The sequence below is a fragment of the Lolium rigidum genome, chromosome 1, assembly GCF_022539505.1.
Source record: "Lolium rigidum isolate FL_2022 chromosome 1, APGP_CSIRO_Lrig_0.1, whole genome shotgun sequence".
NCBI lineage: Eukaryota > Viridiplantae > Streptophyta > Magnoliopsida > Poales > Poaceae > Lolium > Lolium rigidum.
Window position 1 is genome coordinate 81,165,593 of NC_061508.1, and position 72,089 is coordinate 81,237,681.

General features: G+C 42.4%; 2 protein-coding genes, 5 long non-coding RNA genes and 1 pseudogene across 7 annotated transcripts; 7 read left to right on the forward strand and 1 right to left on the reverse strand.

Annotated features, from left to right (window-relative positions):
• Nucleotides 1-6,960: 6,960 nt before the first annotated feature.
• Nucleotides 6,961-7,482, forward strand: LOC124676459. Its single transcript, XR_006993642.1, has 3 exons — nt 6,961-7,057; nt 7,198-7,326; nt 7,400-7,482. It is a non-coding gene; the product is annotated as an uncharacterized LOC124676459 (long non-coding RNA).
• A 782-nt stretch (nt 7,483-8,264) lies between these two features.
• LOC124676466 lies at nt 8,265-9,205 on the forward strand. Its single transcript, XR_006993647.1, has 4 exons — nt 8,265-8,331; nt 8,563-8,734; nt 8,837-8,879; nt 9,138-9,205. It is a non-coding gene; the product is annotated as an uncharacterized LOC124676466 (long non-coding RNA).
• Nucleotides 9,206-9,782: 577 nt separating this feature from the next.
• On the forward strand, nt 9,783-10,586 carry LOC124676473. The gene is made up of 3 exons (XR_006993651.1): nt 9,783-9,875; nt 9,994-10,066; nt 10,491-10,586. It is a non-coding gene; the product is annotated as an uncharacterized LOC124676473 (long non-coding RNA).
• On the forward strand, nt 10,587-11,778 carry LOC124676481. Its single transcript, XR_006993652.1, has 3 exons — nt 10,587-10,640; nt 11,204-11,375; nt 11,712-11,778. It is a non-coding gene; the product is annotated as an uncharacterized LOC124676481 (long non-coding RNA).
• Nucleotides 11,779-12,519: 741 nt separating this feature from the next.
• Nucleotides 12,520-13,997, forward strand: LOC124648156. Its single transcript, XM_047187961.1, has 4 exons — nt 12,520-12,557; nt 13,545-13,635; nt 13,712-13,849; nt 13,937-13,997. The coding sequence occupies exons 1-4, from the start codon at nt 12,542-12,544 to the stop codon at nt 13,995-13,997; spliced, it is 306 nt and encodes a 101-aa protein (XP_047043917.1). The 5' UTR covers nt 12,520-12,541.
• Nucleotides 13,998-14,014: 17 nt separating this feature from the next.
• On the forward strand, nt 14,015-14,708 carry LOC124676488. The gene is made up of 3 exons (XR_006993654.1): nt 14,015-14,165; nt 14,246-14,396; nt 14,476-14,708. It is a non-coding gene; the product is annotated as an uncharacterized LOC124676488 (long non-coding RNA).
• Nucleotides 14,709-17,491: 2,783 nt separating this feature from the next.
• On the forward strand, nt 17,492-18,638 carry LOC124648167 (annotated as a pseudogene).
• Nucleotides 18,639-58,248: 39,610 nt separating this feature from the next.
• LOC124648178 (AT-hook motif nuclear-localized protein 25-like) lies at nt 58,249-59,193 on the reverse strand. Its single transcript, XM_047187983.1, has one exon. It carries the CDS (start codon nt 59,191-59,193, stop codon nt 58,249-58,251), a length of 945 nt encoding a protein of 314 aa, XP_047043939.1.
• Nucleotides 59,194-72,089: the final 12,896 nt, after the last annotated feature.

A 72,089-nucleotide genomic window follows, 5' to 3' on the forward strand; every position in this document is an offset into this window, starting at 1 on the left:
AGGTATGACATTGTGGTATCCTCCTCTGAATAATTCATTTGAATCGACTTGGCACATGCTCACGCATGCATATGACTGAACAAAAGTCAATTAAGCCTCGATGATTTACTTTGCCTCAGAGTTCTTGTATCACTTTTATGCCTCCGTTAATTTATTTTGCCGCAAGCATGATTATGACGGTTATTGCTCTCTTGATTGTCGCTCCCCAGTCTATTGCTAGCCTTCACTTGTACTAAGCGGGAGCGCTGCTCGTGCTTCCAAATCCCTGAAAACCAAGTTATTCCAAAGTGTCCACCATAAATACCTATGCATGGCATTTCAAACCATTCCAAGTAAATTCTCATGCGCTACCTTTAAACCTTCAAAATGCTTCTCAATTTGTGTCAATGTTTTATAGCTCACGAGGAAGTATGTGGTCTTTATCTTTCAACCTTGTCATTTAGTTTTGACAGACTTTCATAATAAGAGCTGGCAACGGGGTTCCCAGCCCCAATTAATCAAACTTAATTCTCTTCACATGTTTTGCCCTGATTCATCAGTAAGCAACTTAATTTTGCAAATAGACACTCCTCCATGGTATGAGATTGATGGAAGGCACCCGAGGATTCGGTTAGCCATGGCTTGTGTAAGCAAAGGTTGGGGGAGTGTCACCCATAATAAAACTAAAGTACATGTGTAAACAAAAGAGAAGAGGGATGATCTACCTTGCTGGTAGAAATAACGTCCTTCATGGGAGCCGCTCTTGAAAGTCTGGTTGACGAGGTAGTTGGAGTACCCATTACCATTCGTTGACAACAATAAACACCTCTCAAAATAATTTTACTTCTGTTTTAAAAATGAAAAGCTCTAGCGCATGTTAATTCCTGCTTCCCTCTACGAAGGGTCAATCTTTTACTTTTATGTTGAGTCACCATCCTTTCTTTAAGCACTTTCTTGAGAGCACAACTGTCATTCTTAGTATAATATGCTTGTCCCAAATGTGATTAACTGTGGTATAACTTTGATGCTTTTATCTTTGACAATCTCTACTTCTATTCTTTCCATGAACTTCAAAGGTGCCCGAGCATTTATGTTTTGCTGTACAAATACGGGCAAGCGAGATACCACTTTATCATATCCTTTTATGAACATTGCAATCCTGCTGATAGACATGATTCATGATGCTTATTATTAATGTGTTGGTACCTTTTCCATGATTGACATAGCTATTAGATGATTTTATTTGCTTGTATCTTATTATGAATTGCCTAAGTGCTTGTCCATATCATGAGAATATTTACATCATATGAACAAATGTGTTCGTGAAAGTTCTTTTATCGCACTCAGTTGTTAACTGAATTGCTTGAGGACAAGCAATAAGCTAAGCTTGGGGGAGTTGATACGTCCAAAACGTATCTACTTTCCCGAAAACTTTGCTATTGTTTTGCCTCTAATTTGTGTATTTTGGATACAACTAACACGGACTAACGCTGTTTTCAGCAGAATTGCCCTGGTGTCTCGTTTTTGTGCAGAAATTCAACTTTCAGGAAAATCCCCGGAATTTATGTCAAAGGGCTTATTTTTCCAGAAGATTCACGGAGCCAGAAGGGCAGGCCAGGGGGGGCCCACGGCCCCAACACCATGGGTCGGTGTGGCCTAGGGGGCGCGCTACCCTATGGTGAGGCCGCCTCGGCCAGCCTCTGACGCCCCCCTCTCGACTATTTAAGGGTTTCGATCTAAAAACGCGAGACGGGAAGTCGAAGTCGCCAGAAACCATCCAGTATGCCGCCACCATCGCGAAACTCCGTCTCGGGACCAGAAACTCCGTTCTGGCACTCCGCCGGGACGGGGAATTGGAGGAGATCATGGCCAACGTCACCACCGACGCCTCTCCATCGACCAGCCATGTTTCCCTCATCCATGTGTGAGTAATTCCCCCGCTGTAGGCTGAAGGGGATGGTAGGGATTGGATGAGATTGGTCATGTAATAGCATAAGATTGTTAGGGCATAGTGCCTAGTGTCCGTAATTGGTACTTTGGTGATATTGTTGCAACTTGTTATGCTTAATGCTTGTCACTAGGGCCCGAGTGCCATGATATCAGATCTGAACATGTTATTGTTTCATGATGATATTCATTGTTTTATGATCTTACCTGCAAGTTGTATACACATGTCGCTGTCCGGAACCCGAGGCCCCAAAGTGACAGAAATTGGGACAACCGGAGGGGAAGGCGGTGATGTGAGGATCACATGTGTTCACGGAGTGTTAATGCTTTTCTCCGGTGCTCTATTAAAAGGAGTACCTTAATTTCCAGTAGATTCCCTAGAGGCCCGGCTGCCACCGGCTGGTAGGACAAAAGATGTTGTGCAAGTTTCTCATTGCGAGCACGTACGACTAAATATGGAACACATGCCTATGGATTGTTTAGTACTTGGATACCGTTTTATTACTATCTGCAAATGCCCTGCTTTGATTGTTACATGAGTTTCTCTCATCCACGCAACGCCCGTTCATCCATCCCTATGCCTGCAGTATTTTAATCCTGCTGTTTACTATAATCACTACTGCTGTCTTTGTTACACTGCTGCTGATATTTCACTACTGCTACTGCTATAAAACTGTTGCTACTGACAAACTCTTGCGAGCAAGTATGTTTCCAGGTGCAGCTGAATTGACAAGTCCGCTGTTAAGGCTTTCAAGTATTCTTTGTCTCCCCTTGTGTCGAATCAATAAATTGGGTTTTACTTTCCTCGAAGACTGTTGCGATCCCCTATACTTGTGGGTCATCACGCAGCGACATTGCATTTTCCACAAACGCGCAATGTGACGTCTCATCGCACCTTGTCATGTGTGCCGGCGTCAATGCGCGCCACCATCCCTCGCCTGCCTCCGGTGTATAAAACGGGGTGCTCACTCATCGCCCCTCCCGCACAACCCTAGCACCACATATCCACAACCCTAGTCGCCACCCAAGTTTCTCCGCACGCGCTCCATGGCGGGTTCGCATGAGGAAGAGGTTTGCCCTTGTAACAAGTACTTCAAGTTTTTCGTCTTCATCACCGAGGCAAGAAGAAGCTCCCGGACGCGTTTTCGTCGAATTCCTTGCCGGCTGGGAGCCGCGGTAACCCCACGGGAAGCAGACTTCGACTTCTGCCGGTGTACCCTGGAGGTCTTGTTCGACGGGGAAGGCAAGATGTACCTCCACACCGGCTGGAATAAGTTCGCCCGCAACCATGACCGCTAGATCAACCTGCTTGGTGAACTTCTTCTACGAAGGCGACATCGAGATGAGCGTCAAGATGTATGACAAAGAGTGTTCCTGTATCCACTACCACAACGAATCGAGCAACGACAGCAATGACGACGACAACGAAGAAGACTAGGGCCAACCTGTAGTCTAGGTTTTTATGCCCTCTCTTGGTGTTTCCCAAAGTTTCTGTATGTTCTTATTGGCCGTTTAATGTTTTTCCATGTTAAAGCAACGAAGCATTTCCAAAATTATAAATAAAACGTTAATTTTAAATAGAAAATTGTTTTGCGGTCGGGTTTGGGAAACGTAGCTAGAGAGGGATGCCCCCAAGCACAACACCAAGTCGCGGGGTCGCCCACACGACCAATCCGGCACTTTAACCAGACGCTGTTTGGGGGAAGCGACTGAAGATGCTTTAAAACCTTTAAAACTAGCACACCACAATAACAACGATCGTCGATGAGAATTGTAGATAAGCAGAGCCAGAGCAGCAACCATATCAACAAACACAAACACCTCTTAAATCTTAGGGGATCTGTTGGGAAGACAACTTCATATGTTATGGCCGAGATGACCTTTTCTAATTAATTTTAAAATGTCAAAACATCCTAAACAGTATACTAAAATTATGTTTAAAAAAAGAAGGGAGAACTTTCTCGTAGCGTGGTTTGCCACACCTCCAAAGCCTCGATGGACGGAGCAATTTGGTAGCAGCGTCGCCCGGCGAGAGAGACGGCTATATTCACCAACGATAGAACTATTTTTCATGATATCTTTTCCGTTACAAATAAAACTGTTCTAGCGGATGAGTGAGAAAGAAGCAATTCAACCATGAAAACAAAATAATACCGCAACATATGAGGCTATAGAAAACCTCTTAATACCGCAACGCTGTAATCTTAACAGCACAACAACATTGGAGAGAGAGAAAAGGAGGATTGTTTTGACCGAGCAATGAGGTGCCGTTAGCATCAAAGCTGAACAAGTTCCAAAACAGTTTTGTGCCCACTCACCACCCCCAAAACCATGCAACCGCACCGAGCACGAACAAATTTCCCAGGATCGCTGAGAGAAGAGGGGCAGCGACAGCAGATAGCAGATAGCAAGAAGCCAAAGAACCTTTACCCCTCATGGCCTCGGGGCATCTCCAACCGCGCGACCCAAACCGCGCCCGCGCGTCCGTTTGAGTCGAGCCGGACAAAAACGCGGTCCAACGCGGGGACGCACCACAAAAGCGGACGGCCACGGAGTCCGGAACGACGCAAACCCGGCCCAAATCTGGGCCGGGTTTGCGTGGCCGCGGATGGCACGCGGCGTCCTCACGTGTCCGCCTCGTCCGCGTGGCTGGCCCACCTGTCGGTGCCCCAGTCCTATTAAATGTGGACTGGGGAAGGGGACTGTCCCTATCCAGTCCCCACTCTCTCCACTCCGGCCGCACGCACGAGCTCGAAGCTTCCGCGCCGCCATGGCCCCGAAGCGAGAGTTCCAGCCGTCCGCCAACGACCACGAGGCCGGCAGTAGCCGGCCAGTCGCGCCGCCGGCGTTCGCAATGGGGCCGCCGGCGACGCCCAGACGCGACCAGATCTACGTCACCGTAGCGGTGGCGCAGATGTTCTGGGACGCCGGCGTCCCAATGCCGTGGGGGGGGACGTGCACCTCCCCCACGGCTGGCACCTGAGCCCAGATCGGGTTCCGGTGCCGCCCATCCCGGCGTCCGGCCGCGCCCGCGTCGCGGAGATCCGGAGGCGCCGCGCGCAGCTGCCGGCGGACCTCCAGCAGGACCCCTCTTACGGCGACGCAAGTCCCAACTGGGACTTGTGGTTCGAGGTGGAGCACGATGCGCGCCGGCACACGTGCTTCACCTCCGCGACGGCGCGGCCTCGCGCGCAGCCACGCACACCTGCAAGGCGGGCTGGCCGCCGCCCCGGCGGCCTCTACATCGGCGAGCAGCCCCAGGCCCCGCACCAGCCCCAGGCGGAGGAGGACGACCCGGAGCTGCAGGCGGCGCTCGCGGCGTCCCGCGAGCAGAGCGATCTCGACGAGCTGGCCAAATGGCCGCACCTCGCCGAGACGCTGCGCGCCTCCGCGCTGGAGGAGGCGGCCAGGAAGGCCCAGGAGGACGCCCAGGCGGAGGCGTGGGCCTTCCTCGAGCTGGCGCGCCGTCAGGAGGAGGCAAGGCGTCAGGCGGCGCTCCGGGAGGAGGAGGAGCGCCGGGCCGCGCGCCTGGCGGAGGAGGAGCGCCTGGCCACGCTCCGGCTACAGGCGGAGCTGCAGGCCGCAGCAGAGGAGCAGCTCCGCGGTGAGTCCGCGTGGAGGGCACGGCTGCGCAGGCCGGCGAGCCCGCCGAACCCGGACTCCGCCTGGGAAAAGGCGCAGTGGTCGCCCTGGCCGGAGTCCCCGGTGCCCTCCGGCGTTTCGAGCCGAAACAGCGCGTCGCCGCCAGGGGGCGTCGTCGTCATCGATGCCGCCGACGACGAGTACTACTGGGGGTAGTACTGCCGGCGGCCACCGCGTGCTCGCAAACCCTAGCTAGGGTTTTTATTTAGTTTAAAGCCATATAGAGCTTTCTTTTGTGTAAAATTTGCCCAAAATAGGGCTAAATTTAATGACCAACTAGTTTAAATTTATGTTTTGTTGTTTTCCTTTTTATTTTATTTTATTACAAATGCGCTGCGTCCGCGCGTTGCGCAGCGCGCGACCCAAACGGACACGCGGACGCGGGCCGCTGTCCGGGTGTCCCCCGGTTGGAGATGCCCAATGCCTCATGCAGCGGCAGTAAACCATAGCGTGCACCTGCGCACCGCTCTTTCGGTCTGCACATCTACTAACCGTAGCCCCCGCCCCTGTATGCGTTGCTGGAGCAATTTCTTCTATAAATGTTCCTAGAGTACCCGCCTCCAGGAGGCCTCAAAAGGGGCAAATGAATCCTGATCGCTGGTTTCACCTTGCACAGTGATTTTCCCATCCCACTTTCTACCTCAGCCGTTAGATGTGGTAGTTTCTTTTTTCACCCGCTGCTTCTCTACGTGGGTCGATGACAGCTGGGACCGAACGTCGTGCGGGTCCAGCGAACAGGGACAACAATGTGGTTCGTTTTGTGTCACCTTGCTTGGGCTTGCGGGGGGAAACCTAGATCGCGCACCCGAGCCACTCCCCAATCCGCCTCCTCTCCTCCTCCCCAATCCCTGCCTCCTCTCCTCCTCCCCAATCAGCCGCCTGCTGGGCGACCTCTCTCCCCACTCCAGCGATACGAGGCAGTGCAGAGGAGGCGGGCTCGAATCCGTCCAGAAGGGGTGGAGGATCCTCCGGTTTTCGAGCTCAGCGGCGCGTAGGGTGAGCGGCGGGCGAGAGCAGCGTCCCGGAGGAGGCCGGCATCGCGGCCGCCGAGGGGATTGAGTCGGCGGCCCGCCGGCTCAGAGGTCGAGCTCGCGCCGTCTCGCCCTCCCGGCCGCGTATGCGGGTACAACGGCGGCGGCTGCCTCGGGAGAGGAGGATGCGGCGGCGGTCCTTGGTGTGGGAGGGGCTCGAGGAGCTCGACCACCACCAGCGCGTCCCCTGCTCCATGGCGACCGGCAGAAGTGGAGCTCGCCCGCAGGTATGCCCTCGTGGCCTCTCCCTCCCCGTATTTGCTCTCTTTCTCTCTCCTATTTCTCACCTCCTCTGCCTCCTCCCTCTACATCTTCCTCCAGCATGGCAATGGAAGAGGATTGGGGACGAGGTGAGGGCAGCGACGACCTCCTCATCCAGCCTGGTCCCGGCCTTGAGCACGGCAGCGACCACCCCGTCCTTTCCCGCCTCCTCCTCGATCTGCCTGCTCCACCTACAGGTCCCTCTCCCTCTCCCTCCATCTCTCTCTCTCTCTCTCTCTCTCTCTCTCTCTCTCGTGTTGGCATCCAACCAACCTGGCCAGATCTTGATTTTTGGCCATCTGTTTGATGAAATGACTGAAGCAAGGAACATTTGCAGGCCATTCTTATTAGATGTGATGGAACAAGTGATGGACCTGAAAAAGAGATGATCAACTAGCCAGCAGCTATGATTGAGAAGAAGTGGTGGCGTGTGAACAAAGATGGCTGTGACTGTGAGCACAGCTTGGTATGTAGTGGATTCCTTTTTTCAAGTACCCTCAGTATTTATAGATTCAGCAATGGTATGTCATATATTTCAGCTTCCATTGGACCAAGGTGGTGGTGAAGGAAAGGCTTTGTACATTGATGCACATCGGACATTCAGACCACAGAGGCTCCTCCAGATAGCTAACAGGTGACTCCTTGAGTGCATTGGGAACTTATTGCAAGGGGTTTGGTTCAGAAATGCTCCAGCTTTATTTAGCTGCATGGCACATATGTTTGTTCATTTTTCTTTTTGACATGATTTGAGCAGAAATAGTAGATGGGTCTTCCTTTTCTTGCAGAGAGTGGAACATGATACTATGAGTTCATAATTTGGCTTTGCAATAACACTTGAGTAGGGTAAAGACAATGTAGCTACCAGCGGTAGGGTCAGCAAACTCTGACCTTTTCTTTTGTTTTTGTTAGTTGCAAGGTTTTGACCTTACTCACAGCAGAATTAGGACTTCTTAAAATGATCTTGATGTATTGCAGTTAGTTTGAGGTTAGTCTTAGCTATTTTGCCTTCTCAAATTGTTAATTGTGATGTGTTATCTGCATAACCTACTATTTTACTATTTTTAGAAGCATGACTTGTTATTTTACAGGTACCTGCGCTGATCTATTTTAACCAGTACGACGATGCAATGATATAATGCATAAAGTGTGCACCTTGTGATCTCGGATCATTCTGAAGCTATTGTTAAAGATCATGCTAACAAGTGGAATGATTTTTTTTCTTTTGTTTTGTTTGTCCGTGCCATCATGCTTAAAGTGGTTATCTGATGGTATGGTCCCTTCCACTGAATTTCGGAGGGCTAATCTCATAAATAGGTGTTTTTATCTGTTTCTTAGGTGGCTCACTTTCTGGGATTTATCCATCTAATTAATAAACTTTTAAATCTTTTTTTAGTTCAGGTGGACATAAAAAGCCATGTGAGGTATCAAGTTATGTTGTTTGCTTCTCATACCTGTGGAGTTGCTTTAAAAGGTAAATCCTTTTTCCCAGCCATGCATGCCTCTAGAACTTAAAAGAATCATGACCGTTTCTTGATTCCTTGGTAGTAATAAATAACTTTGATGGGTGGTTTAGTATTTCAAGTTTCTCTATCGGTATAAGCGGGCTGCATATGCACGAGTCTTTGTGCAACTGAATTATTTTTCCTCGGTACCAACGATATCGATTGGATTTATTGTCAATAAGCATCAATGACAATATCAGCACCATGAAGAGCTGATGTTGGAGAGCTTGTTTGAGACTGAGAAGTGGGAAATTGACCGCGACACGTCCACTGCTCCGTCATCAACAACAAACTCACTCATAACTTTATAAGGCAGGCTCCCATATCTTCTCCTTCCTTTCCAGCATTGCCATCACCGTTCAGCCGATGCAGGTATTTCTCTTTCTTTATCCCCACTCACAAATCTTTCTCTCTCTCTATTCTACATGTATAGATTTCTTTAAGATTTGCCTCTTGTTGTTGGCTTTTGTTCAGATAGAAGGGCCAACTTGGGAGAATCGATTTGGTGAACATGAAGGTATGATCAGCTAGGCCTAAAACACTCCTACTTGCTAATTGTATGCATTTTTGTTCATCTCAATTAAGCCTTGCCCACCTCATTTGTAGAGGTATGTGTAGGTTGTATTTCTCGATTAATCCCTTTAGTTGATGTTGTTGACGATGCTGCTTCCCTTAGTTTCTCCACCTTTTTTCTTAATGTTTCTTGAGTATTTGGTTAATTTCTGATAGGATTGAACTATATGTTATTTCTTTGATGCTCATGAATTGCTTGCAGGTAGATTGTAGATACCAATAGAAAACAGTTTCTTCACACCAGGTTAACCATTGCTTTGCAAGCTGAGCTAATGCGTGTACAAGCAAGAGAGCATGCTTGCGCGACGGCTCCGGTGATTCTGCCTCGCTAAGCCGCTGGACCACAAGGTTGCTTTGGCCATCTTTGTGGGTAATAACTGTGAAAAATGATTCGTCGGTGAGGTTGGTATTCACTTTCTTATGCTTTTATCCTCAGCATTCATAACAGTTCCATAGAAGATCACGAGTCCAGTATTTGGTTAAATGCTGGAGGGATTAGTTGTTTCTTTCAATAGTGCTTGGTTAATTTCTGGAGGGATTAAATGATATACTTGCATTTTTTGTTTATGCTCAAGAAGTGCCTGATGATCTACTTGAGAGTAGATTTACAAATTCCAACAGAAAACATAAAATTGGGTTTTATTTTTGTGAAGCTATGTGCTGTAGATGAGCAAGTTTGTTTGAATTTGTGATTTTCAGCTCCTTTTGAATTTCAGTGATAACTACTAAAGGCTAATTTTATTTCAGGGAATGAAGCATCAGTGTAAACCCATTATCAGTGTAAACCCATTATCGAAGTGGCCATGGCTATGGAAGCCAGCCTGCACTTGATCTCCAGACTATGTTGGAGGTTGCTAGCAGGAAAGATTGTTATCGTTCGGTCGCGTTTTGGTGGTTTACAGATGATGCACACAGGGAAGGCGGCTTTCGCTGGTGTGTGGTATGATCCCCATCTCTGCCAGCTTATGTTTTGTTATCATGTATTTGTCATTGTATGTGCCAAATTTTAACTTATGTCTTTCCCCTGGCTTGTGCTGCACTTTTTTCTCCTCATCCAGATACACTGATTTCTCACCTCATGGCGTACATGGTAGCGGGAAAGATTTTTATCGTCCGATCGCGTTTTGAATGGTATAATTTTTGTGCTTTCTCTATTGTGCCGTCTAAGAATGATATAATCTGGTTTCATTTTCCCCACAAATGGATACCACATAGGTCACACCACGTGCTTTACGAAATCTTGGACTTTCCAAAGTTTTCCATAGAAATAGTTAGCTAGCTACTTCAGTGACTAGACGGATTTTCTTGCTCCCCTGTGTGCTTCATCGCCGTCTTCTGGTCCATCGCCCAAAGGTTTATCAAAATCAGATAATAGGGTGGATGTTATTGGTTTTTTCAAAATTAGAGAATAAGAAGAATGTGAGTCTCCTGATGTCCTATTTGATAATTCTTCATTTGTGTTGTTCGAGGGAGCTATCAGTAATATCGTTTGCTCTTCTTATCATAATCTTGCAGATTTCTTTCTTCCAATTAAGCTTCATTTTCATGCTTACAGGTCATAATATACTACTGGTGTTTCAGATCTTCACAGTTTGAGCACTCAGAAAGCAAAGTACCAACAGGGGATGTTGTATTCTTTGAAGGTATGGTATGTGAGGCAATCAGCGATAAATCAGCTGATCGAAAGAGAGGAAAGACAATCACGGTATAGCACTTAGACCTTGTATGGGTTTCCTCCTACAAAACAACAATTTGCAGCACATGCCTCTTTTTTCTCATATGATTTTCATAGCTGGGCCAATATCGCTGAACCTTGGTTAATCCAAATTCTCGTGTTAGTGCACTAAGCTTAATTCCTGAGTACCCTGTTATCAGAGTTTGCTAAATGTTCTTTCTTTAGAACTATCTATGCTCATCAGTGTAACTTTACAAAGCTATAGACTGTAGTTGTATATGCTCTACACTGTAAGCATATATGTTGCTGCCTATGTGCTGATCCATATTAATTTTCCTAAGCTTGTTTTTACGTATTGTCAGATTGCATTGTTCGTTGAGATATCAAATTATCGATGTTAAGCTGGTTAACCAGTACTTATTAGGCCTTTCGTAACTGGGTGTACCTTCAAAGGCACTTCACTGGTTAAGTTGATTGAATGTTGTCTTGCTAACCAATACGTTTCATTACAATAAGTTATATGCTCTATTTATTGGTGTTTCCTTTAGATTGTTCGCAGCGACATGTGTTATATCCATAGCGTATCTCGGCAGGTTACCATCGAGATTGATCTCCTCGGTACTCCTTGACAAGCCTTGCCGCAACCATTGAGATGGACGTCCTCGCCTCATCCAACTTGGTCTTAGCCGCCACCTCCTTGGTGGTAAGGCAGACTTAACAACTCTATGTACATGAGCATGCTCAGGTTGCAGCACCTTGATGCAGGTAAGTAATTTTCAATTTTTTGATGTAATTAAATTGATATGATTGGTTTACTGTCCGCTTATGCTCCTTAAGTTTGTTCTACTATTATATTGATGCAGAATGCTTTGTTTGGAAATTCATTCATTTTTAGTATTTCCATACTCATTCAATTTACCTTCAGTTTGATTGGCAAATCGTCTAATTCTACCAGCATACATCTCTGCGGGGTGAAATAAATTAGCGACTGATTAATCACACATATCTCTTGAAGTTCTGACGTTAGTTAATACATTAAAATCAGCGACTGTTATGTAGGGCTCAACCACTGAATTAAAGTGCCCGATTATGCAATTTCAGGTGTCTCAAGTTGGTGTATTTCAGCCTTGCCAATGGGAAGCAACACCGCTTCCGACTGAAGCAATAGAACAATGGCTGACCTGCTCATTCAGGGCCAAACAATGGTACAATTTGTTAAGCTTCTTTTGTAATGTGAAGCAACTGTATCAATTCGCTAATGGTTTTATTGCGAGGGTAGTTTTGAATAGAAAGAAAGATGGGCATCATATTATAGAGTAGTAACATTTAGCAATGGCTCATCTTTACCTTTTCTAAACTATGAAAGACGCCATCATCTTATAATTTGTCATCTACTACAGAGAATCAAAACAGAACAGGAATATTTAATCCTGGCTTATCTTTGCGTACCACCTTTCTGCTGGTGCTTATAATTTTTTTAGCTCAAATATTAGTTAGAGAATGAGAATACGAAATCATTGGCCAATAGAACCCTAATCTGACCGGTCACTACTTGGTCAACTTACTTAGCTGTAGGTCAGATAATATGCCTAATACTTTTTTCCATATTCTCAATGTTCATTGTACTATAGCAATCCACTGTGATTGGCTGATTACAGGCTTTTCTTCTGAACTTTTGTTCCGATTATCCAAATAAAACTTAAATCTTTTCAGCACTATTTTTTTACGATCGTGATGAACATTCAGTCTATTACATCCAGTCATGTGTAGGTGTTAAAAGTAGTAGATTTGTATGTAAGGAAATAATTGAAGATACAGTTAATAACATTGGTATACTCAGCTGTATTAGTTGTACATTTGAGAGGAAAGTGGTCATACATTTTATTTATTTCAATGTGATAAGAGATTTTTGTGGATGGAAGTCATACAAAATGCAGTTTAGAAAGTGTAAGGGTGTCATATGGTTATTATTTTACACTCCTTCTATCTTTACATGCTACTGAGTTGTGTACATAACTTTTGTCCTTTTACTATTGTGGGTGTAATTGACCTTTTCCTTGGACTAGAAATAGTGCTCTTTCCAAGTCTTTCGTTTGTTGCTGATTTCGAATGCTTCTTGTATTTTATTCTCCTAGCATTGTAATTTAGACGGAGCTTTTTTTCGCTAATATGAATTCAGACACGGTATTTGCCAACTCATATTTATTCAGGTTTCCACAATAAATTATAAATCATCCAGACTCGCTTAGATATGCCTGGTTAATTTTTTCCTACAGTTTGAACCTTTGATTTGGCAGGTATAAGTCTTTTGTTGGTAGACTTGGGTGCTTAATGAACTACGAGAAATCATAATTCCTAATTAAAAAAATCGACATGATTATGATGATTTATGATCGACATGCTATGTTATCGATCTGAGTACATGGCTTATGCCAAAATGCTATGTTATAGGAGACTGAAGCCTGACCAGTATTCTGTATCGTCAATAGTTATTTTAGTTCCTTCTCAGGGTTATCCTGATCCCATGTTCTTCCTCTGCACTCTCTGAGACAATTCAAGTACTATAATAAGAATACTGCAAAATCTAAATTTACTTGATTCTATTAAATTAAAATTCTACCATTTTGATTATTATGTCACACATGTTCTTCCTCTACATTGAAATAATTCATGTATGACAGGAAGAATCAAATCTTTATTGTTGCTGATGTACGAAGCTCAGAATTTACCCAACGCACAAAGGTTATTGAAACCATTCCATACTCTGAAAATTTTCCTCTGTTTGCATACAACGCCATGCCATTTGATGCTCTGCAATCACGCATAGTGGACAATACCAGTCTGTCAAGTTTTCTGTTAATGCACCCTGTCCATTTTGTATTGCTCTCTATATGTTTGCATCTGCTTAATCTTCTCTTTTGCTACTAATCTCAGATGTTATTGGACGTGCGGAAAGGTTGATAGACATCATTCCACCAAAGTCGAATCAAGAACCAAGGAGACATATCCACTTTAAAGTTGAAGGGTATGCTTCTGAGTATAGATAGCAATATTTCAGCAAAACGTATGAATGCATACTGATAGTGTGTATTTTTGTTCAGTGGTAGACACGAAATTGTTATTCTATGCGGAGAGCACGCAGAGAATTTTGATGCGGAAGGCCATCATCCAGCCACTTCTAAAGATAGCATAATTCAGCTATTATTCCTAGCTAGGCATAATGGTTTCCCATTTTTCAGGTATTTGAATTTCAAACCACTACTGACATGACAAATATTGATTGAGCCTGCTATTCACACATTGTCTTATCACTTATATTATCACAGGAGTGATAGCTTTCAAAAATACTTATATGTTGTGTTGACACGTCAACATACCAATTTCTAATCCTGCACTAGCCAATGAAGCATATGTGTGAGCTTATAGACCCACCAGAGGACATACAGAACCAACCGGAAGCGAAAAATTCAGAAGCAACACCTACCAAGGACATAACCGAGACAGCTGATTCTGACATACCAAGGACATAATCGAGCTGATTCTACCGTAGGAGAGGTAAATGTGAGCATATGTAAAATGGTCACAGAAAATGTCCTTTGATAACCTATTTAACATCATGTATTTCTTTTTACCAGGATGAAGCTCCACCATAGAAGGCAAGACGAGAAAGAACGCATTTACTCCTGCTCTATTTCATATCTCACAGTAAACTTCACTAGCTCACTAATTTTACAACCTGGCCACCACTTCACTGCAGTCACTAAGCACAAATCCTATCTTCACCAAGTAAGTATATAGTTGTCAATTGTAGAAATAATACAAGATAATAAGAGAACGGTAATCTTATGTCCTATCCTCATTGCAGGAAACATCAAGGCTTCACTCGGTGTGGCAAACAAAATTGACTACACATGATAAAATAACAACCAGTCGGAGACTCTTCATGAAGAAACCATTTCACCAACTTTTGCTACTGAGATCACAATGCATAATACAACTACCTTACGTACTGCCACTGGGATAAACACTACAGCAGTCATGTAATATTACGTACCAAGAAGATCATCTATAATTATCTAGAGTGGCCTTCTATCTGTATAGACCTATCTAAAAGCACCTTCCTACTATATGTATAATTGGCTGATGTGTTATCTGTATGCCAGATATAACCACTTGCTCTACTATGTTTATTGCAACATAGAAAAAAAAGATAACAGCACGGGCGCGGTGTGCCGTGCCGCCGCGCCAAAACTTCCTTGTGTATGTAAATATGCAGGCAGTTCAAAGCAGACACATAGCAGCATGTTTCACTAGCTATCAATATTCATTGGAAAATATAAATTACTTCAATTTGTATTTGACATATATACCGAAGAATCTATTTATTTTAATAGATAATGCATGATGATGTATAGTGATCTTGGTATATGCAAGTATGATAAGTACCACTTGGTGTGGCCTGTGCGCATTTGTTGTTTGATTCTTAGTGAGGATCTTGATGTATTCTTATTGAAGGAAATAATACTATTTCAGTTGTACTTATTGTATGTGTTGATGGCACAAAAAAAATATTTATACACATTTATTTCTCTTTGCTATGAACAAATGGTTGGATGCAGCAAATGTTGCTCCTGTATTGTACATGTGTTGCTTGGAAGTTTTATTTCCTTTTAAAAGGATTGTTTATACAAGCTTAAGGGCTCTCAAAGACATACTGAATTCTTGGAAAACTATACAGACATCAGCTGAGTAAAACTTATGTTTTATTTTCTTTGAAAAAGATCGCCTATACAGCAGCTCTCAAAGACCTACTGGATTCTTGGACAATTAAACAAACATCAGCAGCATAAACATATGGTTACAGTACTGTCTTGCATTTGCCTGTGCGCCGGGGCGCACCGGGTCATCTAGTTTCTCCTATAAATGTCCCTAGACTACCCTCTCAACCAGGGGGTCTGAGAGGGGCAAATGAATCTGGTTCGCACGTTTGGCAATGCACAGTAAAATCTTTCCCCCACTTTTCATCTCAGCCATCCGTTGCACTAACTTTTCTTTTACCTGCAGCGATTCGTAAATGGTCTATGACGCTTGGGCCCATTTTTGTGTGGGACCGGCAGCAAGAGACAGCGGCTGGCGCTCATCCGCGTCGCTCGTTTCAGTCGTTGTTCCGTGAAACGGTGAAAACCCTAGATCGGGATGGCCACTCTGCCCAATCCACGACGTGCTCCCCTCCCCAATCCTCGGCCCCTCCTCAGCTGCTCTTCTCGTTTTCCCTCGATGGGACGCGCCGCCACCATCTCCCCGCCGGTGGAGATCGAGATCTTCGGTCTCCACCATCTCCGCGCATGCGGTGGGGTGGCTGCCGGACCAGGAGCTTGAGGCGTGGCTGCAGGGAGGCGCGGCGTCCGTCGCTCCGCTGCGCTGGCGTGGGGAAGGATTGCTGTTTCGGCGGCCGGAATCGAACGGGGCGGCGGCGAGCAGGGCAGGAACCGGACGGCGGCGGCGGCGAGCAGGCCAGGAACGGGGCGGCGGCGCCTCGTCTCTTTTATCCATCGAGATCTTGCACGGGATTGGCCCAATCCCCATCTCCCGCGCCCTCTGCTGCCTCCCCGGCTCGTCTCCTTCCTGCCGTCTCCACTCAACGCCTCTAACTGGGTGGAGGAGGAGGAGTGGAGCAGCCTCAATATCTGTTTAGAAGATGCAGAAGGGGCAACATATTTTGCTGGTAAAGCTTCATTTTCGTTTCACGTCTCTCTCTAATTCTGAGCACTTAAACTTCAGTTATTTACCCCGCTAGATCTGGTTTTTCTGTTGTTTTTCAGATCTGGTTTCATGCTTACAGACACAATCTTGTTGGACCATGGGATGGCGTATGGTTGTTGTGCTTGAGATTCAGCATTTAGGGTACCAGACTAAGGATTCTCCTTTCATATGCAGTTGTTCAATTAATAGACTCCCTAGAAAAGCTGATTCCTTGTAGACTATGCTGATTATATGAATATCGTCCTAATTGAACCACCCTTTGTTTCTTCCAAATGCTTTGTCTACTTATTTATTTGATTTGCACAATTGTACCGGATTTGTAGAGCATCATACCTGGTATTGTTCAAGGAGACAAGTCTGACTCGCTTCTGTATGGTTCCGCGATAATGGCAAGAAGATATCTTGGAATGAGGATTTCGATGGAAAGGTGAGTCGTCATTTTTCTTGTGATCTACATGATTATTCCATAGGATTGGACAGTTTTATCAGTTTGTCTTGACCTCCATACATCTATCTCGTCTACTCTGAAATTTGATTGTGGAGTCTGTTGGTCAATTGAGGTTTAGTTGCGAAATATAACTACTATGATAGGAGGCTGACTGGTTTATTGTATTACTATTTGAGACTGGCATCAGCGATGCTATAATTGCAATGATGTACTTAATACCACTAGGTGAAACACTATTTCCAGTTCCACTGCTCTATGTGTCATTTCTATCGATTCACCTGTCGTGCTATTCAAAGTACCTGGAGGTGCACAATTGATTATGTTAAGGGACACATTTTGTAGTTTGTGGCTTTGCCTAGGTTGTGCAACATTTGTTCTTTCTTGTTACGAGTTTGCCACAGCTCTTTTGGGCATCTCATTGCAAAATGCTGGCCTGCTATTAGAAACATGTTCCACATAGTACATAGTGTCTGTCGCAACACAACTATCGTGGCCGTGCAATATAATTTGTTTCACATATCTAATATTCTTCATTTAACAGGTGGGAATAATAGTTGCTGCTTGCAAATACAAGTTGGATTCTGCTGCTCCATTCCAAGCTTCAGATGTCTTGAATCTGCAACCACTTGTGAAGCACTCAGTTCCTTCCTGTACTGATGCAAGGAAGCTTATGGAAGCAGGGAAAATTCGGATGCCTGAGGTAACTCTGTTTCTTCCCATGAACCGATCACTTTACGTGGTTAATATTTCAAAGTATGAATTTTACAAATCCTTGTTCATGCATTTCAGGGAACACTGAATGAGGCATAAGCACTATTTTCTGAAGCCTTTGCCCTACTTCAACAGGTACACATCACAAAATAGCTATCCTAATTCCTAAAGGTACCTTGCTATGGTTCTGTTCCATGCCGGTGATATAGCGGGAGCAATTGTGCAACAACATCAAGAGCTTATCATAAGTGAACGATGCCTTGGTCTATATCATCCAGATACAGCCCACAAGCATGTACTTTGATTATCTGTGCTATAATTTTTAACTGTTTCAGTTTATGATAAAAAATACCTATTTATCCATTCATAACTGAATTTGTTGTTATTATTGCAAACCGGTTGCCCAATATCTGTTGCCGGGTTAGTGATATCTCATCAGCTTTTTAGTACTAGAACATGGTCTCTTTGGTATTGGCAAACGGAACCAATATGAGTTAAAACCTTTTTTTAGTCTGTGTTTGCATTGCGGTGGCTTATTTTAGTGTTTGAGCGTGTTGTGCCTATTTCGTAGCTAACTTTATAAACAATAACAGGACAGTTTAGCAACCATGACCTGAGCCTAAATCTCATGTTTCCTTTCTTTTCAGCTACGGCAACATGGCTTTGTTCTATCATGGGCTCAATCAAACTGAACTTGCACTGCGGCACATGTCCCGTACACTGCTTTTGCTGAGTTTAGCATCAAGTCCTGATCATCCGGATGTTGCAGCAACTCTTATCAATGTGGCGATGATGTACTAGGATGCGAGCAATATGAGTACCGCTCTTAGGTATCTGCAAGAAGCGCTTAGGCAGAATGAGTGCCTTTTAGGCCCAGATCATATTCAGACAGCGGTTTGCTATCATGCTCTCGCCATTGCATTCAGTTCTATGGGTAGTTACAAGCTTTCAGTTCAGGTTAGTTCTGACAGAAAATGATTGACATAGTAACATTTTGATACATTGTATTGACGTCTTGATTTTCATGGCAGCATGAAACAAGGACACATGGTATACTGTTAAAACAGTTAGCGAGTGATGATTCACGGACAAATGGAGATGAGTAGCAGTTTAAGGTGATGAGTAGCAGTTTATATATACGAAGTATATAATGAGTTTAATTGTGTCTTCAGGATATTGAGTGTCCGCAAGAAATTGAAACATGCTACAGATCAGTTCACTTTGATAATCTATGTTCACTTCCATTTCCAAATAAAAGTTTCTGCTATCGGCAAAGAAACTCTTCAGCTCAGTTGCAGGACTTAAGGAAATCCAGTTATAGCGCTGTACAGTCACGGATTTGTACATACATATTTCATTGTGATTTGTGGCACACCAAGAATCATATGCGTTGCTAGCTGTAGAACAGTGCTTATTGTTGGTACTGGTTCTACGCTACAGCTTATTGTGTATACTTCTGCATAGTTCTCAGCATGTTTATACTAAATCATTCAGCTAGCTCCCAGATATTTTAATTACTTTTCAGTTTTTATAGCACACTAGCGCAGTACTATAGATAGTTGCTTCTGGAACAGGGTGTTCACTGGGGAATTGGCAGTGCCAAGTCTGCAAATCTGTCTATGGCAAGTTGGTCGTCAAAGAAGTTTCTTACCGGACAATACAATCTAGCCTTCACACACAGGAATGATTTGGTACTTTGACAGGTTGTTTTGTTACGTGTCACTTTTCCTCTCTTCGTCTTATGACCGCCAGTGAGAAAAATTCTTGATGTGTGTCTTCCTTTTCAGGCCATGCTGACAGATATTGTCCTAGAAAAGGAGATTGATGGCAAGGTGAGTTTTTTAGGGGGAGTCTTCTGAGTAGGAATGACTGCATTATAGACAGATTATGGGCTTGGTGTACCTTTTTGTACACTTATTGTTTTCATATGTTGCAGCCCCTGTTTTTTTGGTGGAAACAGGAAAAAAATTCAGCGTATTTGTCTTGCGAAGTTCAGTATCAGTATCTGCTTAAAGGGGTAAGCTTTCTATGTTCACCTTGCTCTCATGTATATTATGACAACTAAGGCAAAGGAGCAAGGAAAAAAAGGTAAACAAACAATATTCGTGGAAACCTGATGATAGGAACACACATGTTTCTATGACAACTAATAAATACAGTATAGCAGAGTAGTCTATTGAAAAAAAGGGTGCAGGCTGTTAAAGTTTTTCGGTTGAAACTAACCATGCCCTGAAAATCGGCAGTTAAAGTTTTTCGGTTGATACTTTATTTTGGAAGGCTTTTAAACTATACGAGGCCACGAGGGAGTGACTTTTGTGTCTACTATTCCAAATTTATTCGCTGGAACCACCATTTAATGAATATCATGGTTGCTTCGGCCATCTTTATGGATAACTGCAAAAAAGGATTGTCCATAAGGTTGGTATTCAATTCCTTATGCATTCACAACAGCTTGGACGGATTGAGCGATATATGCAATTTTTAATTTATGCTGATGTCCTGCCTGATGATGTTTTTTTAAAGCTTGTTGCCTGATGATGTTCTTGTGTGCTTGGTGATCTGCTTGCGGGTGAATTTATAAATAGCGAAAACCAAAAACTGGGCGGCTTTATTTTTCTGAAGCTATAACCTTTTAACAGTATCCTTAGTTCTTTGTCAGATGCTTGTTTTGCCGCTGTTTTTATTTATGACCCCATCGATTCGGGTTTTTTTGGAAGCTGAGTATTTATTTTGTTGTTTTAACAGATTCATAGGTTCACTCCTTTTCTGATTTAATTGTGAGCTGCTCCGTTCACGCCTTTCAGGTGGATGAGATATTTGTTCAAACAATTAAAGTAGACAAATAGCAATCTTGATGAAACACTACATTTTTCAGTATCGATCGTTATACATACAAAGTATAAATGAACTACTGAGGTTCATCACTGATCGCTAAATTGAATTCTGAATTTTATAGTTGTTTTCCCATGTGAGAGAGATATCATATTGGTAGCATCTTGAAACCTCCTCAAAAAAGAATTTCTTGCTTTGATGTTGTAATTTTGTAGGACAATGATAATATATATACCTAATTCTGAACAAGCTACTGAAAGGTATCAGCGGCCAGAGAGAACCTCTAAGCGTTTCCAATGTCGAGATCAACTGAAGTTGCGCTGGGCTCGGCGGTGCTCGACTCTCCCGAGCATGAGGCTTTTGGGAGCACTGTGTTGTCAAGTACTCTCCTTGCGTGCCAGGCTGTCATCACTTCTACTCATTTGCCTTTTATTCTTGGTATGCTCTGTTTGTTTTGCCCCACACAGTGGTTGAATGGAACATTGAGGACTTTTGGAGGGTGACCAATAGGATGAGCTAGATCTTTTCTTTAGAGCGAAGGTGAAATGCTGAACCCTAAACCCTATAATTATTGTTTCTTGCAAGTTATACTTTGAGGTCTTTGTTGGATTCAATCCTCTTAAATTGAGTATAAATTTGAACATACTTTGGAATAAAAAGTAGTAACTGCAGAATGGTGTTTCAGATTATAGTATATTTTTTTTGTAATGATGACCAATCCTTTACTTGCTTCTTTTTTTCGAAATTATCAGTTGAAAATAGTTATATAGCAGCAGGAATCAAGGATAAATAATTCATTAGTAGAATAATTAACACAATTGCTTGTTCTTCTTCTCTGTTTTGTCTTCTTTTTTTCGCATGAAAAAGCACATCCTTAATTCAAAATAATTAATTTGAACTCCTAAAATGGACATCTGGGGTGGTCAAGTGTAGGCTATATTCATGTGATCTACAGATTTGTACTCACTTGCTGCTTATTAGGCTGATGCTTTTTGGATATGGAGATAAACAAAATATTATATCTGACTACAAAAGCTGTAGTGTGTGTGACTGTTTGTCCACGCATATCAGCATATTGGAGTGGATATATAGAGATAAACAGAACATCACATCTGAATACAAGCTGAATGCGGTGTGCCATGAGTAGTTTAGTTAACTGCATAATGGAGTTCGTCTCTTGCCCCATCTTTAACTACATGTTTAAGCTGTTTTAGTTACTGTTCCGTGTGTCCTTCATGTTTACCCTTTTTTAATCGCTTCATTTCTTTGTTGTCAGGCAAGTTCTATGGTTGAAAGAGATTCAATATTTTTGTGTGGCCATGGGCCATGAAAATGAATCTTTTGAGGATTTCGTGAAGTCACATGATGCGTACCAAGAGGACCTTATGTTTTCCCGATGAATAATGGTCCTGTGTTCCTGGAAATGTTGATAAATTTTCTTCTTTGCCAAAAAGAGTTTGAAACTGTGAAGAAGATAATGGATGATGAAGCAAAGAAAGCTTCTTGGATACCAGGTTAGCTGGGAATTGTAGTATCTCTATTAATTTTTACTTTTCTTCAGGCCACCTCTGCCATAGAGCTGTCTTTGCTAAATGCTTCTCTTCAGTTGGTTTAGGTACACTTCTCTTTCGTCTTAGGCTGTTATGTTAGCTATCAATTTTAAATGCACTATATGGAAGCCACCCTAGACTATAATGTCCTATTGGGGTCTCACAAATCGAACTTGCATGATTTGCTGAGGGATACAACTATTTAGTAATTGCTCCTGGTTTTGCTTTTTTTACTTGATATTCTGAATAGTTCTTCTGAAACACTTTTTTTACTAGAGTCACTAAATCTTGTGATGGTCGCTCCTAGGGTAAAGCATTCTATCTGGAATGATTTCTTCAGTATACGGCATTACTGAATATTCGCCTGACCTACCATTAAGAACTGTGTTGTGTGTAGCCGTGCCTCCTTCCGACCTCTGTGTACATACATTTTTCTCTCTTTCCAGTCTCTGTCCAATTGCTTGTTTGTTAAGATGGTGTAGATTTTTAATGAAAATCAAGAGAAGTGGTTTAATTGTAGGCATTAGGCAAGTTCTGCCCTCGAGGTCATAGCCAACTACTAAAAATGAATAATTCTTTTTGTTGATGAAGCCATTGAAAATATTGGCGACACATTTCAGTTAGTACAAACTCTTTTGTTATTGGAACCTTTCAACTGGATATATCAAGGCAACAAGAGTATTTGATAAGAGATTTTATTGTGTTTCTTACAACTTTTTTCTATGACTCTTTAATGGTACCTATTATCTTGGGCAACCGCCATTAGATGTGTTTCAGGTATGTTTTCCAAAATAAGAATACATGACATTTAATTTTGCTTTGTCCTATCGGTACACGTAGCTTGAGCACAGGCATATGACTCCACTTGTGGACTGTTTGCTACAATTCAAATACTTAGGCTTGTTATGTCTTCTCTTTACATAACGTCCTATTTCTGGAGAGCATACACTACACTATCTACTTCTTTAGGCGCTGATTGATGTTTCTCCGTATCTACACTATGCAGCTTTTAGTAAATATCAATGGGTTTTGGCATAGCAAACTGTGATTAGTTAGGCCTTGCAATGCTATAGCTTCCTTTGTGCGGGTTAAAATTACTTCTGTTCCGGTTCAAGATATTTCACTTCACCAACCATTATTGCCATCCCCGGCATCTGTTGTGCTAATGTGATGGCAGTCTACCAGGCATTTTCTACTATTGCAAAGCACTTTGGCTCTGTTAAGGTCACTGAAACATATGTCAGTTGGCACTGCGAATAGAAGGCGCGGGCTAGGGATCCTGGCATTTGCAGCCTTCCGTGGTTACCTTACATCAAAGGACTGTTCTTGCATGTTTGTTGTGGTTTTTGTTGTGGCAAGAATGTGAAGGCCAGTTCAGCAATTCTAAATTTCTCAAAATGTGCCACTTTTATTATGGGTTTTCAACCACTCATCTGTTCTGCACTTGTTCTATGTTATTAATGTACTGGCAAATATTCTCCAATTGAGGTGAGAAAATTTGAGTACTTTCATTAATGTGATTTAGTGACTTAATTTCAATGGGTTTTGCTTAGCATATTTTTTTGTTTTTCTTATTAAGAGGTGGAGGACTAAAGTTTTTCCCTGCCCCACTATTCACAAGAAAGTGTCAAGATGAGATAATGGCGGTGGCATTGGGACTGCCTGGGCATGCAATGGCGTGAGCAAAGAACTGGAAAAGCAACTTAATTAGAGTGAGTTTTTTTGGGGTAATCTACATCACTACAAAGATGCAACACCTATATTATTTGGCATATTTACATACTTTTTTTTAAAGGAATGAAATTGTTCATTTACTGTGTATGTAGCCTGCTCTTTCTTGTAGTACTATACTGAATGATCTTATACAATAGGATGTTATATTTCATTTCGTTATAATCTTGTGTTTAAAATTAAGCCTTTTCAGCATCTATTCATGCACTCTGCTGTGGACTGGAACTTGCTGTGAAAAGTTTAAGTTTAAGTACATCTTTTCATTATGTTTGCTTAAAAAGAAGTGTGAACAATGTATAGGGTAGGCATGTTGGCAGCACCGGCGCAACATGGAAAAGAGCAGCTTTGCTAAAATATTCATGCTAACCAGTTTCGTTTGATGTCACCACTAACATGATGCATCTTAACTTCTAATTTGGCTAAGGGGTAAATAAATTCATGTTTATGTACGTCTCAGCTCCGAGTCTGAACTCTACAAGGTGTTCCAAGTAGTTATACATTTCTTAACTCTACACGTTACTCCTAGCAGCAAGGTTTTAGCCATTTTAATCGTGCTCCCAGTTATGGAGCATCTCTTAACTGGCTATGCCTCGGAACAATTAAAAAATGGCACTTCAGTGGTGAAACTGATAGAATGCTACTTCCTTACTAATGACAACATAATAAGAGAGTTTCTGCTATCTCGCTAACCGGTAAGTTTCGGTACAAAAAGATGGGTTCTGCTGCTCAGTTCTTATTTTTGCATTAGGTTGCAATGCTTTCAGTGCATGGTTTCAGTTCATATTTGGTTGTTTCTCTATAAGAACAAATTTGGCAATTTTATGAGTCTTTTATACTCCCTGTAACAAACATAGACAAACATAGAGTCGTTATGCCACCTGGTATTTCTTTTGTCATTAGCACTTTAGCAGTCATATGACAGGTATCTTGGCCAGACAGATGCAAGGAATTTCCATAATTGGTTTAGAGGTCCTTCGTACACATGATACCTTTATTTTCTTATTATCTCTGTAATTATTTACTCGTGACAAGTTGAATAAATGTCTGATTTAGTATATTCAAATGGACATTTAATTTAGGTTCATGATAAGTGAAATTGCATTTTTATGATGCTAACATCATGAAGTTACCTTACCTTAATCTGCAAAGTGCACATTCTATTTTCTAATAGTATTGATGGCTTTCTAGCACATTTCATTATCGTTATTTCTGAAGTACATTTCTTTAAGATTTCCTACTATTTCTGTAAATGTATTGTGTTAGGATTCTGAAATGAGTCTTAGATTCTGAAATGAGTCTTAGATTCTGAAATGTTTAATCTCTTTTGTCCTCTATCAAGTGTTAGGTAAACCTTGGGGCAAGCAGCGGATGGCTGTGGCAGATGGCGTGGATGGCCATGACGGAGTACTTGGTCAGCGGATTAGATGGGGTAGAGGGAATGGAGAAAGGTGTAGAGGTGTAGCAGATCAGGGTGATAGGTTAAGATGAAGAGACTAGGTTGTTAACGCAGATCGCGATGGGGATGGATGGTATCGCTGAGAATAGTGGTGGAAATTGTCTACGCGGGGCAACTATTTGTTGGGCTGTTAACACAAATCGCGACGGGGATGGATAATATCATTGAGAATAGTGGTGAAAATTATCTACGCGGGGCAACTATTTGTAATAGTTTCTGGTTCCAGTGGTATCGGTTAAGGGAGGCACAAAATGTCAAACCAAACTTTTCTCGCTTGCTACTCACAATAAGTAAAAATATTTTTCTTGGAATTACTAATTGTCTTTTTATGCTTTTTTATGATGCTACTTTTTTCGGTACAATAATCATAATTTGGCGGGGGGAGCTTATACAAAAGCAGAAAGGCAGAAAAGAATGGTTTGAATTATACTAAACTGTTATATATATCTTACTATAGTACCTCAATGGGATGGTGTATCTGCAAGATACTAAAGCAGTTAAATTACAGGCTAATTTTTAATAATAAAATAATTTAAAACTTATAGTTTAAATTTGACTTGATTCTGCCATTTGCGCGATAGCGCAACGGGTCATCTAGTACCAGGAAACAAGGAAAGAAGAGATTGACTGAAACCGTCAGATATTCAGCAGCCCCACTGCCACCATGCCAGTTGTAGGAGGGCATCTCCGTCGAAATATGCGTATGTATCCAGCCCTAGCGGTGGACATATAGTGACCGATCCGTCAAGCGCAAAGGTGGATCAAATTTGCACATTGAATGCGTCTCGATGGACGTTGCGCGGTTGCTCGCGTGACCACTCGTTTCTCATACTGGCCCGCCTGACAGTGACTTGGCTCGATGGTTTTCACAATGACACGCTGGCGAGGAGGCATCGCTTCAGCAATCTGCGTCACGTTAATAGCGATGTCTAGCCTGCCGAGCAGCCGCCACCTACCTCTGCCAATAAAATTAATATTAATGACATTGCCAAGCGTGCCGCCCCTCGGCTGCCTCCGGCGTATAAAGATGGGCGCGCGTTGGGCTGCCTCATCACAAACCTACAGCTGCACAACCTCCGCCGTAGCGCCGCTCGACCTCCTCTCTCACAACCCAAGCGAGGGAATCCATGGTGGGGCCAGGTGGTCGGTGAGGTGGTTGAGGTCGCAGGCACGGCTGGGGCCGTAGTGTTGGAGCAGCATCGCCACCCATGCTCGTCGTCGCCTATGCTGTTGTCATCTTCGCATGAGTCGAGGTGCTTCGAGTTCCTCCTCCGCATCGACGAGGACCCGCTCGACATCAAGCGGCTCCCGGGTAAGTTCGCCGAGTTCGTCGACGACGTTGAGCCGGCGGAGTTGCCGTTGCGGGAGGCCAGTTGCGGCTTTGGCCGGTAGCCTGTTGAGGTCTCTTTTGACGAGCAGGGCAAGATGTACCTGCACACTGGGTGAGAGAAGTTCGCGCATGACCGCAGCCTCCAAGCCGGCTGCCTACTCACCTTCCTCTACGAAGGCGACGGCGTGATGATCATCAAGGTGTTCGACAAGACATTCTGCTGCAGGAACTACCGCAACTATGAGTCCAACGAGGACACCGATAGTTAGTACTGTCACAATATTCTTTCTTTGCAGCGAAGATGGCCATCGGTCAATTGAAACCACTAGTGTAGGATTCTGGATGTTCTTCCGCAGATGTAGAGAAGACACGGCACATCAGTTGGCAGCTGGATTTTTCTAGTTTTGGTGATTCGGTTTCTACGAGTGTTCTTTCTTCGCAACGGAGAAGGTCAGGACCACGAAACCAAACAAGTTAGGTTACCTCATTTTACATTGTTTTAACCATGTTCCAAACTAAGTACTAGTTTTTGTAATATTTCTATTTATATTTGAATGAAATGGATAAAAAATAGGTAACAAATTATGCGTTAGCCCCGATAGAAATGGACACGTGGTAAAAAATAACTATTTTCGTATCTACCAGCCGACCCAAAAAAACGCAGCCGGTTTTGACCGTTCAATTTGCATCGGGACCCTCTCGGCGCCAAATGCTCTTCGCTCTCCCAAGGTAACGTAATGAGATTTTCCTTCGTGCCAAGAAAATGGAGGATACGGTCAAACACACCTTTCGTGGAGTGTCAGTCGTACCTCAGAACCAGATGACAAAAACATGTGACATCGATATAGACCAGGACGAAATATGATAGGATTGCAAGAAGTAGTGGTATCATCTTTCCAGTAAACAGAAGACATGACAAGGTATTTTGTGAACATCCTTTATAAGGAACAATAACTAGGAAAACATCAAATGTAGTCCAGGCTACATGTAGCCCGGTTTTGTTTTTCCTTTTTCAAACTATTAATTTACATTCTTTATAAGGAAAAAACTATTTTAAAAAAATATTGCATGCGTGTAGAGAAAGTACGTAGGTGGACATTTCCAAGTTTTTCTAAAAACTGAAATAGATATATGTATATAGATTATGTTGTATCTTATGCATCTATAAAATTTTGTCCCAAATTATGGCCATATGCGACCTATGAAAAAAATGAATAATATTTATCCTAGATCGTTTGTTTTTTTGTGCAGGAAACAAATTGTCGTATTTCTTGATAAAAATTTGTGGATGCACAATATATAACATAGTTCATTTCACAGTTTTTGGGAAACCCAGAAGCGGGATGTCTGAGGTGGAACTAGTTGCAAAATGTAGTTTCCTATTTTCATTTTAGGCCCCACGCAATTTTATTCTTTTTTTTTGCATGAGTAAGCATCAAAATAATATTAACACGCGTGATTTATTTCATTTTCCTTTTTTGAAACCTTAAAATAGCATTTTTAGATTCTTTGAAAGTGAGGTTCACATAAACTCATGTTCTGCTTGCTAGTTTCTCCCGGTATAGCTAATTTACACGTGTGATTTGCCGTATGTTGAAGATCTCTTTTATTCACACAACACTTTTTTTTTTTACTAATATAGCTTATTTGCTATCTAGAAAAGTTCTACATCCTCGAGAGACTGTACCACACAACATTGGTTTTTTTTAAATATCATTATTTTTATACAAATTCTAGAAGTAATATCTAAGATGAAACATTTCAAGAAATAATACCCTATTGCCTAGTAGGGTCATAAAGGTTTTTTCCATTGCTCATCCCTTGTTTTCTTTTGTGAAGGATTCAAGGCATGAGCCGACTTAAATGGATCGAGTGTTTCAGATCAATCCGCCACGCTCTATTGTTAACCTAAATTTGGTTGGAAATTTTGTCGCGCAAACAACTCCCGTGTTGGCGCGCTTTGCCTTTTGTCCCCTGAGCCCTCGCGCCAATTGCGCAAAATCCACTCCCCTCCCTCCATTCCCATACGAATTATTCCGACACAGCTGCCCAAGCCCTAGGAAACGATGGAGGACCACCACCGGCGGCTCCAAGGCAAGGCCCTGGTCAAGGCAAAGAATTAGCCAACGGACCAGCATTGTGCTCTTGAGACCCAGAAGCGCGCCAACCGGCGACTCAATGACAAGGTGCGTGTAGCCAAAATCTAAGCTATTGCCAAACAAGAGAAAGAGGCCGAGTTCATCGTGGCCCTTCAAGCCAAGGCCAGCACCAACGTCATCACTAGGGGTGTAAACTGATCTAACAGAATTAGATTTTGCTCATACCTTATCCTTTACCATATATTTTTCTCGGATCCGAATTGAAGCGGATATTGATTGGTTTCGGATTCGAATGCGGATATATCGGACTGCGGATTCGAATCAGAAACGGGGCGGACTCGGTCCGGAATCAAACATAGTTGGATACATGCTTTCGTCGGTAGAGAGTTATAGTTTTTGCAAATCTTGAGAATGATTTAAACTTTTAGTCTTGTGTAGTTAAGAAAAAAGAGACACAATTTATGTTAAAACTTAAGAATTGATAGAATTTAGAGCCAAACATATTCGCTAAATTAATTTAGAAACTCAATAACTACTAAGCTTGTGAATTGGCCTTGGCTTTTGACTCAAAAATCATACTATCCGGTTTAAAACCTTCAGATTATCATAATTAAATATCGGATAATCCATATCAGCATGCTACATTAAACCATATCCTATACCGTATCCGGAGCACCACTTTAGAATCGGATATCCTTATCCACCGGATTCTTTAAAATAAGATATGGACTCCTTAAAACGGATTCGGGGCCTGATACGTCTCCGACGTATCGATAATTTCTTATGTTCCATGCCACATTATTGATGTTATCTACATGTTTTATGCACACTTTATGTCATATTCGTGCATTTTCTGGAACTAACCTATTAACAAGATGCCGAAGTGCCGCTTGTCGTTTTCTGCTGTTTTTGGTTTCGAAATCCTAGTAAGGAAATATTCTCGAATTGGACGAAATCAACGCCCGTGGGCCTATTTTTCCACGAAGCTTCCGAAGTCCGAAGACGAAACGAAGTGGGGCCACAGGGTGCCCAAACCCTAGGGCGGCGCGGCCCCCCCTTGGCCGCGCCGCCCTATCATCTGGGGCCCCTGTGCCCCCTCCTGACTTGCCCTTCCGCCTACTTAAAGCCTCCGTGACGAAACCCCCAGTACCGAGAGCCACGATACGGAAAACCTTCCGCAGACGCCGCCAACGCCGATCCCATCTCGGGGGATCCAGGAGATCGCCTCCGGCACCCCGCCGGAGAGGGGAATCATCTCCCGGAGGACTCTACGCCGCCATGGTCGCCTCCGGTGTGATGTGTGAGTAGTCTACCCCTGGACTATGGGTCCATAGCAGTAGCTAGATGGTTGTCTTCTCCCCATTGTGCTATCATTGTCGGATCTTGTGAGCTGCCTAACATGATCAAGATCATCTATCCGTAATTCTATATGTTGCGTTTGTTGGGATCCGATGAATAGAGAATACTTGTTATGTTGATTATCAAAGTTATATCTATGTGTTGTTTATGATCTTGCATGCTCTCCGTTATTAGTAGATGCTTTGGCCAAGTTGATGCTAGTAACTCCAAGAGGGAGTATTTATGCTCGATAGTGGGTTCATGTCTCCGTGAATCTGGAGGGGTGACAAGAACCTTTAAGGTTATGGATGTGCTGTTGCCACTAGGGATAAAACATTAGTGCTATGTTCAAGGATGTAGTCACTAGTTACATTACGCGCAATACTTAATGCAATTGTCTGTTGTTAGCAACTTAATACTGGGAGGGGTTCGGATGATAACCCGAAGGTGGACTTTTTAGGCATAGATGCAGCTTGGATGGCGGTCTATGTACTTTGTCGTAATGCCCAATTAAATCTCACTATACTCATCATGATATGTATGTGCATGGTCATGCTCTCTTTATTTGTCAATTGCCCAACCGTAATTTGTTCACCCAACATGTTGTTCGTCTTATGGGAGAGACACCTCTAGTGAACTCGTGGACCCCGGTCCAATTCTCTTTACTGAAATACAATCTACTGCAATACTTGTTCTACTGTTTTCCGCAAACAATCATCTTCCACACAATACGGTTAATCCTTTGTTACAGCAAGCCGGTGAGATTGACAACCTCACTGTTTCGTTGGGGCAAAGTACTTTGGTTGTGTTGTGCAGGTTCCACGTTGGCGCCGGAATCCCTGGTGTTGCGCCGCACTACATCCCGCCGCCGTCAACCTTCAACGTGCTTCTTGACTCCAACTGGTTCGATAAACCTTGGTTTCTTACTGAGAGAAACTTCCTGATGTACGCATCACACCTTCCACTTGGGGTTCCCAACGAGCGTGTGCTTTACGCGTCATCAAGCTAAATTTCTGGCGCCGTTGCCGGGGAGATCAAGACATGCTGCAAGGGGAGTCTCCACTTCTCAATCTCTTTACTTTGTTTTTGTCTTGCTTAGTTTTATTTACTACTTTGTTTGCTGCACTAAATCAAAATACAAAAAAATTAGTTGCTAGTTTTACTTTATTTGCTATCTTGTTTGTTATATCAAAAAAAAAAAAAATTAGTTTACCTGCATTTACTTTATCTAGTTTGCTTTATTTACTACTACTAAAATGAGTAATCCCGAAGTTGAAGTTCGTACGTTTAAGCAACGAGGGGGAGAATGTTTGAGAGATGCTTGGTATAGAATTAGTGATGCCCATAATAGATGCACTAAGAAACACTCCACCATTATTTTACTCAGGAATTTTTATGTTGGTATCTCTAGCTGGAATAGATATGTTCTTGATAGTCTCGCAAAAGGTGACTTCTTAAGTACTCCTGCATTAGAAGCTAGTTGCATTATTGAGAGTTTATTTGGAATACCCCTGTTGATAAAATTAAAACTGAAATCTCTCTTGAAGATGTTATGAAAAAATTGGAAACCATAGAGAAAAATTTTCCAAGTATTGAAGCTAAATTGGAAATGTTACTTGATAAGACTGATGAACTTGATAAATCCTTGGGAGGAATTGATGAAAGAATTAGTGTCCTAGGAAGTTGTGTTGTCCATGATGATCAAATCGATAGGATTGATGAACTTGAAAAGGCTATGGGAACCTTGGGTTCAACATTTTCTTCTCTTAAATATAAGGAGAAAGCTTATGTGGGTAAGGAGCAAAAGTTTATGTATGTCTCTAAAGTGCCTAAACCAAAGAAATATTATTATAGGCCTAAAATTGACAAAGCCCTTAGTACCACTACTGATGGGGGAGCTCATAATAACGACACGCCATCTCTTGATAATACTTGATACACACTTTCTGCGCCTAGCTGAAAGGCGTTAAAGAAAAGCGCTTATGGGAGACAACCCATGTTTTTACCTACAGTACTTTGTTTTTATTTTGTGTCTTGGAAGTTGTTTACTACTGTAGCAACCTCTCCTTATCTTAGTTTTGTGTTTTGTTGTGCCAAGTTAAGCTGTTGATAGAAAAGTAAGTACCAGATTTGGATTACTGCGCAGTTCCAGATTTCTTTGCTGTCACGAATCTGGGTCCACCTCCCTGTAGGTAACTCAGAAAATTAAGCCAATTTACGTGCATGATCCTCAGATATGTACGCAACTTTCATTCAATTTGAGCATTTTCATTTGAGCAAGTCTGGTGCCATTTTAAAATTCGTCAATACGAACTGTTCTGTTTTGACAGATTCTGCCTTTTATTTCGCATTGCCTCTTTTGCTATGTTGGATGAATTTCTTTGATCCACTAATGTCCAGTAGCATTATGCAATGTCCAGAAGTGTTAAGAATGATTGTGTCACCTCTGAATATGTTAATTTTTATTGTGCACTAACCCTCTAATGAGTTGTTTCGAGTTTGGTGTGGAGGAAGTTTTCAAGGATCAAGAGAGGAGTATGATGCAACATGATCAAGGAGAGTGAAAGCTCTAAGCTTGGGGATGCCCCGGTGGTTCACCCCTGCATATATCAAGAAGACTCAAGCGTCTAAGCTTGGGGATGCCCAAGGCATCCCCTTCTTCATCGACAACATTATCGAGTTCCTCCCCCGAAACTATATTTTTATTCCATCACATCTTATGTGCTTTTTCTTGGAGCGTCGGTTTGTTTTTGTTTTTGTTTTGTTTGAATAAAATGGATCCTAGCATTCACTTTATGGGAGAGAGACACGCTCCGCTGTAGCATATGGATAAGTATGTCCTTGGTTTCTATTCATAGTATTCATGGCGAAGTTTCTCCTTCGTTAAATTGTTATATGGTTGGAATTTGAAAATGATACATGTAGTAATTGCTGTTAATATCTTGGGTAATGTGATACTTGGCAATTGTTGTGCTCATGATTAAGCTCTTGCATCATATGCTTTGCACCCATTAATGAAGAAATACATAGAGCATGCTAAAATTTGGTTTGCATATTTGGTTTCTCTAAGGTCTAGATAATTTCTAGTATTGAGTTTGAACAACAAGGAAGACGGTATAGAGTCTTATAATGTTTTCAATATGTCTTTTATGTGAGTTTTGCTGCACCGGTTCATCCTTGTGTTTGTTTCAAATAAACCTTGCTAGCCTAAACCTTGTATCGAGAGGGAATACTTCTCATGCATCCAAAATACTTGAGCCAACCACTATGCCATTTGTGTCCACCATACCTACCTACTACATGGTATTTTCCGCCATTCCAAAGTAAATTGCTTGAGTGCTACCTTTAAAATTCCATCATTCACCTTTGCAATATATAGCTCATGGGACAAATAGCTTAAAAACTATTGTGGTATTGAATATGTAATTATGCACTTTATCTCTTATTAAGTTGCTTGTTGTGCGATAACCATGTTCACTGGGGACGCCATCAACTATTCATTGTTGAATTTCATGTGAGTTGCTATGCATGTTCGTCTTGTCTGAAGTAAGAGAGATCTACCACCATATGATTAAGCATGCATATTGTTAGAGAAGAGCATTGGGCCGCTAACTAAAGCCATGATCCATGGTGGAAGTTTCAGTTTTGGACATATATCCTCAAATCTCAAATGAGAAAATTATTAATTGTTGTTACATGCTTATGCATAAAAGAGGAGTCCATTATCTCGTTGTCTATGTTGTCCCGGTATGGATGTCTAAGTTGAAGAATAATCAATAGCGAGAAATCCAATGCGAGCTTTCTCCTTAGACCTTTGTACGAGCGGCATAGAGGTACCCCTTTGTGACACTTGGTAAAAACATGTGCATTGTGATGATCCGGTAGTCCAAGCTAATTAGGACAAGGTGCGGGCACTATTAGTATACTATGCATGAGGCTCGCAACTTATAAGATATAATTTACATGATGCATATGCTTTATTACTACCGTTGACAAAATTGTTTCATGTTTTCAAAATCAAAGCTCTAGCACAAATATAGCAATCGATGCTTTTCCTCTATGAAGGACCATTCTTTTACTTTCAATGTTGAGTCAGTTCACCTATTTCTCTCCACCTCAAGAAGCAAACACTTGTGTGAACTGTGCATTGATTCCTACATACTTGCTTATTGCACTTATTATATTACTCTATGTTGACAATATCCATGAGATATACATGTTACAAGTTGAAAGCAACCGCTGAAACTTAATCTTCTTTTGTGTTGCTTCAATGCCTTTACTTTGAATTATTGCTTTATGAGTTAACTCTTATGCAAGACTTATTGATGCTTGTCTTGAAGTGCTATTCATGAAAAGTCTTTGCTTTATGATTCACTTGTTTACTCATGTCATATACATTGTTTTGATCGCTGCATTCACTACATATGCTTTACAAATAGTATGATCAAGATTATGATGGCATGTCACTCCAGAAATTATCCGTGTTATCGTTTTACCCGCTCGGGACGAGCGGAACTAAGCTTGGGGATGCTGATACGTCTCCGACGTATCGATAATTTCTTATGTTCCATGCCACATTATTGATGTTATCTACATATTTTATGCACACTTTATGTCATATTCGTGCATTTTCTGGAACTAACCTATTAACAAGATGCCGAAGTGCCGCTTGTCTGTTTTCTGCTGTTTTTGGTTTCGTAAATCCTAGTAAGGAAATATTCTCGGAATTGGACGAAATCAACGCCCGTGGGCCTATTTTTCCACGAAGCTTCCGAAGTCCGAAGACGAAACGAAGTGGGGCCACAGGGTGCCCAAACCCTAGGGCGGCGCGGCCCCCCTCGGCCGCGCCGCCCTGTCATCTGGGGCCCCCGTGCCCCCTCCCGACTTGCCCTTCCGCCTACTTAAAGCCTCCGTGACGAAACCCCCAGTACCGAGAGCCACGATACGGAAAACCTTCCAAAGACGCCGCCAACGCCGATCCCATCTCGGGGATCCAGAGATCGCCTCCGGCACCCTCGCCGGAGAGGTAAATCATCTCCCGGAGGACTCTACGCCGCCATGGTCGCCTCCGGTGTGATGTGTGAGTAGTCTACCCCCGGACTATGGGTCCATAGCAGTAGCTAGATGGTTGTCTTCTCCCCATTGTGCTATCATTGTCGGATCTTGTGAGCTGCCTAACATGATCAAGATCATCTATCTCGTAATTCTATATGTTGCGTTTGTTGGGATCCGATGAATAGAGAATACTTGTTATGTTGATTATCAAAGTTATATCTATGTGTTGTTTATGATCTTGCATGCTCTCCGTTATTAGTAGATGCTTTGGCCAAGTTGATGCTAGTAACTCCAAGAGGGAGTATTTATGCTCGATAGTGGGTTCATGTCTCCGTGAATCTGGAGGGGTGACAAGAACCTTTAAGGTTATGGATGTGTCTGTTGCCACTAGGGATAAAACATTAGTGCTATGTTCAAGGATGTAGTCACTAGTTACATTACGCGCAATACTTAATGCAATTGTCCGTTGTTAGCAACTTAATACTGGAGGGGGTTCGGATGATAACCTGAAGGTGGACTTTTTAGGCATAGATGCAGTTGGATGGCGGTCTATGTACTTTGTCGTAATGCCCAATTAAATCTCACTACACTCATCATGATATGTATGTGTATGGTCATGCTCTCTTTATTTGTCAATTGCCCAACTGTAATTTGTTCACCCAACATGCTGTTCGTCTTATGGGAGAGACACCTCTAGTGAACTGTGGACCCCGGTCCAATTCTCTTTACTCGAAATACAATCTACTCGCAATACTTGTTCTACTCGTTTTCTCGCAAACAATCATCTTCCACACAATACGGTTAATCCTTTGTTACAGCAAGCCGGTGAGATTGACAACCTCACTGTTTCGTTGGGGCAAAGTACTTTGGTTGTGTTGTGCAGGTTCCACGTTGGCGCCGGAATCCCTGGTGTTGCGCCGCACTACATCCCGCCGCCATCAACCTTCAACGTGCTTCTTGACTCCTACTGGTTCGATGAACCTTGGTTTCTTACTGAGGGAAACTTGCTGCTGTATGCATCACACCTTCCACTTGGGGTTCCCAACGAGCGTGTGCTTTACGCGTCATCAGGGCCGTTTCAGCACGAAAATTATCCTATCCATTTATAGTCCTAGTCATCACCTCCCAAGCGCTTGCCTAGGCTGTTAACATGAGTAAACAAGAGACCCGCACCTCTTTCATTGCCCAAGCCTTCGGCGATGCTGACGCCTCTTCGACAAGATTGGTTTGCGAGCGCACAACTGCATCTTCGATCCCAGTCGACAACTATATCGTTGGAGCTCTATGCGCCATCGAGCACATCCCCGTGTCCTCTTGGATCAGCGGCTCATGTTCCATGTTGTTGGAGATCTCGTCCATGTCACGCAATCTGGTAATGACTGCCTTCGACATCAACTGCACTTCGGTGGCTGGCGACTCGGCGCCGGAGACCAACAAGAGGCCAGGATGACCCTAGCGCTAGCATGGCCGTGTCCCGCAACTTGTTCGTCAGATGACATGCCTGATGTCGTCCAACCCAATATGCTTGCACCATCTATTTATCCGTCCATAGGCATGTCAAAAGGCTTGTAATATGCAATTATGCGTAGGCATACCGGTGATTGCATCATGAACACATGATCAATTGGGCAGCCCTATGGGCCATAGACTAGGGACCGAGCAAGAGACTCAACAAGATGGACTCTATGTTGATGGCATTCTTTAGAAATGATGTTGGCTCTATGTATGATTCTAACCCATAAAACACCGCACCACATAAAAGAAAAGTCAAAGGACAAGAGCATACACGGTTAGGAGGACAAGTTGCTTTGTGAGGCTTGAACGACGATTGGAAAAGATGCAATTTACGGTGCCGAGCAAAAAAAAAAAGGAGGCATAGAATTGGCAAGTACTTTCATGGGCACAGGGAATCCAAGTCCTACTACTTTGACAGTGATCAGAAGGACATCTATCTTCACAAGAGACGGTCATTTATCCAAGTAGAGTGAAATAAATTTTGTGGTGCATACGAGCATGTGATAGCATGACTCGCAAGCGGCATCTGTGTTGTATACATGATAGAATCTTGTCTATTCAAAATTTGTGAATGTACATTACATATGTGACTATATCTATTGGAATCTCATCAATATGTGTAGCTGCTCCAAGTTTTGGACTACTTCAACGAGCTCTATGAGAACAAGTGGTTTATGTTGACCCATTGTTGGAAGATAACAAAAAAGTTTCCCAAGTGGAAAAAGCTATGCTTCATACAAAAATATTGTAGAAGCCTCGTAGAAGGGTGACAATTAATCATGGACACCGATCTTGAAAAGATGACCCAAGCACGAGTGATAAAAGCCCTGGTGGTCATGCGGTTCAGCCTAGGGGCCACAGGGCCACCGAGCATGATCTCAATTGTAATGCTTTAGCACGTGCGTCATGACATTGAAAGGGTTCATCACCGACAAGAAGAAGGCAAATGTCAAGAGGGATGAGAAGTGCTGCATGGCGGGAGAAAGGAGGGCACAATGGTAAGCTTTCTTGACCTCCAAAAAGAAGACACTTGAGGTGAGAGAGAGAGAGAGAGAGAGAGAGAGAGCTCTTCAAGTTGAAGAGAGCAATGCTTGTTCAAGAGCCATGGAGGTAGAGGTCAAATTGCTCGCCTAGGAATACCGAATCATGATGGCCGACTTGACCATCACGGACCCACCTAACCTTGCTTGCTTGGTTCTTGAAGAGGCAAATTTTCATCCGAGAACACGACATGTGGTGTCGCTTATCTATCTTATTTTGTAAATATCTTATGAAACTCTTGCCATTTTGCACTTTAGTTGTGGCATTTGAACTCTATATTGTATAATTAGCTGTAATATAGTAGCTATTAAGTTCAACTGTTGTTGCTATTTCCATTTATATATACCTATTGGTTCAATTGAGAAAAATAAACAAAATGGCAGCGTGGCCCAAATGGAACGCCAGCTGGGTGCACCCGCCCTAAACGCAGGGAAGAACCCGGAACTTGGGCAGGATCAAAACATGTTGGAATATTCTCAAAAAAGTTGACAACATACATTTCTGTTATATATGTAACGCTAAGAAACTGTTGCTTCAAATTTGACCTAGCTAAAAAAGATAAATTTAGAAATGAATAGTGTGAAATACCACCCTAACACTATTCACAGTAGAATTTATCTTTTTTGATTCCCTGAATGTATATTGAGTTTCGAGCTGAAATTTTTACTTGTAGATAAGTTCATATCTATACTGTAATATCCCAGGTATTGGGGTTACGAAAATAGAGGAAACAGATGTGTGCATTGCATTCATGCATAGAAAATCTGGGGAATTTTCGCGCGTTAAAGTAAAACAGTCATAGTAACAGAAGTTTCACTTGACCTTGGTGGAATTGAAGTAGCTCATCAAGTCAAGCGCTATAAACCTCACTGTGACTTTGTTAAAACTTTGTTTTGGGTAGAGATAAATTTGATCTAAGGGGTTAGATCAAATGGAACTAATAATCAACACAACAACACCTTACACAATGATCAACTACTTGATCTTACAAAAGATCATATTAAAGTAATCCTTGTCATAACATATGAACATCACTTCAAATGCAAATCAAGTAACAATAAAATGGAGAAACCATTCTTGACTTATCTTTTCCATGTCTTAAACTAATCCATAATCCTACCATGAATCTAATGGTACTCATTTTTACTCCATTCTTGGAAACAAGACATGGAGATCCAACTAAGGAATATAATTCTTCTCTATTCCAAATTATTAAGAATCAAACCTAGAGAGGTGAGAGTTCTATATTATTCATTAGAGAAGCAATGATAAACTTTGAGTTAAACCTTGGATATGTATCCATGTATTCAATTAATCATCTTTAAGAGAAGCCCTAAGATATTATTCAAGTCCTTCCCAAATAAGAGAGACCAATCATACTAATTCTAGCTTTACCTATTTAAGAATCAGAGAAAACCTTTGAACTAAAGTATTAAGACAACCATTTCATCTTGAAGTGGTGGGATAACCAAATACCAAATGGAATGAGACTATATCCATAGATTAGTGAAATAAGGATAGGACCAATTCAATTAAGTTAGACAATTGAATCTTCAGCTTAGCTACTTAAACAAATATTAGGAGTACACCATATACCCTAGAATAACCATTCCTTTATAGGAGAGCCCAAGCTAAGGTGTTACACTCAAGAAAGTTAAAGCCAACACTTGAATGTGAGGGAGAGAACTATCCATATACTCAGATGATAATATCACCATTAATTAAGTAGAACCCTAACATAATATCTCAGGCATCTTCCTGGGATATAAACTTCAGAGACAACCATAGTAGTCCTATTCAAGAAGGAAAATTAGAAGTACCATACCCTAGTTGATCAAGACAATATTTGACCATGGAAGTGAGAACACCATTTAATGAGAGATCATTAGGGAGCCAAACCTTGATCATAATAAATTGTGCAGTGATCATAAACCCTAAGAACTTGAAATAGAAGATATAAGCTCATAAGTAAAGCTTAGAGTTAAAGCCTATAATATATATGGTGAGAAACTATTCATCATTATCACCAAAGTTAACTATAAAAAGAATTATAGCTACTTTAGTTAATTTATCAATAGATTAAGAATATAAAAGAAATCTATTGGTATAAGATAAAACCAATTCTCAAGTCCTAGTAACTAAAGGAGAACCTCAACTATTAAGCAAATAACCATCTTATCATGGTTAGGGGAGATTAAACCCTATCATATGCAATATGGTGTCATCTCATCTCTACAACCCAGAATTAAATCTCAACCCTAGTTTGTGTATCACTTGGGTGATCACAACTAAAACCTAAACCACAATTAAGTTCTCACCCATGTGTCATTAGGTGAATATAATTAGGACCCTAGAATTGCTCATTAGCTAAATTCTATGCTTCACTAATTAAACCTAAGAAACATCTAGTGCTCACAATTAAAACCCATGTGTGGTGAATAACCACTCATACCAACCACTGATCTATATAATTAAGACACAACCTTCATGAGAGTAGTACATACTCTAGATAAGTTAAAGTGATATCAAACTATAATAATAATATTAAAATTTGAAGGAGCCCTAGTAGAATCCCCAATTTATTAACACATAATTGTGCACATAAAATAACATGCAAGTAATCATATCCCAAATGGAAACCAAGACCTAATTCAACCTCTGAAATTACTTTGAGTTGAAAATATCAACATTAATTATTCCAAACAGAATTGATTCATAAGAAAAAGAAAATTAAAATATAAACTCATGTCCAATTGCTATTTTGAATAAGCACATATGTATAAACTCAATCTCATACCAGATAATTGTTTCAAATAAAATAGTGGTGTAATAAGCATTACACCAGATCTTAATAAAATATTTACAAACATCTGCAAACAGAATTGAATTCAAAACTGAATTCAAACTAGAAATTGAAAACAGAAAATATATAAAACATAAAATAAACAAAAGGAAAAAAGAAGAGAGAACCTCACCTGGACTTACCTGCCGCAGCAGCCCACGCTGCAGCCCACCAAACAGCCCAAAGCCCAGCTCCAAACCGCCACCCAGACAGCCCACGTACCCCTTCGCTCGGATAAGAACGAGAGGGACGAAGCCATCTTCGTCTTCATCGCCGGACGGCCCGGAGCTCGCCACCGCGACGCCGATGAGCCACGTCCCGGCCGCCAAAGTGGACCGGACGACCATCGACGACCGACGACAAGCCTATAAATACCTCGCCGCATTTCCCTTTATTCATGTTCGTCATTTTGCCCAATTTTGCAAACCCTAGCTCGCCGGCCATCTTCCCCGCCGCCGGTAGGAACCTCCCCAAGCCCCGCCGTAGACACCATCAACGTCGCCGTGCTCTACTTGCTACTACTGCGCGAGGAATCGAGGTGGGGCGTCCCGAACATCGCCGTTGAGCTCGTCTTCCCCGACGCCGGGAGTGACGACTCCGGCGATGCCGTCCACCTCGGCCTCGCCGACACGCCCGGCGTGCTCGCGGTGAGTCACCGGCTCCATAGCGCATCAAAAGCCTCTCCGAAACCCCCGCATCGTTGTAGCGCCGTACGTCCGCGGGCGCCGCCGCGGTATCTCGCCGGAGAGCACGCTCCGGTGACCAAACCGGAGCGGCGCTACCACCGATAGCATAGTCGCATCGCCCTCGTTCGATTTTGCACACGCACGCTTCCGGGGAGCGCCGAATCGCCGGCGGCAACCTTGCCCGGCCGCCGGTCGGCCACCTCAACGCCATCTCGGTGATTTTGACCTCGGTCAAAGGCCACCGTGGCACGTGACATGGTCACCGGCCCACTAGCCGTTGGTCGTGGGTAGGTTTAACCGGGTAGCTTTAGTGATTTCCTTGTTTTAATTTCAATTCAATAAATTGCTGCAAATTCAAATGATTATAGAAAATTCAATTTAAGTCCGAAAAATATAAATGAAATATCAAAATTCTTATAAAGATGAGATCTACCCAATAAAAATATAAAATGAAATTTTTATTTTTAATAAAAATTTAATTGTTTAATACTTGTTATTTAAACATTTTCTTGTATTCTAAATTCAATTAAAGTTCAATAATTAATAAAACTTCCATAAAATAAATATAAACCAGTAAGTAAATAAGGAAAACAATAAAATTAATTTTCCTTTACTATTAATTTATTAAATCCTTATTAGGAGGATTTAAAACCCTAAATAATAATTACCTTAATTATTAATTGTTTAAAAATAATAAATACCAAATTCAATATTATTTTTATTTCCAAGTTACTAATAACTTCAACTTTAAAATGAAGTTGTTAATCATAGAATTAAATTGTAAATAGCAAACCCTAAATTCCACATGGAATGATATTATAGCCCTATCATTTCATGTGACTCCTAAAACCCTAAATTAATTAGGAACCCTAGTTCTATTATTACATGTGAACCCTAAATTGCTTCTAACCTAAACCCAAGGTTAGAACAGGTGATCATGGTACTTTAATTCAAATCATAGAGCCACCATCAGCAACTAAAAGACGTACCTATGTCCACATAAAATGTAGAACCCTATCACTAGCAATTTAGTATTCCATGTATGCATATCACTAAACCTAGTTGATCAAGTAGGATCAACCAAGTTTAAACCCTAGCTTCTACTTGTCAAAACCATCATCCTTATTCATCCATGCTTAGCATCACACCATTGTGATGAATCCAAATAGCATCTAGGCTCAATATTTATCATTACATAACCAAGTCCATCGAACACTACAAATACTTCATAATTATGAACCATCCTATTAAGGAACCAACCATTCTTTACTTAGGGAATTAAATAGCAAACCTAAACAACCTCAACCTAATTAGTATACTTCTTATTATTTAAGAAGTATGTTCTTCAAAAGTTATTCTTTTGAAGAGAATAGAGAGTATCATCAACCCTACCTAACAGGACCTATAAACCCTAGCCAGCTATCACTAGCAAGATAAACCCACCTTGACAACCACCATGTATAATAAATTGCTTAGGATGCCTAGGCTTATCTTATCCCTACAAGCCCTGGGTGTTGATGAATCCAACTTTGTTGGGATCCATCTAATACCTATTCCAACAACTACATGCAGCCATAGTCAACCATAGAAAACCATCCACTTAATTATCATACTTGTTCTTTATTAAAGAACATGTTCTTCAAAAGATATTCTTTTAAAATATATGATAATTAATCATTAACCATGCCATATAGTACTAAACTGACCACTGTTCTTTACTTGTTAATATTATGCTAATTATCATTCTTTGTGTGCTCAATTGACTATTATGCTCTATTAACTACCAGTTGATAATACCAAGTAATCACACCTGAATAAGAACCTTGTATGTGAATCACTCTAAAAGTGCAACACACCCTGAACCAATCATTACAACTCACGGATCCCAAATCATCGGGGTTAGGTCACGCTTAGAGCGATTGCATCTCATTCTTATGCATTATTGCATCATTGCCAATCTTTTAAACATCGTCCTTACCGGACGATGATGCTATTTCAGAATTTGGAGTTATTGCGTATCGAAGACCTTGCCTGCATAATCTTGCAGTCAAGAAAGGCAAGTTCATCGCTTGCTCATGTCATTTGAGTATTTTTACCAAATTACTTGCAAAGTACTATGATTATCACGATTGCATAAAAACCAAAACCACTACTTTCATAACTATGAATATGACTATGTGGTGGGCAATGGAACCATGGATTGTGTTGATATGGTGGAGGTTCCATTGCAAGGGTTATTATCCATCTAGGATTAAACAACAAATGTCGCCAGTGATTCTTGTGCCGTAATACCCGTGTTAACCATAAGATCCGGAGTGGGACGGAGTAGTCAAAAGTGTTTCCACCTCTCGTTCATCAACGGATGCGCTTACCGTAGCAGCTTGTGTCTTGCGGAGTAACTTGAGGGTGGGGAGCCCCTTCTAATTCCCCACGGTATAGCTGTTGCTTACCGTAGCGGTTATCGCTTGCGGAACAACTTGAGGGTGGGGATCCCCTTCTAATTCCCCACGGTAATGTGGTCTATGATGGGTTGCGGCTACCGGCGAAGGAGTTTGGTTAACGAGTCCCAAACCGTTGTCGTGGTCGGGGTCCACCCTGAAATTACGGGAATAATGGGACCGACGAGGACCCAGGGTCGGGGTATGCAACAAAGGGTGGGTGTTCGAGGTAGCGGAGGAACATGATTGGCTAGACCTTATACCGGGCCTCACACCAAAGGAAGTGTGGACGGGGAGTACGCCCGGTTGGCACCAAGGTTAAGATCTCTTATGGGTAAAGCAACACACCTCTGCAGAGTGTAAAGAACCGTGACTGTCACTCCTCGTTCCGGGATATGGAACTGCGAACGCTGCCGGAAAGGAGCTCCATGAAGTTCTAGTAAACCGGTGAAGGCCGACGGACATAGCTCTTCCGAATAAAAGCAACCTCTTGAAGAAATGATTATGAAAACCTCGCATTGGTATTAGACTTTCCGGTCTAATGCTGTAGCTAGTGCATTAAACACCTCTTTCCTATAATGAACTTGTTGAGTACGCTCGTACTCATCCCACTCTTAAATCCCTTGCTTAGATATGGAGGCATCGAAGGAGGATCTACAGTGCAACTCGAAGACCGAGGAGTCAACAACTACTTCAAGGGACAGGAACCTGTCAGAAGAGTCAGATACCACATCCAACAAGGAGAAACCTAGATTAGCAATAGAAAGGAACTAGCTTCCTAAACTTAGCTCCTATTTAGCTAGAATCTATTCATAGCCTCTATAGCTAGGTAAATACTCTACAAATAGAGTTCGTGATAGGCTTAGACCACGAGTCGTTCTTCTGGAGTTTATTTGCAGATTTACCTCATTGTAAAGTAGGAGGCTATGCTGATCTTCTGTAACGTAGTCCGTATGTAATTCTATAGACATGCCTTGGACCCGCATATGTTTCTGTTGTACCACTCTGAGCGATATAATACTAGTGGAACGATGTTTCATTGGTGTTATATCAGACTTGCATACTACACCATGCAGTGGTATGCCGGGTCACCACAGTTGGTATCAGAGCAAATGCTTTGACTCTAGGATTAAAACCCTTTAAAGGAGACCTATAGGATTGGTAGTGTCTATAGGAAGTTGTCCTAGTTAAACCAAATCTTTTTATGACTTGAGATGGATATTCACTTGAGAATAATCCTGACACACTTGAGTCAACATTTCTTACTTATATTTCCTAAGTAATGTTAACTAGCTAATCTCAAATTATGTAGGATACTCTTAAGACCCTAAAATAATTATGAGTAGACCACAGTTGGTATACAATACATAGTAGTCCAAAGAGAGGATACAACCATAAGGAAGATACCCTATTGGAAGATGTGTACCAACACATGTTATGGTTAAGTGAGAATTATCCAGACATGTAATAGGAGTTATATCAATTGATGAAGATAATTAAGATATCCCAATAGAAGATGTAGACCAAGTTAAGTAATGAGTAAGTAAAATATCTAAACTTGTAAAACAATTGATAACAAGTGAGAACTATGAGTCAGGTGAGGTAGTATAGACCATGATGAGTCAATCATGGGAGATAAGGAAGAGAGATATGAATAAAATATGATTATTTACATGGTAGAGTTGTTAATCATATATGATTCACTTGAGAATCATTATGTGATGGAATAAAACATTATAAGTATTTTGGAGGAGTACAATAAGAAGCAAAGTGCTAAACAATAGTGTAAGAGTTATGTTCCAAAAAAATATGGGAAGTGTGCCAAGCACATCATGTCCATAGTCTCGTGATAGTATAAAAACTTGGAAGTATAAGAACTATAATTTTCATAGTTATGTGTTTAGAGTAGCAATGTTAGAACCTAGACATATTATAGGAACTAGTCCTCAATAACACTTATATATGGTACAAGACTAAGTTAGTACTTCCAAAGAAAATTAGGTTAACCACAACTATCCTAGACCACTTTGTTTCAAGTTTATCTCATTGCAAATGTGCAATTAAGGTAAAGGTTGAGACAAATAGTAGAGTCCCCAACAGTCGTGCTAAGTATCACGATATAAACATATATTATGTGGTGTATATACTACACATCTCAGCCTGATGTTTAGAGATGTCTTACTCAACTATATATATTCAGGCTTATGATGGTGTGTATTATATGCACAAAGCTGAATCTTCTTGGATTTTATTGGATTTTCATTGTTTGACTAGATCCATACATGAAGTTTGACGTTGATATGCAAATGCATGTTGCAATATCAAGTCCTTACTTGATGCTATAGATCTAGAGGGTAATGGTATTCGTGTGAGGAAGTGACGAATTCTGTATATTTTGAAGACAAGATGAAGGTTCATCGGGTAAAGGAAACAAAGTTGTGGGAAGCAACCACAATACTCAGAAGGAAGTGCCAATCAACATTCATGCTTTACCTCAACAGAGGAGTACTTTAGTACATGAGAAGCATGAAGGTAAGAAATATGGGGATTATGGTGAAGCTCAAGCAGATCCATAGTCAACATAGAAGAGGGAATGCAAGGGAAATCACTTAGGATACTATAATCATAGTGTCAGCTAGTGGTTTTCTTGCAAAATAAACCCTAAATGAAGGAAGGTGATATATGAAATCATAGCAGACATAAGAAGACCATAGTCGATATCAGAAGACCACAATTGGTATAATATCAATACTGCGGGATAAAGTAGAAGATGTCTCGTCCAGTTGATCAGAACCTATAATAGAATCCATTTTTAGATATCAAATAGCCACAGTTGGTATAATAACCACAGCTGGTATCAGTTGGTAATACAAATAGTCCACGATTTAATTATTTGTAACAAAAGTTTGTGAACAAATAAAACCTTATTAGACAAATAACAATGACCTATAAACAATTAGTTGAAGGATTCACATTGGAGGTCCACAATTGAGTGGATACACCACTGATAGTCTTCGTAAGACCTTAGAAGAGTATAACCCAGAAACTAGACCTAGACCAATATCCTAACCATAAGTCCAATACTTGGAAGTAAAGGAGTTGAAGACCATAATAAAACTCTAAGGGGTAGAGTAAACATTGAGTTGGATGTACAATAACTCAATATTTTGAGCAAGATAGTTGAAGAAGGCTTGAACTGAGAGGAAGTTCGATCTTATTTTCATAAGATTAATGAACACTACTTTCAGAAGGATGTCAGACCCGAAGCCGAGGTTCATACCTCGAGGAAGAAAGATTTGGACTATCACTTGAGAAAATGAGTAATATTTACTCAGAAGTACTTAAGCTCAAGTAAGATAAGTTAATGAAGTTGGACGAAGAAAATACTGTAGACAAAATACAACCCTAGAAGGCCAAAGACCAAAGGAGATTGACTATACAAAAACTAAAGTCCATTTGAAAGATTCCTTTCATGGAACCTAAAGAATCCAAAAATAGTAATAGGTATTAACTATAAACCATGATTGGATGGACTAAATGAGTCTAATCCATTCTTAGGAATAAACCATCACGACCATTTCCATGGTAAGTACCTTACTAAGTACCAATATTGAAATTTTGGTAGTAAAGGAATAACAAAGACCTATTTTATCAAATAGGAGAATGTTATCCAATTAATCCTCAATAAAGACTACCAGGACAAGAAGAAGTCCCAATCATTGAATATTCAATGAGAAAGGAAACAAGCTTATAATATTGGAGGAAATCATGGAAGTAAAGGAAGTAATAGTTGCTTGATGTCAAACACTAATGGATTCCAGGAAGAATCTGGACAAGGGATGTATTCAATTATATCCAGTAAGATCACCAAGGAGTTTGAGAAAAGATGTAGTCTGCACAAGACAGATCCACACTCCGAAACGTGAGAGATATCAAACTTCGAGGACGAAGTTTAGTTTAAGGGGTAGAGACTGTAATATCCCAGGTATTGGGGTTACGAAAATAGAGGAAACAGATGTGTGCATTGCATTCATGCATAGAAAATCTGGGGAATTTTCGCGCGTTAAAGTAAAACAGTCATAGTAACAGAAGTTTCACTTGACCTTGGTGGAATTGAAGTAGCTCATCAAGTCAAGCGCTATAAACCTCACTGTGACTTTGTTAAAACTTTGTTTTGGGTAGAGATAAATTTGATCTAAGGGGTTAGATCAAATGGAACTAATAATCAACACAACAACACCTTACACAATGATCAACTACTTGATCTTACAAAAGATCATATTAAAGTAATCCTTGTCATAACATATGAACATCACTTCAAATGCAAATCAAGTAACAATAAAATGGAGAAACCATTCTTGACTTATCTTTTCCATGTCTTAAACTAATCCATAATCCTACCATGAATCTAATGGTACTCATTTTTACTCCATTCTTGGAAACAAGACATGGAGATCCAACTAAGGAATATAATTCTTCTCTATTCCAAATTATTAAGAATCAAACCTAGAGAGGTGAGAGTTCTATATTATTCATTAGAGAAGCAATGATAAACTTTGAGTTAAACCTTGGATATGTATCCATGTATTCAATTAATCATCTTTAAGAGAAGCCCTAAGATATTATTCAAGTCCTTCCCAAATAAGAGAGACCAATCATACTAATTCTAGCTTTACCTATTTAAGAATCGGAGAAAACCTTTGAACTAAAGTATTAAGACAACCATTTCATCTTGAAGTGGTGGGATAACCAAATACCAAATGGAATGAGACTATATCCATAGATTAGTGAAATAAGGATAGGACCAATTCAATTAAGTTAGACAATTGAATCTTCAGCTTAGCTACTTAAACAAATATTAGGAGTACACCATATACCCTAGAATAACCATTCCTTTATAGGAGAGCCCAAGCTAAGGTGTTACACTCAAGAAAGTTAAAGCCAACACTTGAATGTGAGGGAGAGAACTATCCATATACTCAGATGATAATATCACCATTAATTAAGTAGAACCCTAACATAATATCTCGGGCATCTTCCTGGGATATAAACTTCAGAGACAACCATAGTAGTCCTATTCAAGAAGGAAAATTAGAAGTACCATACCCTAGTTGATCAAGACAATATTTGACCATGGAAGTGAGAACACCATTTAATGAGAGATCATTAGGGAGCCAAACCTTGATCATAATAAATTGTGCAGTGATCATAAACCCTAAGAACTTGAAATAGAAGATATAAGCTCATAAGTAAAGCTTAGAGTTAAAGCCTATAATATATATGGTGAGAAACTATTCATCATTATCACCAAAGTTAACTATAAAAAGAATTATAGCTACTTTAGTTAATTTATCAATAGATTAAGAATATAAAAGAAATCTATTGGTATAAGATAAAACCAATTCTCAAGTCCTAGTAACTAAAGGAGAACCTCAACTATTAAGCAAATAACCATCTTATCATGGTTAGGGGAGATTAAACCCTATCATATGCAATATGGTGTCATCTCATCTCTACAACCCAGAATTAAATCTCAACCCTAGTTTGTGTATCACTTGGGTGATCACAACTAAAACCTAAACCACAATTAAGTTCTCACCCATGTGTCATTAGGTGAATATAATTAGGACCCTAGAATTGCTCATTAGCTAAATTCTATGCTTCACTAATTAAACCTAAGAAACATCTAGTGCTCACAATTAAAACCCATGTGTGGTGAATAACCACTCATACCAACCACTGATCTATATAATTAAGACACAACCTTCATGAGAGTAGTACATACTCTAGATAAGTTAAAGTGATATCAAACTATAATAATAATATTAAAATTTGAAGGAGCCCTAGTAGAATCCCCAATTTATTAACACATAATTGTGCACATAAAATAACATGCAAGTAATCATATCCCAAATGGAAACCAAGACCTAATTCAACCTCTCGAAATTACTTTGAGTTGAAAATATCAACATTAATTATTCCAAACAGAATTGATTCATAAGAAAAAGAAAATTAAAATATAAACTCATGTCCAATTGCTATTTTGAATAAGCACATATGTATAAACTCAATCTCATACCGGATAATTGTTTCAAATAAAATAGTGGTGTAATAAGCATTACACCGGATCTTAATAAAATATTTACAAACATCTCGTAAACGGAATTGAATTCAAAACTGAATTCAAACTAGAAATTGAAAACAGAAAATATATAAAACATAAAATAAACAAAAGGAAAAAAGAAGAGAGAACCTCACCTGGACTTACCTGCCGCAGCAGCCCACGCTGCAGCCCACCAAACAGCCCAAAGCCCAGCTCCAAACCGCCACCCAGACAGCCCCACGTACCCCTTCGCTCGGATAAGAACGAGAGGGACGAAGCCATCTTCGTCTTCATCGCCGGACGTCCCGGAGCTCGCCACCGCGACGCCGATGAGCCACGTCCCGGCCGCCAAAGTGGACCGGACGACCATCGACGACCGACGACAAGCCTATAAATACCTCGCCGCATTTCCCTTTATTCATGTTCGTCATTTTGCCCAATTTTGCAAACCCTAGCTCGCCGGCCATCTTCCCCGCCGCCGGTAGGAACCTCCCCAAGCCCCGCCGTAGACACCATCAACGTCGCCGTGCTCTACTTGCTACTACCGCGCGAGGAATCGAGGTGGGGCGTCCCGGAACATCGCCGTTGAGCTCGTCTTCCCCGACGCCGGGAGTGACGATTCCGGCGATGCCGTCCACCTCTGGCCTCGCTGACACGCCCGGCGTGCTCGCGGTGAGTCACTGGCTCCATAGCGCATCAAAAGCCTCTCCGAAACCCCCTGCATCGTTGTAGCGCCGTACGTCTGCGGGCGCCGCCGCGGTATCTCGCCGGAGAGCACGCTCCGGTGACCAAACCGGAGCGGCGCTACCACCGATAGCATAGTCGCATCGCCCTCGTTCGATTTTGCACACGCACGCTTCCGGGGAGCGCCGAATCGCCGGCGGCAACCTTGCTCGGCCGCCGGTCGGCCACCTCAACGCCATCTCGGTGATTTTGACCTCGGTCAAAGGCCACCGTGGCACGTGACATGGTCACCGGCCCACTAGCCGATTGGCTGTGGGTAGGTTTAACCGGGTAGCTTTAGTGATTTCCTTGTTTTAATTTCAATTCAATAAATTGCTGCAAATTCAAATGATTATAGAAAATTCAATTTAAGTCCGAAAAATATAAATGAAATATCAAAATTCTTATAAAGATGAGATCTACCCAATAAAAATATAAAATGAAATTTTTATTTTTAATAAAAATTTAATTGTTTAATACTTGTTATTTAAACATTTTCTTGTATTCTAAATTCAATTAAAGTTCAATAATTAATAAAACTTCCATAAAATAAATATAAACCAGTAAGTAAATAAGGAAAACAATAAAATTAATTTTCCTTTACTATTAATTTATTAAATCCTTATTAGGAGGATTTAAAACCCTAAATAATAATTACCTTAATTATTAATTGTTTAAAAATAATAAATACCAAATTCAATATTATTTTTATTTCCAAGTTACTAATAACTTCAACTTTAAAATGAAGTTGTTAATCATAGAATTAAATTGTAAATAGCAAACCCTAAATTCCACATGGAATGATATTATAGCCCTATCATTTCATGTGACTCCTAAAACCCTAAATTAATTAGGAACCCTAGTTCTATTATTACATGTGAACCCTAAATTGCTTCTAACCTAAACCCAAGGTTAGAACAGGTGATCATGGTACTTTAATTCAAATCATAGAGCCACCATCAGCAACTAAAAGACGTACCTATGTCCACATAAAATGTAGAACCCTATCACTAGCAATTTAGTATTCCATGTATGCATATCACTAAACCTAGTTGATCAAGTAGGATCAACCAAGTTTAAACCCTAGCTTCTACTGTCAAAACCATCATCCTTATTCATCCATGCTTAGCATCACACCATTGTGATGAATCCAAATAGCATCTAGGCTCAATATTTATCATTACATAACCAAGTCCACTGAACACTACAAATACTTCATAATTATGAACCATCCTATTAAGGAACCAACCATTCTTTACTTAGGGAATTAAATAGCAAACCTAAACAACCTCAACCTAATTAGTATACTTCTTATTATTTAAGAAGTATGTTCTTCAAAAGTTATTCTTTTGAAGAGAATAGAGAGTATCATCAACCCTACCTAACAGGACCTATAAACCCTAGCCAGCTATCACTAGCAAGATAAACCCACCTTGACAACCACCATGTATAATAAATTGCTTAGGATGCCTAGGCTTATCTTATCCCTACAAGCCCTGGGTGTTGATGAATCCAACTTTGTTGGGATCCATCTAATACCTATTCCAACAACTACATGCAGCCATAGTCAACCATAGAAAACCATCCACTTAATTATCATACTTGTTCTTTATTAAAGAACATGTTCTTCAAAAGATATTCTTTTAAAATATATGATAATTAATCATTAACCATGCCATATAGTACTAAACTGACCACTGTTCTTTACTTGTTAATATTATGCTAATTATCATTCTTTGTGTGCTCAATTGACTATTATGCTCTATTAACTACCAGTTGATAATACCAAGTAATCACACCTGAATAAGAACCTTGTATGTGAATCACTCTAAAAGTGCAACACACCCTGAACCAATCATTACAACTCACTAATCCCAAATCATCGGGGTTAGGTCACGCTTAGAGCGATTGCATCTCATTCTTATGCATTATTGCATCATTGCCAATCTTTTAAACATCGTCCTTACCGGACGATGATGCTATTTCAGAATTTGGAGTTATTGCGTATCGAAGACCTTGCCTCGCATAATCTTGCAGTCAAGAAAGGCAAGTTCATCGCTTGCTCATGTCATTTGAGTATTTTTACCAAATTACTTGCAAAGTACTATGATTATCACGATTGCATAAAAACCAAAACCACTACTTTCATAACTATGAATATGACTATGTGGTGGGCAATGGAACCATGGATTGTGTTGATATGGTGGAGGTTCCATTGCAAGGGTTATTATCCATCTAGGATTAAACAACAAATGTCGCCAAGTGATTCTTGTGCCGTAATACCCGTGTTAACCATAAGATCCGGAGTGGGACGGAGTAGTCAAAAGTGTTTCCACCTCTCGTTCATCAACGGATGCGCTTACCGTAGCAGCTTGTGTCTTGCGGAGTAACTTGAGGGTGGGGAGCCCCTTCTAATTCCCCACGGTATAGCCGTTGCTTACCGTAGCGGTTATCGCTTGCGGAACAACTTGAGGGTGGGGATCCCCTTCTAATTCCCCACGGTAATGTGGTCTATGATGGGTTGCGGCTACCGGCGAAGGAGTTTGGTTAACGAGTCCCAAACCGTTGTCGTGGTCGGGGTCCACCCTGAAATTACGGGAATAATGGGACCGACGAGGACCCAGGGTCGGGGTATGCAACAAAGGGTGGGTGTTCGAGGTAGCGGAGGAACATGATTGGCTAGACCTTATACCGGGCCTCACACCAAAGGAAGTGTGGACGGGGAGTACGCTCGGTTGGCACCAAGGTTAAGATCTCTTATGGGTAAAGCAACACACCTCTGCAGAGTGTAAAGAACCGTGACTCGTCACTCCCCGTTCCGGGATATGGAACTGCGAACGCTGCCGGAAAGGAGCTCCATGAAGTTCTAGTAAACCGGTGAAGGCCGACGGACATAGCTCTTCCGAATAAAAGCAACCTCTTGAAGAAATGATTATGAAAACCTGCATTGGTATTAGACTTTCCGGTCTAATGTCGTAGCTAGTGCATTAAACACCTCTTTCCTATAATGAACTTGTTGAGTACGCTCGTACTCATCCCACTCTTAAATCCCCGCTTAGATATGGAGGCATCGAAGGAGGATCTACAGTGCAACTCGAAGACCGAGGAGTCAACAACTACTTCAAGGGACAGGAACCCGTCGAAGAGTCGAATACCACATCCAACAAGGAGAAACCTAGATTAGCAATAGAAAGGAACTAGCTTCCTAAACTTAGCTCCTATTTAGCTAGAATCTATTCATAGCCTCTATAGCTAGGTAAATACTCTACAAATAGAGTTCGTGATAGGCTTAGACCACGAGTCGTTCTTCTGGAGTTTATTTGCAGATTTACCTCATTGTAAAGTAGGAGGCTATGCTGATCTTCTGTAACAGTAGTCCGTATGTAATTCTATAGACATGCCTTGGACCCGCATATGTTTCTGTTGTACCACTCTGAGCGATATAATACTAGTGGAACGATGTTTCATTGGTGTTATATCAGACTTGCATACTACACCATGCAGTGGTATGCCGGGTCACCACATTGTATAATGTTGTCCCATTTTTCGCACTTCATAAATATGTTTTTTACGAGCTGATCTTATGATCTTATCTAATGGAAAGTCTTCCTGGGAGAACCCAAGTGTGTGGGCTGGCCATCGGCTGACTCATTAGACACCAAATTATTTTGGATAGGGCCCATTTTAGACACCAAATTAGATTGGAAGCGCTTATATATATTGCTTAGAAAGTAGCTAAGTTTAGGATTAGTAGCAATGTAGCATCCTACAACCGCAAGAAAACAATAATAATCCTGAACGTATCCCAGCGACTAAACTAGGGTTTGAAATGGTTAGTCCTTTGTCCAGACTCTACGAGACAAAATTGAGCAAAAGCAGTCAATTGCCCATGTGGAAGTGGACACGGAAAAGACTGGGAGACAGCGGTACCAATTGAGTGACATCGAAAGGTTAACCATGTTTTAGCTCTTCTCAATTATGTTTAGCCTTGTGAGGTAGGCATTAGAGCATCTCCAGTCGCGCCCCTAAAAAAACGTCCGGCACAAACGATTTGGGGCACGTATAGGACCGCGTCGGATAAAAAGAGATAAAAAAATCTGTACAAAAAAGAGACCCTTTCCAACTGCGTCCCTCAAACAGCGTCCGGATACATGCATTTTAATAGAAGTGACCACTCCATATGAAAAAAGTAGATGAAAAAAATGTGAAGAAAGAGAATGACATGTGGAGACTGTATCTGAAAACCGTAGTAACATGAGTAAAAAAGGCCACGACAAGCATCATTGCATTGAAAAGTGACGGTAAAAGGCCATGGAGAACATCATTGTACATAGAAAGATTACAGCATCTAAAAAGAGATTACACGATGAACAACATCTAAACAGAGGTGACCTTCTTCTTCCCCGTTCTTGCTGCACTAATTTCACCATCTTGACCCAACTACTAACACTTCCCTCTTTGAAAAGTTAATCTTCAAACAATAATCTCAAATAAATAAAGAAGAAGTTTCAGATTAATTGCCTTTCCAGGGTCATGTTCAAAACACTAGCAGTTATATATGTTTAGCCTTCCGAGGTAGGCATTAGAGCAACTCTAGCAGACCCTCCATCCCGTGCCTCCTCGAAATAGACTCCCCCGCTATATTAATATAGCAACCAACCGATGCAACAAGTACACTAGGGTTGCAGCACAACCAAGCCCAAAAGAAATAAAAGAAAAAGAAAAAAAATGCTAACACCGGCAGCTCGACAAACACGAAGACGACTCGCAACCGCTGCCCACCCCGAAGAATTCCACCACACTCCTAGCCCATCGAAGCGCTGCATATCAAGCAACACCTTCAACAAGGAAAGCGATGACGACGCTGCTGCCCGGACTAATCCTAGGGTTTCCCCTGATACGCGGAAGGGATTGGGGTGGAGGGACAACCGACACCCTTCAAGAAGGCAGGGCGACACCCGCAGGCGTCACCGCGTCGGTGTCAGGCATGCCGACAAGGATTTCTCCCGCCCACCAAACCCGCAACCCGGACGATCCGACGTGCTCCACCTAACTGGCCGCCCACCAGCACACGCCACCACGGTCTTGAAGCCTTCCTCGCCATCTCGTTGTGGTCACCGGAACAAGGCTTGGAAGAAGAGAAGAAAGGCACCAGGGTCGTGGGCAGCATGACCTCAACCGCGCGGGAGGGAACTACCTCCATCGCCTTCGCGGTAGCCGTCCGGATATGACATCGAGGACAGACCAGGCCCACCTGGCCCGGTCGGGCCCTCACATGCCCACAAAGTCCTCACCGCGACACTACAGCAGGCCGGCCAGAGTACCGCTGCCACCCAGCCACCGCCGCCGCACCTACTCCGCCTCCAGGGAGCACCACCGGCGCGCCATAGGCAGATGGCCCACCTAGCCCAGATAGGCCCCAATATGGGCCCAGATATGGGCCGGCCGAGCGCTGCCCAAGCACCTCCGCGTGCGCCGCCCCACCGCCAACGACGGCACCGCCGCTCCTCCTCCTCCCACCCGACGTGCGGGAATCACTCCGCCACGCCGAACCGCTGCTGGCCGAGGAGCACCACCCGGCTGCACCTACGTCGCGCAGGCGCCGCACAGAGAGGGGAAAGTCAAGGGTCTGCCGCCGCCATCCGGGCCGCTCCCAGCGACGCAAGCCGACAACGGCGGGGGGAGGGGGAATAGGAGGAGGGGGGTGCGGGACGAGGTGGGTGGCGGCGCGGCCCGGTCGCCAGTGGGGGACGATGCGGGTCACGAGAGCGTTTTGCGTTTCGTTCAGTTGTTCGACCCTCCATCCCGTGGTGCATCATGATTTTTTTTCTGGTTTCGGCTCAAAAAATGGCTCGAGCAGATTCCGCATCGCAAAACACGATGCAACAATACCCCATACAGGCCCGCCAACGTCGTACATAAGCGGAAGTTGGGGTTAACCCCATCCATTTCCGCCCCCTCCTCCCGCCACCGCCACCCGCGCCTGATTCTCGGCACCACCGCTTCCCCGCCTCCACCTCCACCTCCACCTATACCCTTGATGGCAGGCTCCAATTTGGTGTGTGGCTACCGCACAAATGCGGCGTCCGGCCGCAGCATCGGCTCAATGGCGCCGCGTCTGAAACGGTCGCTGATTGGTCGCGCACATCTCCGACCAGGTGCGTCGTTGAGGAGCACTGCCGCGCAAGAATCCACGCTCCCCCGCGTGGTTCGGGATCCTCCCGATCGCGGGTACCGGCGAGGTGGGACTATCGTCTGCGCCGACGCGGGTGCGCGTTCCGGCAGAGCGCATGCTCCCGCAGCTCCCACCGATCAAACTTGACTCGAGCCTTGACGAAGCAGAGGACGACACCGTTCGGGAGGAGCGGCATATGGCGGTGGCTCGCCGCAACTCCATGACCACCATCGTTACCGACGTTTGGGACAAGGAGAAGCGTGCCGACGGCGCCGGCGACGAGCTTACTCATGACATCCCCTGCACGAAGAATGCCTCCATTGCCTCGGAAATGGCGCTGCACGGGTACATGGTCATCGACTACTTCGCCAACTACTTCGACATGTGAAGCTCCGCCGCTCTCCAGCAACGCTGATGACTGCGCCGACGGAAATCCCCAAGGCCCCGGTGATGTAGATGAATCCGGCTAGCTAGTGCAGTTTTTAGGAGCATTTACTTCTTATTTTTTCCATCGTTTGTAAATTATCTAGGATGAACTCGAACTCGAACTCGTTTACATTTCTCGGCCAAATTTCGCAACTCATGTTTAGGGTTATCAATACGGGGTTTGTTCCGCAGCTTCCAATCTTCTCGCGAAATAGGCCGATGCAGTTGCCGTGAGCGTTTAGGGTTAGGGATGGGGGTCTGCTAGAGTTGCTCTTACAGGTCTTCCTCAGGGGCATCTCTTCAATGGAGGGAAGGGTGCCGCATCGGAATAATCTGCCACTGTTTTCCTCTCGTCTCGGTGGTACTCCAACCTGTGGCGTCAATGGGTAGTTGGCTCTGTTGGCTCGGCGGTCTTCATTTCTGGCGGGCGTATGTGTTGGTGGTTGGTGCTCGTCGTCTCCTTCAGCGGCGGCGAGGCCGGCTTGTGCAGATGGTTCTGGTGGCATGAAGTGGGATTTGTGGTTGGAGGCAGGCGGCGGCGTTCTTATTCTTCGATTTATTCATATGAAGATGGCGGCGTCGGGATCTGGAGGGCACGTGGTTGTTCCCCGGCTGACATGCCACAAAGCTTTGGTCATGTTGCGTACAACGGACTGGACCAGTTCATCGGCTCGATAAGCAGCATCGACTGCGAAGGTGTTTCTCCAGATCTAGGCCTTGTGGCTGCTCCCCTCTGTTCCCGGTGGCGCTTTGGCGGCAGCGGCAACCGAAGGTGGAGGATGGTTGGGCGAGGCGTCAAGGACTCCAAGGATCATAGAGTATTTTTACCTTTATCAGGGTCTTTTTCGCTATTCTTCATGACACCTATCTGTATGGTTTTCAGGTTTGTAATTGTTGTAACCTTGCTGTTTAATGAAATGTGGTTATTTTCAAAAAGGAAAAAAAACCTGAATCTGAAAACCGTAGTAACACGAGATTAAAGAAAGGCCACAGCAAGCATCATTGCATTGAAAAGTGGCGGTAAAAGGCCACGGAGAACTTGATTATACATAGAAAGATTACAGCATCTAAAAAGAGATTATACGATGAACCTCTAAACAGGGGTGACCTTTTTCTTTCCAATTCTTGCTGCACTAATTTCACCATCTTCAGCCAAAAAAATGTCTTAATGCCAAGTACCACTCGTATATAGCGATTCAGAATATTCTATAGTCCCTACGACTAGTCTAGTTTGCAATACAAGTGCAGAGCTTGCAAAATGCCTTCAACGAAAGTTTTTCCACATTGATCGATATCACAGCTTCGGAATTGCCACCTCCTAATCCTGCCACGCCATTGCCAAAATCGATTATTAGAGTTGAGATAGAGGTAAAAATTCATGGCCTGGCGCCGCTGGAGCTCCCGATGTCGACGCTGGTTGTGGGCAACTGATAGCTCCCAACATTTTCTCCAAGATTGTATGACGATCTGCCGGCACCGACCTCGCTTCCGGTCACCTCGGACGATGGCGATGCTACGGGCTGCTGCGGAGGTACAGCGCCCGGCGACTGCGCTGCCGCCCCAGCGGCTCCCTGCGCATCCGCGGCTGTGGCGGTCTGCTGTTCTCCCCCCTCCAGCGGCAGCCGCTCGTAGATGGCGCTCGCAAACGAGGCGGCCACGAGGAACACGGGCCTGGCAGCGACGAGCTGGCCGACCACGGTCCCGCCGACAACCTGCCCCTGCCCGACGGCGAGGAACACGGAGAGAGCGCTGGCCCCCTGGGGCGCCGGCGGCGGCAGCACCGTGCCCGTGAGAGACACGATCTCGGACTGCCCGGCCAGGGTGGCGACGAGGTCGCCGGGCTGAAGGAGCGCCGCGTTGGTGACGGCGCCGCCGCCGCTGAGCACGCAGACGCCGCGCCCGCGGCGGCGCGCGTACGTGGCGAGGCACTCGACGACGTCGGCGCCGGCGGCGACCTCGAGGATGTGGGAGTGGAGCGCGTTGGGGCTGTCGCGGGTCACGATGATGGGCGGCTTGGGCTTGTTCTTGGACCCTGGCGGCCTTCCCCGCGGGCGCCCCGTTCGCCGCGCGGATCCCCCGCCGCCCTCCGCCAGCACGATAGCCAAAGAGGACGGCTTCTGGTCTCCTTCGGGATGGGGCTCGGCGCCGGCGACGGAGGCGGAAGCGGGGATCCTTTCCGGCGACTCCATGGAGAGCTGCTCCGCCTTGACGTCCGTGGTGGGGGATAGCTGCGCGAGGAGGAGGTCGAGGTAGCGCGACGGGCCCTGAGCACTCCCGTCGCCGCCGCCGCCGCCGCCGCCGCCATGGTCCATCCCGGCCATGGCGCTCTCATCGGCCCGCTCCCACAAGTTGCTCGCCGCCAGCTTCTTGATCTGTCGAGCCTCCACCCTGCTACTCACGTTGGATTCCCTGGCGGCGCGGCGCGACGCCGCACAAGCAAAAGCAAAAGCGATAGTGTGCCGCAGGCGGGCGGTGGAGTGTGGAAACGACACGAAGTGGCAACTGGTGATCCTGGAGGAGCATGTTTCAGTCTTGTCATGGTGCTAGCTGCTACCCTGCTATACGGTCACGAAATGTGTGCCTTTCTTCTGCTAACTGGTACTGCCTTTTTGACCATTTTCCCTTTTGACCATTTTCTTGATTTCTACCCCAGATCAAAATATCTGATCGTGCATGTTATATAGATATGTAATGATCTCCCATTTATGGTTAGGATTGTAATATTTGTTTATATATATGTAATGGAAAAGATGCAGGTCTAGTTAATCTTCTCACATGATATCAGCCAAAAATCCTGAAATTACTTCCGCTCCTTCTCCTCCTCTCCCTGGTCGCGCCGCCTCCAGCCCCTGGCCGGCCACCGCCCCCGGCCATCTCTTCCGCGCTACTGGCCTCCTACCTCACTCACGTCGGTGCCCCTTGCGGCCATACGTACGGTCGCGCCTCCAACGCTGCCCTCTACGGCGCCACCACCTACGGTCAGGTCTACTACACATGCGTCATCCCCCACGATGCCTCTTCTACGCTCACCGGGTCAACACCATCAAGGACCCTGCTGCCCTCGCGCAACCCTCTCCTTAGGCGTGGGTCATGGACAGCGGCGCGATTGCTCACCTCGCCAACGACGCCGATATCCTCTCCTCTTTTTCTTCGCACCCTATGTATGGTCATGTCATTGTAGAAGATGGTTCCTCCGTGGCTCCGTCCATGTATGCATGTCTTCCATCTTTATTTCATAATCACCCTCTTCATCTCTGACACGTTTTAGTAGCACCAAACATCATTCAAAACCTCATCTATGTTCGTCAATTTACCAATAGTTGTTCTGTTACTTTTGACCCCTTTGGTTTTAGTGTGAGGGACCTTATTTTCGGGAGCGTGCTTCTTCGGTGCAATAGCACGGGGGAGCTCTATTCTTTTTCGTCACCGTCGATGCCCCGTGCACTCGATGCACTTGCTACAGTGATCACCCACTCTCATGACGTTTGACATCGTTGCCTCGGTCACACAGGACATGACGCTTACTGTCGCCTCTCCCAACATATTTCCCTTCCTTATCCCAAACAAATAAACCACGGTCCTCTGTGTCGTGTCAACTACGACGCCATGTCCGTTGCCTTTTTCTTCCTCCACCACTAGTACTACTCGCCCGTTTGAGTTAATTCATTGTGATCTTTGGACATCACCAATTTTAAGTATTTCTAGCAATAAATATTTTCTAGTTATTCTTGATAATTTTACTCATTTTCTATGGACTGTTCCTCTACGCCAAAAGTCCGGCGTTTACTCCGCGCTTACTTCTTTTGGCGCATTTTCCCATACTTAGTTTAATTTACCTTTTACGTCCATACAATGTGACAATGGTCGTGAGTTCGATAACGGCAAAATCCTATTTTTGTGGAAGTATCATTTCCGGTTTTTGTATCATAGCCCAACAAGGAGCGTATGAGGATGTTTATATGCGGTGTTTCTATCACACCCAAGGTGTCACAAGTCTTAGGTGAATTGACTCCAAGAAATGAAATGGAAAATGATAAGTGTAACTGATAGGATTTTGGAGTATTGATAATGCAGTAAAGTAAAGTGCATAAAAGTAAATAACTAATAGGAAATAAACGGGTGTCTGAAGATGAAAAGGTAGGCACGAGGTGATTCGGTTCATGGTGATAGTGAATGTGTTTGGTGGAATAAATGCGATAAGTAAATATGATTCTTCCTATTTATGTCTGAGAAGGCAAGCAACCCATAAGAGAGAAAGACTCCTCTTGGTAGATTTCATCTTCATCCAATAATCCTTCTGTCTGTTACCAAAGCCATGGTTAGTGCATCTATTAAGGTGGTTAAACCGGAGTAAAGATTTAAGCTTGGTGGTTCCTTGTGATTCCTCGAGTATTGCTAGATCCTCTTTGTGGTCGGGTCACTCAGGGGTCACCGATTCACTAGCACACAAGTTCCTGTTTATGAGTTCTTGAGATCATGCTATCTGGGCCCCTAACTTAGGTAACATCATTAGGTGCACATAAACATTCATACTCTATATAATCATCTTAATCATAAATTCACAATTAGATGGAATAAACTTGGCACATCACATCTCACCAATCCACTACATCTCCCATGCTAATGGGATCTACTCACACATGATAACATAATGATATCATAGCAAAGTAAATGGAGTTCATCTTGATATTACCATAGCAAGCCACAATAGTTGAATATCAAATCAAATCAAACCAAGATGAAATAGAGGTCTCAATCACTAATATTACAAGTATGAATCTCTCTCTCAGTACAAGTGGGGTGTAATGGATGAGGTGGTGTTCTTGATGCGATTGATCTTCGATGGAGTTGAGGATGGTATTCTCCTTCTTCAGATCTTATCTATTCTGTTCTGGGGCGAATGGTGGCTGATGCGTTGTGTTTTTCGTCTTGTACCCTTTACGAAAAGGGTTTGGTTTGATAAGGGGAAGGCAGTGCCGCCTAGTACGGGCGGGCGGTATGGTCACCTCCGCCCATACTGATGCCCTCTAAAACCCCTGGATCGTTGATACGTTGCAAACGTATCTATAATTTTTGATGCTCCATGCTTGTTTTACACTAATTGCTATATGTTTTGTTTACACTTCGTGACACTTTTGTGCATTTTCCGGAACTAACCTATTAACAAGATGCCACCATGCTAGTTCCCTGTTTTCTGATGTTTTGTATTTCCGAAAAGTTGTACAGGAAATATTCTCGGAATTGAACGAAACAAAAGCAGAAAATCTTATTTTTCAGTAATGAAGACGAAGTCCAGAGGGGGGACGAAGAGGCGCCATAGGGCGGCCAGACCGGGCCTTGGCGCGGCCCAGGCCATGTCCGCGCGTAGGGGTGGTCTGGGCCCCTGGCCTCCACTGACCTCGCCCTTCCATCTATAAGAAGCTGATACATTGCAAACATATCTATAATTTTTGATGCTTGATACGTCTCAAACGTATCTATAATTTCTTATGTTCCATGCTACTTTTATGATGATACTCACATGTTTTATACACACTTTATGTCATTATTATGCATTTTCCGGCACTAACCTATTGACGAGATGCCGAAGAGCCAGTTGCTGTTTTCTCCTATTTTTGGTTTCAGAAATCCTACAAAGGAAATATTCCCGGAATTGGACGAAATCAACGCCCAGGGTCTTATTTTTCCACGGAGCTTCCAGAAGACCGAAGGGAATACGAAGTGGGGCGACGAGGCGCCCAGACCACAGGGCCGCGCGACCTGGGTGGGGCCCGCGCCGCCCTATGGTGTGGGGCCCTCGTCAGCCCTCCGACTCTTCCCTTGCGCCTAAATATACTCTCCGTCGCGAAAACCCTATTACCGAGAGCCACGATACGAAAATACTTCCAGAGACGCAGCCGCCGCCAATCCCATCTCGGGGGATTCAGGAAATCGCCTCCGGCACCCTACCGGAGAGGGGAATCATCTCCCGGAGGACTCTTCATCACCATGATCGCCTCCGGATTGATGTGTGAGTAGTTCACCCCTGGACTATGGGTCCATAGCGATAGCTAGATGGTTGTCTTCTCCTCTTGTGCTATCATGTTAGATCTTGTGAGCTGCCTATCATGATCAAGATCATCTATTTGCAATGCTACATGTTGTGTTTGTTGGGATCCGATGAATATGGAATACTTTGTCAAGTTGATTATCAATCTATCATATATGTGTTGTTTATGTTCTTGCATGCTCTCCGTTGCTAGTAGAGGCTCTGGCCAAGTTGATACTTGTAACTCCAAGAGGGAGTATTTATGCTCGATAGTGGGTTCATGCCTCCATTGAATGCGGGACGAGTGATAGAAAGTTCTAAGGTTGTGGATGTGCTTGTTGCCACTAGGGATAAAACATCAATGCTTTGTCTAAGGATATTTGTGTTGAATACATTACGCACCATACTTAATGCAATTGTCTCGTTGTTTGCAACTTAATATCGGAAGGGGTGCGGATGCTAACCCGAAGGTAGACCTTTTAGGCATAGATGCATGCTGGATAGCGGTCTATGTACTTTGTCGTAATGCCCTGATTAAATCTCATAGTAGTCATCATGATATGTATGTGCATTGTTATGCCCTCTCTATTTGTGAATTGCCCAACTGTAATTTGTTCACCCAACATGCTATTTATCTTATTGGAGAGACACCACTAGTGATCTGTGGACCCCGGTCCATTCTTTTACATCTGAAATACAATCTACTGCAATACTTGTTCTTTACTTGTTCTTCGCAAACAAACATCATCTTCCACACTATACATTTAATCCTTTGTTTACAGCAAGCCGGTGAGATTGACAACCTCACTGTTACGTTGGGGCAAAGTACTTTGATTGTGTTGTGCAGGTTCCTCGTTGGCGCCGGAATCCCTGGTGTTGCACCGCACTACACTCCGTCACCAACGACCTTCACGTGATCCTTGACTCCTACTCGGTTCGATAACCTTGGTTTCTTACCGGGGAAAACTTGCTGCTGTACGCATCACACCTTCCTCTTGGGGTTCCCAACGGACGTGTGCTTCACGCGTATCAAGCTCTTTTTCTGGCGCCGTTGCCGGGGACGTGAAGGAAAATTACACCACAGAGATTTCTAACTCCCACGTCAACTGCACGCCAGCAGCTCTTTTTCTGGCGCCGTTGCCGGGGAGATCAAGACACGCTGCAAGGGGAGTCTCCCACATCCAATCTCTTTACTTTGTTTTTTGTCTTGCTTTACTTTATTTTATTTACTGCTTTGTTTGTTCTCTATATTAAAAACACAAAAAAATTAGTTACTTGCATCTACTTTATTTAGTTTGCTTTATTTACTAATGTTAAAATGAATACCCCTGAGAACACTAAGTTGTGCGACTTCACTAGCACAAATAATAATGATTTCTTATGCACACCTATTGCTCCACCTGCTACTACAGCAGAGTTTTTTGAAATTAAACCTGCTTTACTAAATCTTGTTATGAGAGAGCAATTTTACGGTGTTAGTTCGATGATGCTTGCTGCCCATCTTAATAATTTTGTTGAACTTTGTGAAATGCAAAAGTATAAGGATGTAGATGGTGACATTATAAAATTGAAATTATTTCCTTTCTCCTTAAGAGGAAGAGCTAAAGATTGGTTGCTATCTTTGCCTAAGAATAGTATTGATTCATGGACTAAATGTAAGGATACTTTCATTGGTAGATATTATCCTCCCGCTAAAATTATATCTTTTAGAAGTAGCATAATGAATTTTAAGCAATTGGATAATGAGCATGTTTCCCAAGCATGGGAGAGAATGAAATGTTTGGTAAAGAATTTCCCTACCCATGGACTAACTACTTGGATGATCATCCAAACCTTTTATGCAGGATTGAATTTTTCTTCGCGGAACCTATTGGATTCAGCTGCTGGAGGTACTTTTATGTCCATTACCTTAGGCACCGCAACAAAGCTTCTTGATGATATGATGATAAATTACTCCGAATGGCACACGGAAAGAGCTCCACAAGGTAAGAAGGTAAATTCTGTTGAAGAAACCTCCTCCTTGAGTGATAAGATTGATGCTATTATGTCTATGCTTGTGAATGGTAGATCTAATATTGATCCTAATAATGTTCCTTTAGCTTCATTGGTTGCTCAAGAAGAGCATGTTGATGTGAACTTCATTAAAAATAATAATTTCAACAACAATGCTTATAGGAATAATTACGGTAACAACTATAGACCATATCCTTCTAATAATGGTAATGGTTATGGTAATTCTTATGGGAATTCTTACAACAATAATAGGAGTGTACCCCCTGGTCTTGAAGCCATGCTTAAAGAATTTATTAGTACACAAAACTGCTTTTAACAAATCTGTTGAAGAAAAGCTTGATAAAATTGATGTTCTTGCTTTTAAGGTTGATAGTCTTGCCTCTGATGTTGATCTTTTAAAATTGAAAGTTAAGCCTAAAGAAGATAAAGATATTAAGTCATTTGCTACAGCAAACGCCATCCAAGTTCGAATTAATGAGAATATTAGATTGATGGCTGAATTGCGTGCTAGGTGGGAAAGAGAAGAAAAACTAGCTAAAAAGAACAATGTAGCTAAAGTTTGGACTATTACCACCACTAGTAATATTGATGCTTCACATGTTGCTAAACCTCCTACTATCAATGGTAAAATAATTGGTGTTAGCAATGTTTCTACTCCTAGTGCAAAGCGTGCAAAATTGCCTGAAACTGCTGAAACTGCTGAAACTGCTAAAACTGCTGAAACTGCTTGTGATAAAACTGCTGAAATTTTTCAAAATATTGGGGACAATGATCCCATTGCTGTAGATCCTAATGGTTTAGATTTTGATGATTGTCACATCTCTGAAGTTATAAAGTTCTTACAAAAACTTGCTAGAAGTCCCAATGCTAGTGCTATAAATTTGGCCTTTACAAAACATATTACGAATGCTCTCATAAAAGCTAGAGAAGAGAAATTAAAATTTGAGACTTCTATTCCTAGGAAGTTAGAAGATGGTTGGGAGCCCATCATTAAGATGAAGGTCAATGATTTTGATTGTAATGCTTTATGTGATCTTGGTGCAAGTATTTCTGTTATGCCTAAGAAAATCTATGATATGCTTGACTTGCCACCATTGAAAAATTGTTATTTGGATGTTAATCTTGCTGATAATGCTATAAAGAAACCTTTGGGGAGGATTGATAATGTTCGCATTATGGTTAACAATAACCTTGTCTCCGTTGACTTTGTTGTCTTGGATATTGAATGCAATGCATCTTGTCCCATTATTTTGGGAAGACCTTTTTTTCGAACTGTTGGTGCTATTATTGATATGAAGGAAGGTAATATTAAGTATCAATTTCCTCTCAAGAAAGGTATGGCACACTTCCCTAGAAATAGAATGAAGTTACCTTATGATTCTATTATTAGAGCAAATTATGATGTTGATGCTTCATCTCTCGATAATACTTGATTCACACTTTCTGCGCCTAGCTGAAAGGCGGTAAAGAAAAGCGCTTATGGGAGACAACCCATTATTTTACTCCTGCACTTTTGTTTTATATTTGAGTCTTGGAAGTTGTTACTACCGTAGCAACCTCTCCTTATCTTTATTTTATTGCATTGTTGTGCCAAGTAAAGTCTTTGATAGTAGGGTTGATACTAGATTTGGATTACTGCGCAGAAACAAATTTCTTACTGTCACGAAATTGAGCAGCCCCGTCTGTAGCTAACTCAGAAAAATCTGCCAATTTACGTACGTGATCCTCAGATATGTACGCAACTTTCATTCAATTTGAGCTTTTTCATCTGAGCAAGGTAAGTGCCCCAGAAAAATTCGTCTTTACGGACTGTTCTGTTTTGACAGATTCTGCCTTTTATTTCGCATTGCCTGTTTTGCTATGTTTGATGGATTTCTTTGTTCCATTAACTTTCAGTAGCTTTGTGTAATATCCAGAAGTGTTAAGAATGATTATGTCACCTCTGAATATGTGAATTTTTGATTATGCACTAACCCTCTAATGAGTTTGTTTTGAGTTTGGTGTGGAGGAAGTTTTCAAGGGTCAAGAGAGGAGGATGATACAATATGATCAAGAAGAGTGAAAAGTCTAAGCTTGGGGATGCCCCCGTGGTTCATCCCTGCATATTTTAAGAAGACTCAAGCATCTAAGCTTGGGGATGCCCAAGGCATCCCTTCTTCATCGACAACTTATCAGGTCACCTCTAGTGAAACTATATTTTTATTCCATCACATCTTATGTGCTTTACTTGGAGTGTCTGTATGTTTTTGTTTTTTTTGTGTTTGAATAAAATCGGATCCTAGCATTCTTTGTTTGGGAGAGAGACACGCTCCGCTGTTGCATATGAACACATGTGTTCTTAGCTTTACTTTTAATGTTCATGGCGAAGGATGGAACTTCTTCGTTCATTGTTATATGGTTGGAAACAGAAAATGCTTCATGTGGTAATTGGTATAATGTCTTGAATAATTTCATACTTGGCAATTGTTATGCTCATATAGATCATGTTTAAGCTCTTGCATCATATACTTTGCAGCTATTAATGAAGAATTACATAGAGCTTGTTAACATTTGGTTTGCATGACTGGTCTCTCTAGAGTCTAGATATTTTCTGGTGAGGTGTTTGAACAACAAGGAAGACAATTTAGAGTCTTATAATGCTTGCAATATGTTCTTATGTAAGTTTTGCTGTACCGGTTCATACTTGTGTTTGCTTCAAACAACCTTGCTAGCCTAAGCCTTGTATTGAAAGGGATTACTTCTCGTGCATCCAAATCCTTGAGCCAAAAACTATGCCATTTGTGTCCACCATACCTACCTACTACATGGTATTTCTCTGCCATTCCAAAGTAAATTACTTGAGTGCTACCTTTAAAATTCTATTCTTTGTCTTTGCAATATATAGCTCATGGGAAAATAGCCTTAAAAACTATTGTGGTAAAGAATATGTAGCTTATGTATCTTATTTCTTATAAGTTGCTTGTTGAGCGGTAACCATGTTTCTGGGGACGCCACCAACTATTACACCTTTGTTGAATATCATGTGAGTTGCTATGCATGTTCGTCTTGTCCGAAGTAAGGGTGATTTATCATGATCAAATGGTTTGAGTATGCATATTGTTAGAGAAGAACATTGGGCCGCTAACTAAAGCCATGAATCATGGTGGAAGTTTCAGTTTGGACATCAATCCTCAATCTCTTATAAGAATATTATCTGTTGTTGAATGCTTATGCATTAAAGAGGAGTCCATTACCTGTTGTCTATGTTGTCCCGGTATGGATGTCTAAGTTGAGAATAATCAAAAGCGAGAAATCCAATGCGAACTTTCTCCTTAGACCTTTGTACAGGCGGCATAGAGATACCCCTTTGTGACACTTGGTTGAAACATATGTTATGCAATGATAATCCATGTAAATCCAAGCTAATTAGGACAAGGTGCGAGCACTATTAGTATTCTATGCATGAGGCTTGCAACTTATAGGATGTCTTATGCATAACACATATGAATTATTACTACTGTTGACGAAATTGTTTCTATGTTTTCAAAATAAAAGCTCTAGCACAAAAATAGTAATCCATGCTTCCCTCTGCGAAGGGCCTATCTTTTACTTTATGTTGAGTCACTTTACCTACTTCTTTCTATCTTAGAAGCAAACACTTGTGTCAACTGTGTGCATTGATTCCTACATACTTGCTTATTTGCATTCATCATATTACTTTGTGTTGACAATTATCCATGAGATATATATCCATGAGATAAACATGTTGAAGTTGAAAGCAATCTGCTGAAACTAATATCTTCCTTTGTGTTGTTTCAAAGCTTTCTACTAAGAATCTATTGCTTTATGAGTTAACTCTTATGCAAGTCTTATTGATGCTTGTCTTGAAAGTACGATTCATGAAAAGTCTTTGCTATATGATTCAGTTGTTTAATCATTGTCTTTACCATTGCTTCGAATCACTGCATTCATCTCATATGCTTTACAATAGTATTGATCAAGATTATGATAGCATGTCACTTCAGAAATTATCTTTGTTATCGTTTACCTACTCGAGGCGAGTAGGAACTAAGCTTGGGGATGCACGATACGTCTCAAACGTATCTATAATTTCTTATGTTCCATGCTACTTTTATGATGATACTCACATGTTTTATACACACTTTATGTCATTATTATGCATTTTCCGGCACTAACCTATTGACGAGATGCCGAAGAGCCAGTTGTTGTTTTCTGCTGTTTTTGGTTTTAGAAATCCTACAAAGGAAATATTCTCGGAATTCGACGAAATCAACGCCCAGGGTCTTATTTTTTCACGGAGCTTCCAGAAGACCGAAGGGGATACGAAGTGGGACGAGGCTCCCAGACCACAGGGCCGCGCGGCCTGGGTGGGGCCCGCGCCGCCCTATGGTGTGGGGCCCTCGTCAGCCCTCCGACTCTGCCCTTCCGCCTACATATACTCTCCGTCGCGAAAACCCTATTACCGGGAGCCACGATACGGAAATACTTCCAGAGACGCAGCCGCCGCCAATCCCATCTCGGGGGATTAAGGAGATCGCCTCCGGCACCCTGCCCGAGAGGGGAATCATCTCCCGGAGGACTCTTCATCACCATGATCGCCTCCGGATTGATGTGTGAGTAGTTCACCCCTGGACTATGGGTCCATAGCAGTAGCTAGATGGTTGTCTTCTCCTCTTGTGCTATCATGTTAGATCTTGTGAGCTGCCTATCATGATCAAGATCATCTATTTGTAATGCTACATGTTGTGTTTGTTGGGATCCGATGAATATGGAATACTATGTCAAGTTGATTATCAATCTATCATATATGTGTTGTTTATGTTTTATGCGTTTTCCGGAACTAACCTATTAACAAGATGCCACAGTGCCAGTTCCTGTTTTCTGCTGTTTTTGGTTCCAGAAAGGCTGTTCGGGAAATATTCTCGGAATTCGACGAAACGAAGACCAAACCTCCTATTTTTCCCGGAAGCGTCCAGAACACCGAAGAAGAGTCGGAGAGGGGCCAGAGGGCCACCACACCATAGGGCGGCGCGGCCTGGCCCGGGCCCGCGCCGGCTTCGTGGTGTGGCGCCCTGAGTGCCCCCTGCGCCGCCTCTTCGCCTATAAAATCCCTTTCGACCTAAAAACACCGTAACTCTTGACGAAACTCCGGAAAGACTCCGGGGCGCCGCCGCCATCGCGAAACTCCAATTCGGGGGACGAAGTCTCTGTCCCGGCCCCTGCCGGGACGGGGAAGTGCCCCCGGAAGCCATCTCCATCAACGCCATCGCCTCCATCATGCTCCGTGAGTAGTTCCCCCATGGACTACGGGTTCTAGCTGTAGCTAGTTGGTATTCTCTCCCCCATGTACCTCAATACAATGATCTCATGAGCTGCCTTACATGATTGCGATTCATCTGATGTAATCGGTGTTGTGTTTGTCGGGATCCGATGGATTGTTACGTTATGATTGTCTATCTACAAAGTTTATGAAGTTATTGTTGCTGCAATCTTGTTGTGTTTAATGCTTGTCACTAGGGCCCGAGTGGCATGATCTTAGATTTGAGCTCTATAATTATTGCTTAGATTGTATCTACAAGTTGTATGCACATGTCACTGTCCGGAACCAAAGGCCCCGAAGTGACAGAAATCGGGACAACCGGAGGGGATGGCGGTGATGTGAGGGACACATGTTTTCACGGAGTGTTAATTCTTTGCTCCGGTACTCTATTAAAAGGAGTACCTTAATATCCAGTAGTTTCCCTTGAGGCCCGGCTGCCACCGGCTGGTAGGACAAAAGATGTTGTGCAAGTTTCTCATTGCGAGCACGTACGACTATTATTGGAAAACATGCCTACATGATTAATGATCTTGATATTACGTCTTAATGCTATTTCAATCCTATCAATTGCCCGACTGTAATTTGTTCACCCAACACTTGTTATTGGAGAGTTACCACTAGTGTAGATAGTTGGGAACCCCGGTCCATCTTTCATCATTATATACTCGTTCTACATGTCATTGGAAGTAGTATCAACTATCTTCTGGTGCCATTACTCATGTGTTACTATTGCGATGTCGTATTACTTGTTACTATTGCTCTCATATCACTTGCTACTTTCACATCACCCCTGTTGCTAGTGCTTTTCCAGTGCGGCTGAATTGACAACTCAGTTGTTAAGGCTTATAAGTATTCTTTACCTCCCCTTGTGTCGAATCAATAAATTTGGGTTTTACTTCCCTCGAAGACTTGTTGCGATCCCCTATACTTGTGGGTCATCAAGACTGTTTTCTGGCGCCGTTGCCGGGGAGGAATAGCTCTACTCATAAGTTCACCTGGGGAGTACACTCTACCTCTCTCTCTGCTTTTATTTTGTTCAGTTTACTTTTGTCTAGTTTATTTGTGCTTAGTTTATTTTTGTCTAGTATTATTTTGCCTAGTTTACTTTTGTCTAGTTTCTTTTTGTCTTGTTTTATTTGTCTCATATACCCAAAAATCCATAAAAATTTGAAAAACCAAAAAATTAAAAACTGCTGTTATGGGAGAACCAACAACCTACTTGGAGCTTATAGAATGTTATAATTGTTATAGAGAATCAAGAACTGGTAAAATAATGAGTGCTATGATAGAAAAATTGAATACAATTGCTAAAATCTTGCTTGAACGCCATAATATAAACTCGTTGCTCTCAACGGGATACTAAACATCTTAAATTTCAATGTGGCTTTAGTGAGGAATTTTTAATTAAGAGCTATAATCGGAATTGCTATATTCATTATGGGTTCGAAGAGGTAGAACAATTTGTCTTATTTATGGGAGCCTCCGAGATAGAATCCTTCATGGTTGAGAATTATGAAACTTGTGTTGTTTGTAAGGGCCTTAAAGATTATGTCTCTACTATCCTTAATTCTTGCATAGAATGCTACAGTAGGAATCCTTATATCCTTGATTATAAAGAGAGACACATTAATGCACAAGAATGCACTCACAATTTGCAGGAACCTGCGGAAGAAGAAATTGATGAACCTGAAAGCTCATTGGATGAAAAAGAGGAGGAAATTGATGAACCTGAAAGCTCATTGGATGAAAAAGAAGAGGAGAGCGACGAACAAAAGGAGGAAGAATGGATTAGCTACCCATGCCAACCTTCTAATGAGAGTAACTCTTTATCTCTTACATTATTTGATTGTCCTCCA

What these genes read in the sequence shown, in the direction of transcription:
- LOC124648178 (XM_047187983.1), bottom strand. Translation starts at nt 59,193, where the DNA reads ATGGCCGGGATGGACCATGGCGGCGGCGGCGGCGGCGGCGGCGACGGG.
- LOC124648156 (XM_047187961.1), top strand. An exon ending in ATCCACTTTAAAGTTGAAGG is followed by an intron (nt 13,636 to 13,711) that starts GTATGCTTCTGA and finishes ATTTTTGTTCAG; the next exon opens with TGGTAGACACGAAATTGTTA. An exon ending in AATGGTTTCCCATTTTTCAG is followed by an intron (nt 13,850 to 13,936) that starts GTATTTGAATTT and finishes ATATTATCACAG; the next exon opens with GAGTGATAGCTTTCAAAAAT.